Here is a 72,089-nt window from a genome sequence, read left to right on the forward strand (position 1 = left end):
TATGAAGGATGTCAGTCCTTTCACCACTGGATTTACTTAGCAAATATCTTCTCTTGATTTATGGCTTGCTTTTTAACTCTTTTTATGGTTTCCTTAGGTTAACATAAAATTTTAATTTTAATGTATAACAATTTATCATCTTTTTTTTTGAAGCTTAGTGCCTTTTGTGTTCTAGTTAAGAGAGCTCTCTCTACCCTAAGGACAGGAAGATATTATCCTATATTATCTTCTTGAAGCTTGTTTTGCTGTTTACTGTTGAATCTATTTTATGTATAGTAGGAGATAGAATCACATTTCATTTATTTTTATAAGTGATATCAACACTGTTTATCGAGATGGCCTTTCTTTTCCCTCTGCTCTGTAGTTTCACCTCTAACATGAATCAAGTGTGCATGTATGTGCATGTTATTTCTGGGTGTGCTTCTCTATTCCATTGGCCTTTTGTCTATCCTTGTGTTCATGCCACCCCAGTTTAATTACTGTAAATTTACAATAAATTGTGGGAGCCATTAGAGGAAATCTTCCCTCTTTGTTCTTCTTCAGAAATGCCTTGGCTACTCTTGGCCTATTGCATTATCAGATACATTTTAATATTGTTTTCTCAAGTTCCACAAAAAATGCTGTTTGCATTTTGATTAGGATTGTACTGAGTTTTGAGATCTTTATGAGAAAATTGTTTTTGAAATGTTGAGACTCCCAATCTATAAACATGGTATAGCTCCTTACTTTCCTCTGTAGGTAATCATTTTACCTCTGAAAAATGGTGTAACTTTTCCTTTTTTTCCTCCTTTTGATCTGGACTAGGGCCTCCAATAAAAAGTTGACTAGAAGAAGCCATCTTTATCTACCTTCAGACTTTCAACCAGCAACTAATAAGAGTGATATTCACTATCCATGTTCACCTCCTAACCCTTTATCAGGGTTTCTCCTGGATTATTCTGGTGTGTTTGGGTCTTGCTTGTTTTCTTCTTTCCTTCCTTCCTCTCTTCCTCCATCCCTTCTCCCCCTCCCCCTCTCTTTTTCTCTCTCCCTTCCTTTCTTTATTTCGCTTATGAAGTTGTTAGATTTTCTAATTTTTTTCCTGAAACTCTGGAGATGATCAGGATAATTCTCCTAGATTGTCTTAATATGATGAATTATGACAATTAATTTTCATATATTAAACCAATCTTGCATTCTGAATAAGATCAGCTTGGTAGTCATGTAGAATCGTTATTATACATCACAGGATTTGTTTCATATTATTTATTTAGGATTTTTGCATCTTTATGCAATAGTGCAATTGATCTATAATTTTTCTTGCTATGTCCTTGACAAGTTTTGGAACAAAGGTTATGCTGGCCTCATAAATTTAGAGTGCTCTTGCTTTGTCTATTCTCTAGAAGAGCTTTTAAAAGTTTTTGTGTTATCTTTTTCATTGTGGAAAGATTTATCTATATATTTATAATCTTTGTGCCTCTTCAAGCCTATCTGAGTCATTAAACTTCCATCTGGGATGATTTTCTTTTGCCTGAAGAACACCTTTAATATTTACTTTGTTTCAGGTTTGCTAGCATTAAATTTTCTATAATGTAGTTTGCCTGAAAATTCCATTTTCCCTTCATTCTAGAACAATCATTTTTGCATGGTATAAAATTCTATGTTGGGAGTTATTTTTTTCAGTATTTAAAGATATCATCATCTAACCACTTTTGGTTCCCATTTTTTTAACTGAAAAGTCAACAGTCAGTCCAATTTTTAAGTCATTTGAAGATAATCCCTCTTTTTCCTTCTCCAGCTATTTTTAAAAATTTATCTTCAGCTTTGTTTTTTTAGCAGTTTTGCTATGATAATGGTCAAGCCATACTTCCTTTTATTTACCATGCTTAAGGTTTTTAGGGATTCTCAAATCTCTTGTTCAATTCTTTTGTCAGTTTTCAAGGATTCCCACCAATTATCTCCTCAAGTATTGATTTCTCACTTTCTTTCATTTTCTTCTGGGAGTCCAGCTTCATGGATTAATCCAAATTTTATTGTGTCCACTTTGTTTCTTATTCCTTTTTCTGTGTTCAGCACTTCCCTCTTCAGTATGCCTAATTAGTTGTTAATCACATTCATAGAGTTTGTAGTTTTCATTATTATACTTTTAACTTTTAAACTTTGTTTGTTTTTTTTAAACCTACTATGTCTTTATTGTATACAAGTTCTCTAAAATTCTCAGTCTTGTTTTTCATGTATTTGTTTTCACTTGCTTGAACATATAATCAAAATTAATTAAAAATGTGTCTCTGATTACTCTAATATCTGGAAGATCTGTAGTTTTGTAATTGTTTTGTCTTCTCTTGACTTTAGTTCTTGTACATAGTGTATTGTCTCCTCATGTTCCATTTTGTTAATTTGAAAGATTGCTTGTATAAATTTGTTGAGACTAGGATGATGGTTTCTTCCTACGGAGAGGATTTATGTTTAGTGCATCCTTACTCTTGTCATGAGCTCATCCGGGTCCTAAACAAATGATCAGGCAAATTCCCTTTGGCTGATCCTGGAGGTCAATTGTGGTACCATTGGTCCTATGAGATGGTCAGAAGCATGGCACAATTTTTTATATTCACAGCCAATTTTTCAATATTAGCCAAACATGCAAAGGAAAAGTGCCCTAAAAGTTGAGCTTACCCCTCTATATATCTGTCATCTGCAAAATCTTGGCCCAAGAATTTCTTACTTATAAATTTTCTAATGATACCGAGAAGCTTTAAAAAAATATTACATCCAGTTTTTCACAATGAGTAGGTCAGTTTGAATTACCGAATTTTCCATTACTAGGAAGAAATTAAAAAAATGTTTTCATTGATGAAATGTGTGGTTTTCAAGATAAACGGTTTGTGTAAGATGTTTTAGAGACATCCTCCCTCCTTATATGAACACAGTTTAAGTAGCTAGAGCACCTTCTGGTCTTTAGCGTTAGGAGTGGCCCCTCTGCTTAATTCCTAAGTATCTGTGTCCGGGTATTAGTTAAAAGGGCTCTTAGTCACTTGAGTCCAACTGGGTAGTCAGGTCATTCCCACTGTTAGCACATCATTGCTTTTGTCTCATAGAAACTTTTAATGCAGGGTACCAGTAGAACACAAAATGGACAAAGAACTGAGACGCCATCGAGTTTACAGCATGAGCAATAATGGTGCTCTGTGCTTGCACACAAATAAATGTTCACATATGTGACAGAACTTGGTGTGGTGACATACTTCTCTTGTAACTGATAGGGAAGTTATAGAAGCATAGAAAACTCTCACCTGTCTGCCTATATTACCAGAAAGGAGCTCATATTTGTGTGTGACCAAATGGGTAAGCTTGCAACAGGAGTTAAAAGGAAGTTGGAACAATTTATAAGTAATAGTCAAAGATTATTTGGAAATAGTAAGATAAAGTCTAAAACATGAAAGATTATTCTCCATAGCCGTATTTGGATAAGAGAAATGTAATGTAGGAGGTACAGGCAGGAATCAGGAGGATCCCGAGAGAGAGTGGAATCCAGCCAGGGTCAGAAGGGAATAGTCTCTTAGTCAGGGCTAAGGATTCTCATCAACACTCATATAGATGTTATAGAATCTATCAAAAGGAAGCAAAACACCAAAGGAAGAGGCAAAACTGAGATGAAAAGACAAAGGCATATTAAAATGGAAATGACAGGCGGAATTCTAAGATGACCCAAGATTCCTGCTCCCTGGTGTACACATCCAGTATAATCGCTCTCCTTGAATGTGGGGAAGACTGTGAATATGATTGGATGTCACTCCAATGATTAGATTACATTATATGACAAAAGTGAAGGAGTTTTGCAGATGTAAGTAAGGATCCAAATCAGTTGATTTTTGGGTATAGAAAGAAAATACCTCAACATAATAAAGGCCCTATATGATAAACCCACAGCTAATATCATTCTCAATGGAGAAAAACTGAAAGCTATCCCTCTAAGAACAGGAAGAAGACAAGGATGCACACTGTCACCATTCTTATTTAACATAGTATTGGAAGTCCCAGCCAGAGCAATCAGGCAAGAAAAAGAAATAAAAGGATACAAATTGGAAGAGAAGAAATGAAACTGTTACTATTTGCAGATGACATGATTTTATATAGAGAAAACCCTAGAGAGGCCACTAAAAAACTTTTAGAAATAATAAATGTATACAGTCAGGTTGCAGGATACAAAATGAACATAAAAAAATCAGTTGCATTTCTATACACTAAAAACAAAGTAGCAGAAAGAGGAATTAAGAATACAATTCCATTTAAAATTGAAACAAAAAGAATAAAATACCTAGGAATAAATTTAACCAAAGAGGTGAAAGATCTATACACCAAAACTATATAAAACTTTGTTGAAAGAAATTGAAGAAGGTGCAAAGAAATGAAAAGATAGTCTACGTTCTTGGATTGGAAGAATTAACATAGTTAAAATGTCCATACTTCCTAAAGCAATATATAGACTCAATGCAATCCCTATCAAAGTTCCAACATTTTTCACAAAAATAGAACAAAGAATTCTAAACTTTATATGGAACAACAAAAGACCCTGAATAGCCAAAGGAATCCTGAGAAAAAAGAATAAAACTAGAGGTATCACACTCCTTGATTTCAAAATATACTACAAAGCTATAGTAACCAAAACAGCATGGTACTGGCACAAAAACAGACAGACACACAGATCAACGGAACAGAATTGATAGCCCAGAAATAAACCCACACATCTATGGATACCTAATTTTAGACAAGGGAGCTAAGAGCATACAATGGAGAGAGGAGAGTCTCTTCAATAAATGGTGTTGGGAAAACTGGACAGCCACACACAAAAGAACTAAAGTAGACCATTATCTTACACCATGCACAAAAATCAATTCAAAATGGATTAAAGACTTGAATGTAAGATCTGAAATGATGAAACTTCTAGAAGAAAACATAGGCAGTACGCTCTTCAACATCAGGCTTAGCAGCCTTTTTTCAAACACCATGACTCACTGGGCAAGGTAAACAGTAGAAAAAATAAACAAATGGGACTACATCAAACTAAAAAGCTTCTGTACAGCAAAGGAAACCATCAACAAAAAGAAAAGACAACTTAACAATTGGGAGAAGATATTTGCAAGCCATCTATCAGATAAGGAGTTAATATCCAAAATATACAAAGAACTCATTCAGCTCAACAACAAGAAAACTAACAACTCAATCAAAAAATGGGCAAAAGATCTGAACAGAGATTTCTCTAGAGAAGATATACAGATGGCCAACAGGCACGTGAAAAGATGTTCAACATCATTAACTATCAGGGAAATGCAAATCGAAACCACAATGAGGTATCACCTCCCGTCCTTCAGAATGGCTATAATTAACAAGACAGGAGGCAACAAGTGTTGGAGAGGATGTGGAGAGAAGGGAACCCTCATACACTGCTGGTGGGAGTGCAAACCGGTGCAACCGCTATGGAAAACAGCATGGAGTTTCCTCAGAAAATTAAGAATAGATCTACCACGTGATCCAGCTATTCCACTGCTGTGTATTTATCCAAAGAACTTGAAAACACAAAGGCATAAAGATACATTCACCCCTATGTTCATCGCAGCATTATTCACAATAGCCAAGACTTGGAAGCAACATAGGAGTCCATCAAGGGATGAATGGATAAAGAAGATGTGGTATTTATACACAAGGGAATACTACTCAGCCATAGGAAATGATGAAATCCGACCATGTGTGACAATATAGATGGACCTTGAGGGTATTAGGCTAAGTGAAATGAGTCAGAGGGAGAAAGTCAAATACTGTATGATCTCAGTCATACATAGAAGATAAAAACAGTGACAAACAAACATGTAGCAACAGAGATTGGATTAGTGGTTACCAGAGAGGAAGGGAGGAGGGAGGAGGGCGAAAGGGGTGATTAGGCACAAATGTGTGGTGATGAATTGTAATTAGTCTTTGTGTGGTCAACATGATGTAATCTACACAGAATTCGAAATATATTACGATGTACACCTGAAAGCTATATAATGTTATAAACCAATTTTACTGCAATAAAAAAAATAAATTAAAAAAACCCAGATCAGTTGATTTTAAGTTAATCAAAAGGGAGATTACCTGGGTGGGCCTGACTCAATCAGGTGAAGACCTTTAAAAGTGGTCTGTGTCCCTCCTGGAGCATTTCTTCTTGTGGGCTTACAGAAGCAAGCCACTGTGAGCTCTACAGATGTGAGGAAATGCCTTCTGCCAACAACCACATGAACCTGGACGGGACCTGGAGCCTCAGATGAAACCCCCGCCTCAGCTGACAGCTAGACTGCAGCCTTGTGAGACCCCGAGCAAAGGAGCCAGCAAAGTCCTGTGCAGGCTCCTGACCACAGCATCTGTGAGAGGATACGTATTTCTTGTTTGAAGCAGCCAAATTTGTGGTAATTTCATATGCAACAATAGAAAACCAACACAGGAAGTATAAAAGTAATAGCAGAATTCAAAAACATCTAGAAAACAAATCACTCAGAAATTATTTTTGAAAAAGCAACCTAAAGGCATACCCTAGCCAACTAAAAGATGAATGGAAATAAATAATTCAAAAATGGGGAAATTAAAATATTAACAACAAAAGGGCAAACAAAGTCTTAATCATTTAGAATTTTTTAAATATGGAAATAACACCTTAAATAACTCCCGAATCAAATAGGGAATTAAAAAATAATCAATTACAGGCTATCTAAAAAATAATAGCATTGAGGGTATTATGCATGAGCCATTGAGAAGCATGCATATTCCACTGTGAGGTAGATTTATAATCCTAAGTATTTTTATTATTAAGCCACAATGACAACAAATAAAACATTTAACACAAATGATTAGTAAGAGAGGAATATAAAATTTGTGAAAAGGAAGTGAAAGAGTATACTTAAGACGGAAGCAGACATCAATAAATTAGAAAAAGCAATGTGAAATATATAAATATCAAGTTGTCTCTTTAAAGAAAATGCTAAAGCATATAAAAATCTGGCAAATCTAATTAAGTGAAACAAATTGAAAGAAAACATAAATTCAATTGGGCAAAAGGCCAGAAGGATATATCAAAAATAAAATCAGAAGAAAATTCTATCTGTGATTTACTTCCTACCATCTTCCCCTAAATAACAAAGGACCACTTGGGACTAGAATCCACTCTTTCTTCCTGTGTAGAATTAGGCAAGTCTCTCACCCTTCTGGGCCTCCTGTGAAAAGTGAATAATCTCAAGCGTCCAAGAATTTAACGGAATTTACTATTGTGCTCACTGCCTTTTGAGTGGCCAGGATCATCAAAGATCACTTATCAACATGGTCGGGATTTCTCAGTTAGATGAGAACTGAGAAATTGCTTCACTGCAGCTCCACTAATAAAGGAAATATTCCAAAATGTAGGAGAGGAACAAATATTTCTAATTGTACACTTGATAGGATGAAATCACACACGTAGTGAAAATGATGCCACACATGGGGGAAAGGATTGCAACAAACCAGTGGAGGGAGGCTGCGGATGAAGGGCAGGTTCCTCAGGATGGGCTGCAGGGCTCTCTGAATGGGGCCTTTGCTCCCCCGTCCTCCCCTGTCCTACCATCGCCCTTCACCAGGCACCCTCCATGCTGGCCACATTAGACTGTTCTCAGAGCCCCGACTTTCTCTGGCTTCATCTGAAGCCTTCTCTTCCACTCTTCCTCCCACCTCCCTGCCTTCAGGTCTCACTTTAGACGTTAGCCCCTCTGGAAAGTGTCGCCAATTGCAGGGAGAATTCTAAAAACATCCCTTTGCCCCAAGATTTGTGTGTCCTGGTCATTCAATCAGACAAGAATCAAGAGACTTGGAGGGTGTAATGTTACAGACGTAAGACAAGGGGAGAAGTCCGGATTTTCTGGGAGGGGCCCAATCGAACCACTTGTACTCTAAAGCAGGGTAATTTCTCTGACCAAGTCAGATGTGGTGGAGGAGGAACTTAGGAAAGATGAGGACAGAAGGGAGGTGGGAGACACTCGAAGTGTGAGGATCGGACTTGCTGACGCTGGCTTTAAAGATGGAGGAGGGGGCGATGAGCTGAGGAATGTGGGCAGCTTCTGGGAATTGCCAACAAGCCCTGGTGGCAGCCAGCAGGAACCAGAATCTCAGTCCTGCAGCCACACAGAACGGAATTCTGCCAACAGCCTCAACAGGCGTGGAGCAGTCTCCTCCCAGAGCCTCCTGAGGAGCGCGGCCCTGGGTCACCTTGCTTTCAGCCTGTGCGATCCTGAGCAGAGACTTGGCTCCCGTGCTGAGCCTGGACTTCTGGCCTTCGGAACTGTGGGAACGAATGTGTGCTGTTTAAGCAGCTAAATTTGTGGTGATATGTTACACCAGCGACAGAAAGCTAACACACTCCCTAAACCCTCAGAATAGAGTCAGTACCAGGGTGACACAAAATCTTTTTCAGCAGCTTAGACACAGGCACCCCAGACTCTAAAGAGACCAAGGCCTTCGTGTGGGTGTGGAGGGCCCCTGTACCAGGAAGGTACCTTTAGTTGTTGGGTTTGGGGAGGTTTGAGGTTCCCAGGGAGGCAGAGGAGAAAGAGAAGGGCCTGCTAGTGCGGGGAGAAGGCTCCCTGGAGCTACAGAAGTGGTTATTGCCAACCTGTGGAAAATGTCTCAATATTTTTTTTTTTTTTTTGAGAAAAATTAGCCCTGAGCTAACACCCATGCCCCTCTTCCTCTGCTTTATATGTGGGACACCTGCCACAGCATGGCTTGGCAAATGGTGCACGGGTCTGCACCTGGGATCCGAACTGGCGACTACCAGGCCTCCGAAGTGGAACATGCCAACTTATCTGCTGCACCACGGGGCCAGCCCCAAAATCTCTCAATACTTTGGCGCCCAGAGTGTCCTGACTAGATACCAGTCATGGTCAGGCGTTCCCCCTTAGTCTCCCCAAATCTTCCATATTTACATCTATCATTACATGTATCTCAGGACATTATAATGGCTCATTCATTTGCCTGGTGCTCCAACAGAGCATAAGAAGTTTAAAGACAGGAACTATGTCCCCTTTAATGAGGATGCTCAGTGGCGAGCATGGTGTCTGGCTGGCCTCTGCTTCACACCTGGAGAATCTGCAGCCGTGAGTTCTGCAGAGCCGACAGACACAGCGGGGCAGGCCTGGTGGGCAGCAGTGTGCAGCCTGTCCTTGCCATCATGGCATGGCCAGAGGCGTGCGTCTCTGAGGGGCTGCAGAGGCTGCAGCATGCGGCCACTGGGGCCGGGCTGGATTCGTGGCCCCAGCCCCAACCTGGAGGGCAGCTCTCAGTCTCCCGAGATCTGGCTTCAGGGGAGACAGCAGCAGATCTGAAGATGTCCTAAGAGATCGGCTCGGGCTGGCATTACTCATGTGGCACCTGGGCAGTGCAGAGAACTCTGAAGAAAGCACAGCACGTCCCCTGAAGGAGCAGCATTTAGATGGCTGCGAGCAGAGGGCCGCAGGGCCATCCAGGGTGGCAAGAGAGAACCTCCGAAGCCGCCAGCTCGGTCAATGCTTTCTTGCTTTCCTCTGTTTCCTGCACAGATCCTGAAGCATCCACAGGCTGCATAATGATGGAAAAGGAGAGGCAAGGAGAAAGGAGGTGGGAAGAGAGGCAGAGCAGACCCCGCCCTCTTTCCTCTGAGACCCCGGGAGCGGAGAACCTCCCTGAACTGGAAGGTTCAATTGAGACACACCAGTCTTTTAAAATAGCTGACTATGACTCTTAATTATCTAAAATAATTATATATAATTGAGATCTGGCAGAGGCTGCTTGACAGCAGTGACTGAAGAAAGAAATCAAGCTTTTTATATTTGTTCTCAAACTGGATACACATTCATCCCTCCAACAAATAAGTGTTGAGGAACTATTGTGGAGAAGGTAGGTCCTGTGGATCACTAAGATGATCTCTAGCCTCGAGCTTCTCAATCTAACAGTGTGTCAGGGAGGGTGTAAAAACTGAAGGCAGTACGATAGGAGAAGGGTTATAATAAAGGCACAGGGGCATGGGCCCAACTACGCCTGAGAGAGGCAAAAGGAACTCTCTGGGGAGTTCCCAGGATGCCTCTGGCCTCGCACGGCCATCCTGTGGTCATCCGCCAACATCCTCCTGCGTGGGCTACCAAGTTAAATTGACTCTTCAGATCTGGGTGGTGGGTGCTTCTGAAAGAAGTGAGAGAGGGGGTGGGAGACAAGCTTGGAGGCCACTGGATGTGGGGCGGGGTGGAGTGTAGGAACCCAAAGATGACAAGATTCATTTTGATGGAATTGCTCACTGGGAACATTTTTCTTATGAATGGCAAACTAATTCTCATGGAGTCAGCCTGCACCGCAGTGTGCCCAGTGGGGATGTGTGGAGTTTAAATGGCTCCACTATGCCTGCTGCATAACACTCTATAGCAGCTTAATGCTTTAGTTGCATGGTCACTTTTTCTCGCCTAGGTGCCCTGCTTATTTCACAGTGAGGCCCAGCTCGCGGCATCATGCAGAGACCGCTATCAGACCTTCTGGCATGACCAAGGGGAATGATCCAGTCTTAGTGGCCCCAAGTGGAACACCTTTAAGATGAGCACCCCAGTCTGCAGGGTGGGCGTATGGAGGCTGAAGGAAAGTTATCACTATTGTGGTTTTGGAGCCTGGGGCTGATGAAAAAGCAGAAGTGAGTGAAAGTCAGGGAAAAAGATTATAAACAGCTTCTCAGAGTTTGCAACACAGACCTCTCCATTCATAACGTGTTAAATGGGAGCCCAGGAATGCTTTCAACAACCGGGCACATCTTATCTGCAGCAGGGATGAGAAATTTCACTTATAACAAAGCTCGGCATAGAAAGGGCTCTTATCTCTGACTCCAGAATGAGGATATTAGTAACAGCGCCTGCTTCTTTCTCAAGCCCTGTTAGTGCCAGGTAATAGGTTTCCCCAATGGTGTTAGCATTTGCTCAGCTGCAGAGAGCTACTGAAAAAGAAAGTTTCTTTGGAAACGAGGCAGATTTATACTGAGAAACATTACCAAATCGTTGAGGTGGCGTTTGATTCAGGTAGTTCAGAAAAGTTGCCTGTGAAGGGTTTCTGTGGGGCGAGTCGGATTTTTCCCAACGACTTTCATTATGAAGATGAGAGTGGTACACTTCTGGACAAGGTTTCAGGCAGCCTCACAGACAAACTGTGTTTCTGTGAATGTAGATGTCTTTAAGATTTTATAATACTTTGATACAACAGTTTGAAACTTTGGGGATACATGAATAAGCTTCTAGGGGTCCCTGAAGTCCATGAAATTGTACACAAAACTTCTGTGCCCTTTTCTGTGGGGGAAGAGGGAAGCCACGGCTTCAATTAATGACATAAATAAATATGCAGAACACTTCCAGCTATGTGATTGGAGAAAGGGCCTGAAGGAGGAGCATGAGGGCCATACTTGCCCTGAGGGTGAGGCAAACAGCAGGTGCAAAATGCCTTGAGTCAGGAGTGCTCCTGAGATGTTCCAGAAGTAGCTAGGAGGCCAGTGTGGATGGACTAGAGAGAGGAGGAGAATTGTGGGAGATGACGTCAGAGAGAGAACTCACGTGTGGTGGGGTGGGGACACGTCCTAAAGAGCCCCATGGGCCATTCTAAGGATTTTGGCTCCTGCATGTGACTGAGATGTGAAGCCAAGGGAAGCTTTCGAACACAACAAATGCTCCCACTGGCTGCCATGTTGAAGAAGGAATCAACTGAGAGGGGGGACGAGGACAGAAGCTGCGAGAATGATCAGGAGGCCATTGCACTGATCTGGCTGATGAGGCTTTTGATCAGAGTAGTGGCAGCGGAGGGGATAGACATAGTTATTTTCTGGGGATGTTTTGTAGAGCCAAGACAATTGTTGATGGATAGGTTATAAGCATCATAGAAAGAAAGGAACCAAGGATGACTGTAATTTTGAAGGCAAAAGCACTGAATCCTATTTTACTTAGAGATCCTGGAGCCCCAGCTGCCTTTGTATGACCAGCTGTTGAGCAGCTGTGTGCTTCACTCCGGGCAGAGGAATAGCTTAGTGTCCTGTTAATCACCCTCTGGAGGGGTCACTTAGGGGAAATTCCATACCCGTCAATCTGTCCTGATAACCTTTTCATATCATGAACAGACTCTGTCCTAGAAATTAGGGCCTGTCACCTTTGTGCTAAAGGCAGGGCCAGGGAGAGGCAGAGGGGGAAGAGCTCTTGCCCACGGCTCCAGAGGTAAAAGCAATGGATGGGTGCTCAGTAGGGCCAGATTAGACGTCTCTTTTTTGCCTTTCAGACCCTACTCTGTGCCCTTCTGCATCCTGCACTATGACCCAGGACACAGACCCATATGGACTACATAGGAGAGTCTGGCTTCAGGTTGAATTTGGGTACTGCGGGGTACCATTGTGAGATTAGAGAGAGCCAGGAGAGTGGGGCTAGGTATTATTGCCCTTGTCCTCTCTCTTCTGGGCCCAGGGACTGGCCACCTCCCTTGCCTCTTCTAAGGCTACAGCCAACATCTGCTGGCCCTCCTCACGCCCCTGACCTGGCCCTTTCCCTCTCCAGGCTGGAAGTGTCAACAGCTCCGGGATGTTATCAGCCTTGGGAAAGCGAACTGTTCTCATGATTACCCTACATCACATCTACTTCTTGATAAATTATCCGATTTGGGTGTTGCCATCTATTTCCTGCAGGGACCTGGACTGATACAGAGGCCTACTTTAGGCTCTTCAAAGAGAGTTGAGAACTCTAGGCTAAGGATGATAACTTTGAGGATTGTTTTCAATAAACTTTATGAAGCATATGCAGTGAAATTCATCCATTTTAAATGTACAACTTGACTAGTTTTGAGACATGTATATATTCATGTAACCAACAACACCATTAAGAAACAGAACCTTTGTATCAAGACAGGAATTTTCCTAATGCCCCTTTGCAATCAATCCCTTTGCTCCACACCCCAGTCCCGGAAACCACAGCTCTGGTTCTCAGGTCTTGTCAGCTTCCTCACCTCAGCAAGTGTGTCCTCTTCATGATGTCCCAAACTAATGGAAGAGACAAAGCATGCAATCTTTTAAACCGAAAACCTTGCCTACATCAGTAGAGCCGGGAGATTTTAAGTTGTTCCAAAGCCAGGCTCTGTGAATAATACAGATGTTGATAGTCACTGAAAGGCAAGGAAGTGGAATGAGACCAGAAAGAAAGGAAGGGCACTGCCGGGGAGGCAGATCTGAACTGAAGGTGGAGATTTGAAGTAAGGCATGGAAATGTCGGTCCTGACCATTAGGAATGGGCTCTGGGGTCAAACAAAAGCTGAGTTCACATTCCTGGCTCTCCTGCTGATGAGCCTATTACCTTCAACTCTATAGACCTCTCTCTTTTTCCCTGTAAAAGAGGGACAATTATACTCAATTTATGTCTTATTGTGAAAATTAAAGTGAATTCATATATGTAACAAGCTCAGACCCTTATGAAAATATACTTGTATCGTACATATATCTGTAAAACACATAGACCCACAATAAATTGTTATTGTTATTAGTGTAATAATTACAACTACATATATTCTTGAAAAGTCTTACCAGTCTATAAGATTTATAAGATGTTTATGTTCTTGAGATGTCTTAGTTTTTACTTATCAGCCTTGCTAAGTTTTTGCTTGCTTTAGTGTAAAATATCTCAGTACTCATTCCTAGGAATTTCAACAAGGCTGAAAAATTTTAAAATTTCTTTCTGTTGAGATTTCCGACCTAAAATGATGGCCCTGCTACTTAGTAGTTATGACTGGGGGTGAGTTATTCCGTGTACTCTGTTCCCTGGCCCTCATCTTCTTCCTGCTTGAAATGCTCTGGTTGGGCTGAGCAATTTCTCTTATCTCTGTCAGCTCTAAAATCTGTGACTCTTGGATTCAGAACAGGAATAAATGAGATCTAAGGGAAAGTGCTCTGGGTGGCTCCAACCTGATTAGGACAGAACCCTCAAGCAGCTTGCTGCACCTATTTACAGCTATTCGGTAGGATTTTTTTTTTTGTGGAAGCTAAATAGGAAGAGCGAAGGAGAAGTTCGACAGGATAATAGTATATTAATGGGTAATTCACAAGCTGGGAATACCACCATCAAATGTGAGGATACTAGAAGGCATTCTCCATCTTCCCAAAGTGAAATCAAACCTTCCAGAATTTCTCATCGGCAAGGCTCTCCTTTAACAACGCTAGCACACAAAATGTCGACTGATGCTAACGGGTGTCAGCGTTCAGACAGAAAGAGCTGCTAACCAGGCCCTAGCCGGGGAGCTCTTTTTTACAAGCTCACACATGGAAGGTTAATGACCATATGGGAACGATACAGGGCTACTTAAGTGGTAAGTTAGAATTTAAAATATAGGCTTGGGAATCAGTTAGGGGTTATTCTAATTTCATTCTCTAGAAAGTTTATGTACTGAATCCCTCAAGTAAAGATGCTACTCTGACAAAGTTTTTAAGCCGCAGTAAGAATCTTGTTTTAATGCAGCCGGCTTCTCTGCTAGGCTACTTTTTAGTAGTATCCTAATCATCACAACACTCCGCGTGGGTACATGTGAGGAAACTGAGCCTCCATAATATGGCGAATGTCATAGCGTAGAAAGTGTGTGAACTGGGATTTAGTGTCAGGTTTCTCTGATGCCCAGACCCATGCGTGCTCTTTCTCTTGATCCATAAAGAGTTTCTCACACTCTCACTCGTTCAAACCAGTGAGCCAGAAACCCCAGTGCTGGTATTCATGAAGTGCAGCTTGTGCTTGGCATTATCAAAAGACATAGGTGGGATGAGGCCAGAAAGGAACCCGAGAGCCAGGTTCCATGGGAAAAACTGAGGCTAAGGAGGGTTCTGAGATGAGTGCTCTAAAGACTGGCATGAGCCTCCCTGATGGTTTCAGCTGCATTTCTTTAACACACTGAAGGGAGATATGTAGACCATAGCAAGAGATGTCACCGCTCCTATAGCCTTCCTGTCCACACTGCTCAGAAAAAGAATTCCCCAACAGCCCTAGCCAGAGCTCCTCTGGTCTTTATTTGCCTTCCTCCCTCCAAGTGGGTTTGCATTACGAAGCCCAACACACAGTGATAGCCAGACAGGAGCCCCTGTCTAGGTGGAGGAAGGGAGGTTTTAGGGTGTCTAAGCCAGAAAGCCAGAACCCTTTGGGGTAGACTGCTATTTGGATGCCCACAACTCAGACATGAATGATTCTGCAGCAATAATGCTGATTTTTAATCAGTGGTGTGCTCGTAAATGTTTAACAACTGGCTCTCATGGAAGGTGGGGACAGGCGCTCATTTTGTAGCATTTGCTGATTTCTGTGCTGTAAATATCCTGTCTAGACTGACTACAGCCTACCAAGATGATATCACTGAACAGGGATTGGGAAGACAGGCTCAGAAACACACCATTATACGTCTAGTATTTGCACCGTACAGACACAATGGAAACAAATAACATCAAAAGCACAGAGAGCAGTGTACCGGTGAACAGCTGAAGCAGAAAAGCATGCTGACGTCTATAGCTAAATGGTTCTCAAAGTGCGACCCCAGGTCAGCAGCATCAGCATCATCTGGGTGCTTGTTAGAAAGGCACATCCTCCGGTGCACTCCAGACCGGCTGAATACCAAACTGTTGAATCCAAAACCCGAAATCCGTTTGAATAAGCCCTCCATCTGATTCGGAGGCATACTGAAGTTTGAGAAGAGCAGGTGAGTCCGAGGAACTGTATTTAGAGAGACAGCGCGGTGCGGTAGAAAGCAAATTTGACCCTTAAAGCACATGTTTCAACAGTCTTGTGCATGGGAGACAGGAAGAAACTAGCAAACTACACCTCGCTTCCTGGTGGCCCCCACATCTCCCCGGAGTCAGAGCCGTGGGATAGCAGCTTGATTGCTAACTTTAAGGGAGAAAGGTGTTTCTTATTTTTAATTATATTAGTACTGGACATATACATTCACTTTATTAAAAAATATTCAACATAGCTTGTAAGTCTACACTCCCCTTTGACCACAATCTGAATCCCAACACCCTCTCCTGAGATGCGCTTGCTGTCTGTCTGGTTATGTCCTTACCATTTTCTATGCATTTGTGTGCCTCTGAAAAAACATGATGATGATGTTTTACCATAAATAGTATTGTTCTCTCTCTCTATTTCTGCATATTTATTTTTGATTTAAAAATACATCTTAAAGATATTTTTATAATAATATATGTACATTCATCTCAATGTGTTTATTCAGACATTTCTCCATTGTTGGACATGGTGGCACGGACTGCCGAATGTTCACCGAAGTTCTCTTCCCCTTGGTCCTGGGCACACTTCCCAGCAGGCTTTGTGGTTCGATGAGGGAGGAGACTGAGCGCCATCCAGTGGGATGGAGGAGACTTCATGTTTGCTACTTCCAAGCTCAGCCACATAAACCCTGAGCTTGCTCCCAGTCTTTTCCTCAGCTGGATACAGACTATGAGAAAATCCCTCAGATTGACAGTCATGAAATAAAAGGAGCCAAATAATTAAAGCAGGAGAGCTACCCCATCGATCAGTCAGGACAGTCACCGAGCAAGACATGAACTGTGTGTTGAAACGCTACCCTCTAGGTTTCATCCCTTAGAACAGGGAACCCATTGTATCAAATGCCAACATTTAGGTTCTTCATAACTCTTCAACCAACAGACAATGATGCAAAGATAACATGTGCAGCTTGTGTTCTCACTGAGTAGATACTTAGAATTAGGGTTGCTGACCGTGGGTTATGAACACTTAAAATGTTCATACAGTCGGCTCAAATCGTCCTCTAAAGTGGCTGAATCAGTTTGCATCCCCACCTGTACCCCATGAGAATAACAGCTTTTTTTCATTCTAGCCAACACTCACCATTATCAACCTTTTTAAAATGGCCAATTTAATGGATCTAAAATGGTCTCCATTGTTTTAATTTACATTGCCTGTTTACTTCTGGGACGGTTGATACATTTTTTCATGTATTTGTTATCTATTTGCATTTATTTTTTTTTTTAATTTTTATAATCGTCTGTTCATCTCTTTTACCCATTTTTTCTTGGATCTTTTATGTCTTATTGATTTTCAAGATCTCTTGTTTTCTCCTCCCTCTTTCTCCCTTTTACTTAAATATTTCATGACATCTTTTGTCAAATAAGAATTTTGTCTTTAAACGTAGACAAATTGATCATCTGTCACTCTGTGGAGATTGTCTTTTTGTTTCCATTATGAATTTCTTTCCTAGACTCACATATTGAACATATTTTTGTACTTGTCAAATATCTTTTTAGTTTTTATTTCTTTTATTCTTCACATTTTTTCTTTTGTGAGCAGCTTAAGGTAGGAATGTAACTTAACTTTTTTCCAAGTTGATGATTATTCCTTTTAAACATCACTTATCGAATAGCTCTTGATTTCCCCCCAGATTATTATTTGCTGAAACCTGTGGCGTATATCTGGACCCTCTCTTGGCATTGATCAATTTTTCATTCCTGTGCTATTATTATGGAAAAAATATTTCAAATTGATTTTGTTGAAATATGTTTTGGAACTGACAACGATAATTCATTTTATTTTCTCCATGAAATGTATAAAAAAAGGTTACTCTTGTTACTTCACTGCCAAAACTAGGTTTAAGAAGTCAGTCCATGTTTTGAAAATTGAATCTTGTGAAGAAATTATTGATGTTTGAGCTCAGCCCGTTTATTCCCATATTCAAGGGCACGATAACAAATGGTGTGTGAGGAAGTCTTTCCCAACCTGTCTCAGACACAGGGCACCTGAAGTCTTCAAAGCTGTCTTTGGAGCGTGAGCAAGACTTTCGACTCCACAGGACGTCTTGGAGTCACAAAATTACATGTGATTTCCTCCATGAACAAGACCTAAATTCTCCTTCCTGACCATTTGTCTATAATTGATGACTTTCTAACAATCAAAACCAACTACCTTAGGTATAGCACTTTCCTAAAACTTAAAGGGGATTTGAAGAGCCAAGTGTGTGTGTATGTGTGTGTGTGTGTGCATGTGTGTGCACACATGCATGCAAATTTTGACTAGATCAACAAAAATGTCATATTCTTAGATCAACACCACTTGAAGGTTAGTACTTTACTTTTTTGCTGGACAAATAGAGAACAATATAGACAGTTATCAGGACGTGCTAATTCTCTACTTCAAAGGCTCTAAAGCCAGGGCATATGCTAAAATGGTCTTAAACAGAAGAGTTTAAGTTTGTAGGTAAGATGACCATATTTCCCAGCCTGCCCAGGAGAGTTATCGTTTTTATCCGTTGTGTTAGTTTTGGGATTTATGGTGCCTTTTCATTCTCCAGAGGCCTGTTTTGGATAATAAATCATGTGGTCTCCCCATGCGCGAGGTTCCTGAGCATGTCTGTGCCCACTCAGGCCTGTGACTTCTCTGGGGGAGGAAGTGGGGCCTCGCTGTCATGTTCAGAGGTGTTTAAGGATTTATACGTGAAGCTGGACACATGCTCGGGGAAAATGCAGATACTGAGGGTGCAAATCAATCATTCTTGCTAAGGAGGGTGTGCCTTTCCAAAGGACATGCCTGCAGAGAGTGGGATTGTTGGATTTAGACATTTGCCTTCGGGGAATCCTGCACTTGTATGGGGTTTGCAGAGGTCAAGGGCGTGGGGACTTTCGAACAGAGGGCTTGGGGCTTTCCTGTGACATGCAGCTGTGGTGAAATGGGAAAAGCACTGAACTTGAATCCTAGATCTGTCACCTACTAGCTATGTGACTTTAGGGAATGCCATGAAGCCTTTCTGAGCCTCTTTAAAATGCGAAGAATCTCACAGGATTGTCGTGGGAATTAAAAGATAGATATACGTGTACAGGTATACACAAAATGTACTTGCTGAAATTATATGTGAGGGAAAGGAAATGAAAAATCTGCGAGATGAGGGCAAGCACTATGACTTAAAGCTTCAAAACATGTTCCAGAAATTAATGTAAACCTCTCTAGCAATTTTAATGCTGCTTCTCACTGAGTGGTCTGTGTATACGTGTCTGCATGTAGAGAAAGAGGGAGAGAGAGAAGGAGAGATCGTAGTTCCTATATCTAGTTGCTTTGAAGAAAATGGGTTGGAATCCCCAAGTTTGACCTTTATTTTTTGTCTCTGAAAGCGCTTGTTGTCATCTAATTCAATCCCTACTGTCCTGGTCTGACAGATTCAACAAGCCTTGAGCAGAACCTCATTGTTTGGTGAGTAGAAAGAGCTGGAAGGTGGATGCACAAAATGCTCCCGCACAGGGAAGTCTCCGTGCTGTCTAAGTGCTTGTCCTGGAGGGTGATTCAGAGGGCCCCCTGCGGGGTAATAACAGAAGTGCCACTTGTGGCTCAAAGAAGACCATTGTAATTAAACAGAAAAAAGAATTACGTGTATAACCAAGTCCAGGGACTATATGCCATTCCTCGTCTGCCAGCAAGTGTCTGCTCAATGGGTACAATGAACAGCAATTATCTTCTCCAAGCTGTGAGAACCAGTGGCAATTGTTAGTGATGGTGACATCCTGCAGTCTCACAGTTTGAAGGAGCCTGTTCTTGGTAATCACACTGGGTCCGAGTGAAGCTGCGGTTACGTAGGTGTCAGGCTTCCTTGTGCATCCCCCACCTCTACCACGATGAGTGCTCTCAAAAGCAGTTTAGTGTGGAGATGAGGGCACAGGATTCTAGCCTCAGCTCTGCTACACTAGCCAGTTGTAGATTTGACCTGTGTTGATGCAAATAATTCATAACCAATCCATAAATGAAAATGCAGGTGACTTTATTCTGAGCCAAAATGTGAGGACCATGTAGCGCAGGAGAGTCCTTCCCCAAGGAAGAAAGGGCACCAAAGAAATGGGGTGTGCAGAGTGATTATATACTCTCAAAGAGCATGTTTCACATAGGATTGAAATGTCCCTTTTACAATAGTCACAAGACTGCCCTGTCTGCACAGTGATTGATGGACACAGCAGGTAGTACGTCCGCCGTCTCAGTGGGAACAGCAGGGAGCAGGTCTGTTGTCTGGAGCTGGGTGGTCACAGGTGAGCACAGCAATAAGTTCCTAGCCTAGGGAGAGATGCTTGTCCTTAAGGAAATACCATTGTGAGAAACTTACTTTTATCTTAAGGGCATTTGTTCTTATCTTTGGGAGATAGCAAATGCTTAAAATAGATATACAATGCCACTCAATGGCCACGTCAGGCCTTTTTGGGAAAAACAAAGTCAGGCCGAATTAGGTTTACACGAAATGGCTTCCTCATGATCTCCAATATATCCTATTGCTTGCCATTTTGATTTGTCACCTGGCACCGAAATAGGGCAAATTTTATGACCAGCTGAGGCTTCAACCAGACACCTAATGAAAGATGGTAGTACTGGAGATTTCTTTTTGCTTCAGTTTCAGGAGATGTCAGCTCAAGGCCAGCTCTTTGTTATTTCCCTATGCCCACTCCTGACATTGGACTTGACCTCTCACCCTTCTATGATGGAGGAAGGCCAATTTAAGGAAGAGCAAGACAGCTGGCAGGAACAGTTTTTCCTCCAATCATGACATGTTTGAGGTCCTTATACTACTTCACCTAAAAGTGAGGCTCAGTGAATGTTTGCAAACTTGATGAGTGTCTATCTCCTCTCCTGCTTCCTGATGATGGAGTCAGAGAACAAACCCACAGAAAAGCTGTCTTTCTTCTAGATGAGAGCTTCCCAGCCTGGTTCTGGGGTGGATACAGGTTTGCTGAGATATCGTTCCCTCGCTGCCCTCAGGGAAGGAATTCCAGGGCCTAACTCTCGTTTTAACCAGTATATTTTACAAGTATTACTATTTTCTGTATATGTCATAATGTGAAAACTTAGGGAAGCACTGTGCCAGCAAACATTCTCCAGCATTTTCCTTCTTTTCTTTGTTATCCTGCTTATCTTAACTGCCAGACCCAGTATCAGTCAGGATACTGCTCTTATGTAGGTCAGAAGGTCTCTGGAATGTAAAAAAATCCTGCAGTCACCTCCATGGAAACATTCTCCAATCACGCTCTGCTTTTATTTATTTATTTACTCTGTACTCATCAAAAAATCACAGGCAGTGTAGACCAGGGCTTCGGGAATTAATGGCCCTTTGATATTGATGCCACATATTTGTGCAATAGGTCAGGATCAAACATGACTTACATTTGCCTACAAAGCCCACTGTGAATTAAACTGACTAGTTGCTTCTATTTCCTTTCCCACTTTATGCTCAGCTGCATTGTCCATCCGAGTTCACAAGTAGTGATTGTGGGGGACTGGCATTGGCCACCCCAAGATACGTCTCTTTGGCATGAGGATTATTTGGGGCCAGTTACTTTTAATAAACTGCAGATGGGAAGGAGGCTCTGAGGAGTGGAACTTGCTTGCCCTTTGTTAGGAGACATTTACATTGTAAAGGAAATCTCCACCTGTAAAGATGTCTCCCTCTCTGTACCAGGAAGTGGGGGGATGACATTATCTCTAGAAACTCCTATCAATACAGAATGCAAGGACTTAAATCTGCATAATAATCTTATTCCTGTTTATTGTGCTTGTCTGGTAACCTCCTGTAACTGACTCCCCCCACCCCCAACGTCCTCCTTTGTCTTTAGCTGAATATGATATTTAAGGTGGGGGCATCAGCCATTTTGGCGAGTTGCTCAGGTTGCCTGAGCCTCTCCCATGTATACATGTTATAAAGCTTTGTTTAATTTTCTCCTGCTATTCTGTCTCATGTGAATTTAATTCATTCTCCGGCCAGAAGAACCCACATTGGGTAGAGGAAGTGTCTTCCTCTCCTACATGATACATAAGGTATACCAGATTTGGTGACAATGTTTCTCAAAAAATATGTCACCCCTGAAATTTGTTGCCATACTATGTAATACAACAAAGCATATCCTTTACCAGTAGCACATCTCAAAAATGAAATATTCCCCCAGAAAAATTAGAGACTAAATGGATCAATTTCCCTTTCCCCACCGGCACCCTGACACGGGGTACAGTGAAGTATCTTGTCTCCCGTGTGCCCTCCTGCTGAGTCTCATTTGGAAGAGCATCTTTCAGTGCCTGGTTGGAGTCTGGTTTCCTTCTAGAAATTGCAGTATATGTTCTCCTCCACTGACGTTGACACAGGGCACATTCCAGAGAGCTAGTGAGAGATGGGAAATTCAGTCCCAGTCTGGAGAACGTAAAACATCTGCAACCTCACAGCTCCTGTCTTCATTGGCACAACTCCATTCTTTGTCCGTATTCACCTCACTTTCTATTCCAGGAAACTCTTACCTAGGAAAATGAAATTGCTAATAACTCTGTGGTTTGTATCAGGAGCTCCCCTAAAATCTATTTATCTGAAGAATCGACTACTCAACTAGTCCTCATTATCCTTTTCTGGGGCAATAGGTTGCTTAACTAGTCTTGTCAAACAACTGCTTACTCTTTAGGACTCCTTTCAAATCCTCTTCTTGTAAATTCCACCAATCCTAACCTATAATGCACAAACTTCACCCAATCCCAATTAGCCCACTTCTATTAACACTTAAAGACCCACCTTAAAACAGAAACTCACCCCAGACGAACGCTTTGCCCTTCTCCTGGATGCTACTAAGACACTTGGAAGTGTCTGGTGGGTTCCCCTGTGGCAGTAAGCAATACACCCGGCTTTAGTTTGTCAATGGTGGTTCTTTGGGGGGAGTTAGCAGTTGACAGTTTTACCCATAAAATGTAGAAAATATATATAGTTGCCATATTCACATATTATCCTTAGAGCAGTTTATAATCGAAATACCAATTTCCTTATAATAGAATATTTTTCAGATAGACATGAAATCCCCAAAGCCCAATATATAAAATCACCTGGGGATTCTGGTTAACAATGAAGATTCCTGGTCCCACCTAGATGCATTCTAATTCATTATGTCTGGGATGAGAATCAGGAATTTCCAATTCCAGCCTCACAGGTGACTGAGGCCAATGGGCCCCAGACGATATTGGAGAAACAGCAGTCTAGACCCACTTGGCTGGACCATAGCAGAGATTTAGTATTATCTTGGAAGGAGATAAAGGTAGTATATATCTTCTTTATTCAACGAATTGAATACTGGTCACTGGTGCTGGACACACATAGGTTAGGACTACAAACTTCAACTCAACTGAGAAAAATAATCTCCTATCAAATGGTAACTAGGGATCTTATGCTGTCCATTTCCTGTGTGTAGGGGGTAGGGGTTCGAACTAGCAAATCGCCTCTCGTAAAAACTATTTCCCTTTGAGTGGCGTCTAAAAACCTGTCTCTCTTTTGTTTAAACATAATTAAGAACAGTGTGACGGTGACATGCGTAGTTCTCCAAGTATTTTCTTCTAAAATTATTTAAAGCTCTATGTTTTGCTATCAGTTTCCTTATTGCCTCTAGCGTTCCCAATATCTCCATGCTAAATCAACTCTAACCTCTGACAAGGGACTCTGCCTCCACTATCTACCTGAACTTATTGTGGACAGCATTCACGTTCTCGCATCCTTCACGGCGCTGCCTCCTGGTCCTTCTGCCTTTGTTCGTTCTCCAGCAGGAGGCCAGGATTCTGTCAGTCACTGAGCGCCTGGGGCTGCTGCCTGTGCAGGAAGGACGTGGGTTCAATGTCTGTCTAACGCGGGACATTTTCCTCTTGCCCTTCGTTTGTTTTGGGCAGCATTCACTTCGACACTTTGATGCCACCAATTTCTTTCTCATTCTCTTTGGGAAGTACACGCTTGTTTACTGTGCAGCCACTGGGGCTTTTAGCCACACAAACTCTATCCCTTACTTGAGACACGTTCATTTGATCTGACACACTCTTCCATTTTTGTCACTTGAGACCTTGGTGGTCACTTTGATCACATGAAGGGGACCTGAGTCTGCCAAAATCATTTTTTATTCAGACAAAGCATGCTCACTTTGCCTCCATCTGCAGGATGAATGTACGGCAGGTCCGCTCAACACATCACATGGACACCTGACCCAGCCCTCGTTCTTGCTCCTGACTCTCGAATCTACTCGACTGACCCTGTGTCCCTCATGGCACATGCGCCCCGGGGAAGCTCCCTGACTAGCAAATGCCTGGAGGGCTTGTCACTAATCTTCTGGGACTTTTCCTCTCAAATCTGCCAAAACATTAACAGCCAGTTTGTGTAGTTGTCACCCAGAGTAATCAAGGAGACCCATCCAGGGCCACCGGCCAACACGGCTGTACACACGTTAACAACACTGGTCACACACACTGAAGCTCAGCTCATCTGAGGCGATGTTTTATTTATAGGTATAGAACTCTATCTCTTTGACATTTGGATCATGGGACTAGCTGTTTATGCATTATTTTATTATTTTGAGTAGTCTGTCTTTCCAACCTGGGCCTTCTCAGTCAGACAAATCTGTAATCGTGTGGAGTAAATGTCGATGACTGTGGGTCTTTGGGACCCCTTCTTTCACCTCTGTGGATGGATTTAATTCCTCTTAGAGAGAGAGATTTCCTTGACTTAAGATGCAAATACTAACGGGTCTGATAGCCGGGTCTCTTAGGTCGCTATTATAAGTTTGCTTCTCCAGAAGTCGACTTGATAGGAGGGTTCAGTGAAGGAATGTAATAAGAATGTGCTGTCACAGGAGTCTATAAGGGACCGGGAGCAGCGTGTTGGAGGGCACCCGGAACCAAAGTTTGGACTGTCTCATCCGGGGAAGCTCATTTCTCTTGACAGGGACAATTCAATTGTCCTGATCCAGGGCACACTCCGTGTGTTCTACTTGAAACATGCCCTTTAATAATAAAAGCCAATTTCCCATTCTGCTGAGAAGACCATGTCGGCTCAGAATGCCTGGAGTTGCAGAAGCATCCTGTAGGAATAACACAGCATAGAATATTCTGTGTCATTATTCCACTGTCCTCCAGGTAACATCGCCATTATGTGTCTTTGAAAGGGTAGACGTGTGATGGAAATGAATATATTCTCCTCCAAAACACCTAAAGTTATAGAACTTTAATAAAGCCTATAATTGCTAATTGGTTGTAAATCACCGATTCCCCAACTACAATCTAGTGGAATCTTCAATTTGTAATTTTGCTATATCCTTGTTAGAAATATTTGAATGCTCCTAAAGAATATTTAGTTCTTATTTACAGTGTTTCTGATTGAGGAAATTACTGACCATGGCAACCCTCTTAAGTTTTCCTATACTTTTCACACCATTCTTTTTTTCTAGGTACAGGATTTATATTTATAACGTGCAAATCTGTTTTACAGTTAAATGTCTTTTTTCAAATTCTCTTCCCAATTGGGTTAGCATAACTGCGATGCTTAATATTGTTTTAGTTTTGTTTATATGGATCTTCTCATGATGACTTTTTGATACATTCTGAAATTCTGCAGGCATTTCATCTGACCCAGACTGGGTCTTAATGCCAGGTCCCCTGTCATCCTAAACTTCACTTTATTTACATTTTGTTAGATTTCACAGGATTCCAATGTTAGATATTTCCTGTAAGATCTGAATTTGGAAAGGATAATTATTCTTTTTTTTCTCTCAAAATTATCTTTCATAATTGTCAGGATGAAAATAAAACAAAATAAAACAGAATGATATATAAGAGAACTTTAAGTGTTAGTTGGTGGTTTAAAAAAAACCTAGGAAGTACCTCAAGGATTGACTTGTTTTTTACTCTAAATACGTCAATGTAATACAAGTCCTTCCAATTTCCTGTGGCAGTGAGCTAAGATAAGAGAAAAGGGGATGATTTATGGGAGAAATGAATCACAAAATTTCAATTTTGGTTATGGCGTGACAAAATTATTGAATTCTTAGAACAATATAACATAGCAACATGCATTTCGTAAGAAGTACAAAACCAGAATCATCCTATAATCATTAAAAATAAGAATTGCTAATTTAAAACCTTCCTCCAAAGATAATACCAGCTCTCAAACGCGTAAGCAATGAGGTGAAGGAGAGGAGGGACTGAGCCATGCAAGTGTCTGGCAGAAGAGTCTGCAAGGACCACGCACCACCTGTGTGGAGGCTCTGAGGCAGGAGCGTGCACTGGACGTCAGAGCCACAGGGAGAAAGCGGGAGCTCCTGGAGCAGAGCCAGGAAGGGGAAGTGTAACAGGAGATAACATCATGGGCCTCTTGGGAAGCACAGGTCCCATAAGCCCACAGACCAGTGTAGGACCCTTGTCATCACCTACAACCCAGCAATCCTACTCCTAGACATACCCTAGAGAAACTCAGGCATATGCCCAAGACCCCGTCACCTCAATGCTGTGGCAGGGGAACCCCAGAAACAACCTAAATGCCACAGCAGGGGGATGAGTAACTGAGACATGGGGGCTTTGCACTGTGGGGTGTGACAGAGGAGGAGTAGAGCTGCGTATGCCAACACACAATGACCTGCACAGACAAGCGCCAGTTCTCTGAACACCAAAGTGCATGTGAAACAGTACGACGTGCTATCTAGTGGTTTCTCTCTATATATATGGACTAAAGTTTTTAAAACCTCAAATGGGAATGACGGCGTTGCAGGGGTGTAAAGAAGAGATTTCCCTCTTATGAGGTGCCTGGAAGTGCATGAGAAGTGTTGAGCTCTCATCTCTGTTAGGGACTCAGATTGGCTGAGCTTCACTTCTTACTGCCGGACATCAAAGGTACTTTTTAGTGAGGTTCAAAAAAGAGAATTTCGAGGTATCCTGAGACTTTATTAGTTTAATCTCTGGCTGGGGAGCTAGCAGAGTGATTCTCCTTCCTCCTGCTTTCTACCTTCACTATGAAATATTCTCCAGCTCCGAGAATTGTTGAGGAATCCTCAGAAAGAGCTAGAAAAATTTCCCTTATTCTATTCTGCATGCCCAGAGAGCTGCCTGGAGCAGAGACCCAAAGAAAATCTGGATCACATCAATCATTCATTCACCACTGAGCACCTGGTCTACGCAATGTGTACATTCAAGGAAAGGCGGCCACTGTGTAGAAAAACTAGAGGAGAAAAGTGTTTTCTGGGAAATAGCCGCCCCCCCCACCAGATTTAGGGAGCAGGGTTCTATTTATGTGAATTGTTTTGCACATTTAAACTGATTTTCTAATTCTGTGGCTTTTTGCATGACAAATAATAATGTAATTATGCCGGCTTTATGCATAGCTGCTTGGCAGTTTTCCTCAAAGAGGTATCCCAGGTTAAAATGAAATGCTTTCCCTCTTCTCCTCGCCTTCCCCACCCCTGCCTCATTTTTGGACCCTTGCACCCGACCACCATCACCACACACACAAGACCACCATGTCGGGGACAGATTCTTCTAGATCCCGGAGAGCAGAGAACCGATAAGACCCCTCACTGACACTCATGTCTCGAAGTGACCTGAAGGAAACCCTGCTAAGGTAATAAGTTTTAGAAAGCTCTAAAAACGAACCTTCTACACACACTTGAATTGTATCTTATGGATCCTCATAGTCGGGGCTTACAGCCCACAATCCTGTGTCTATGCTGTCTAAATCCACATAGTCCTAAAGCCAAATCCAACTGAAACGAAGATAAATGACTCAAAATAAGTTTGTCTTTAAAACTTGTTTGGTGACAAAACATCTCCTCATCTTACGTGAGCTATCTCTGTATCTCGCCCAGTGGAAATGTCCAGGTTTAATTGGAAGTGTCAGTGAGTTGAACTACAAGGTGCAGCCGCAGACATGGTGGGGCTGCCTGTGGTGAACACACAGTCTTCCTTTTCTAAAGTTGGAAAAATACTGAATTCCAAAACAAATCTGGCCTGAGTCTTTCAGACAAGAGAATTTATCCATTCCCCGTTTTGTCTGCTTTAGTGCTTTCTTCTCTGCTTCCTCAACTCTCAATACCAGCACGAGACACTCCCCTTTTGTAGCAAAAACACTGACATATTTGCAAATACAGTGCACTCGAACCTTGAAAAAGATCACTCTGAATAACTTCACAAGCTGTTGTTGTATAGGATTTCTTCATCTGAAGTATTTGGGAAATTTTAAGTGTGAATGTCTAGAAGATTGGTTAATTTTTCTCCAGGTATGTAATTATTAAACATAATGGATTATTCTGCATTCAACTTAAATAATTTAGATTAGTTCATTCAATAGTGCTAATGGTAGGCAACTTGACTTTCAAAATGATGGTACACATTTCTGAACATAACTTTTTACTTTAAATTGTAGTTCACTACATTCCGTGCCAAAAAAAAAAAAAAAAAAAGTGAGAAGTCTATCGTGAGTTTCAGGCAGCCATACCTCCTAGGCATTAGTTCACTTACGTGCTAAACCTCCCCCACAGGCAAAAGATGAAAGCATTTACACAAATGTTTAAAGAAGTTGTTTTGAAGCTGCCAAATCAAAAATTTATAGTGAACGCACAGTTTTGCTTGCTTTTCCTAAATAAGTCAAGTTTTCCAGTGAGCGCGTGCTTCAGAGAGGTCAAGAGTCACATCTCCTTTTGGACTGATAAAAAAGCTAAGAGTTGGCCTCAAAGGGAAGAGTAGAGGTTTTTTAAGCAACCGCTTACTGAGACAGGAGCAAACAAAAGCCAGAGTTTCAGTTTTAAGTAAGAAATGCTGAGATCTACTTCGTATTCATATAAGCGACAAGGTTTCCCACATGCCACACCTGGGAGGAAGCGCCAGCTTATGCTGTGGAGAGAAGAATGAAAACAACCGAGTCTTTTATTCAGAAGTAACGAAGTGCAGCAAAGTCCCCTGTCAGGGAACATGACTTCTGGCTCAGCCTCACCCAGAACTTGCAGGCCTACTTGGAGCTGTAATGATTTTAATAACCGTGATGTCTGCAACTAACTCAATGCTTATTATGTGCCAGATAGTGTCATTTCTCATTTAATTCTTGCAGTATTATCTCCATTTTATGGAAGAAGTCACTGAAACTTAGAGAGGAACACTGTTACGGATGACGGAGGTTTCATGAGTAGCCTAGTTGTCTCTAAATTTCATTATACTATTTATTTTCCCAGAATCTATTTTAGAAACCACAACCCAATGCCTACTGTCTCCCCACATCTCCCCTCACCCCCAATAATCTGATTTTCAAATATTTTATAGCATTTGTGTGTAGAGTTATATTAGATATGGTTCAGTGACACCAAGTAACAAAAATTCCTTGACATTTCTTTTAAGCATAAGATGATATTGGAGTATAATTCATTAATTTAACAAATATTTATTAAATTCTTATAATGGGCCAGGTTTGAGTTTAATGGGGACCAAAAAAACAGACACGGCCTCCACCATCATGGAACTCCCGGAAAATGAAAGATGTTAATATTCACGCAAACAGATACATAATACAGACAAATAAGATGTCTATAATTCTGAGTTAGCGTATAAAACAGGCTTATCAGAGAATGACGACCAGAGGAAGTCATGCTTGAGCTGAGATTCTCAGATGACAGCTAAGTAAAGCATAACGGGACCATACGAGTACCATCCCAAGCAGAGAGGGCAGCCAGTCCAATAACTAGGGCTCAAAGAAACAGAGATTTTCAAGAACTGAAAGAAGTCTGGTGTGTCCGTACACAAAGAGCAAGAGAAAATGAGGGGGTAGAGTAGGCAGGAGCCAGAGGGCTTCCTGGGATCGCACGTCAGCAATATTAGACTCCATTCCAGGAGGCATGGGGCCGTTGATGCATCTGATAATTAAATATGCATCTAAAGTGATGTCCCTCGCTCAGGTGTGAACCAAATGGACGAAGCCAGAGTAGACTCAGGGAGACTAGTTAGAAGGGTGTCGCAGTCACTGAAAGATGATGCCGCTTGGACTAGAATTTGTAGAGGGCATAGGAAGACACAGAAGGAACTGAGAAATGTTTTGGAGGTACACTGGAAAGATCTTTCTGAGGAATTATGTGTAGGGAAGAGGGAAAGTCAGACATGATCTCTGGATTTCTGCCATGAGCAACCTTCAGAGATTGGAAACACTAAAAATATCAGAGTTGAGGGAAAATAATAATTTGGTTTTGAAGTTGAATTTCTGATTCCTTTGAGACATCCAAGTGAGTACCCCTAAGAAAGAGCTGGATCTGGGGTGTGGGGCTAGGAAGCAGCAGTGAGGAGAAGGAGGAAGGCAGGCTGGATCTGGGGTGTGGGGCTAGGAAGCAGCAGTGAGGAGCAGGAGGAAGGCAGGCTGGATCTGGGGTGTGGGGCTAGGAAGCAGCAGTGAGGAGAAGGAGGAAGGCAGGCTGGATCTGGGGTGTGGGGCTAGGAAGCAGCAGTGAGGAGAAGGAGGAAGGCAGGCTGGATCTGGGGTGTGGGGCTAGGAAGCAGCAGTGAGGAGAAGGAGGAAGGCAGGCTGGATCTGGGGTGTGGGGCTAGGAAGCAGCAGTGAGGAGAAGGAGGAAGGCAGGCTGGATCTGGGGTGTGGGGCTAGGAAGCAGCAGTGAGGAGAAGGAGGAAGGCAGGCTGGATCTGGGGTGTGGGGCTAGGAAGCAGCAGTGAGGAGCAGGAGGAAGGCAGGCTGGATCTGGGGTGTGGGGCTAGGAAGCAGCAGTGAGGAGCAGGAGGAAGGCAGGCTGGATCTGGGGTGTGGGGCTAGGAAGCAGCAGTGAGGAGCAGGAGGAAGGCAGGCTGGATCTGGGGTGTGGGGCTAGGAAGCAGCAGTGAGGAGAAGGAGGAAGGCAGGCTGGATCTGGGGTGTGGGGCTAGGAAGCAGCAGTGAGGAGAAGGAGGAAGGCAGGCTGGGAGAAACCTGCAGAGAAGCAGCTCCCTCAGAGGAAGTCCCTGAGGCGGACACAAACCCTAAAAAGGCAGAGGAGAAAGAGCAGTTATCCCACAGGACAGAAGGGACGAGCCTGGGCAGCCAGGGGGAAGAAAATGCACAGAAACTGCGCTGCCTTGTGGGACTGACACTGTCTCGGTGTCCCTCTGACTATAGGAGTTTACACCTTGGACACTGGGAGCAACAGCCACCTGGGGGATGCCTTGACTCCTTGCGGTCACTCCTCCTTTTCTAGATGAGGGACCTAAAGCTCTGAGTAGGACAGCGACTGGAGCGGCTCCCTCAGCTGGTCTGCACCCAGGCTGACCCTGCCCCAGGACGGCCATTGCCTTCCTTAGCCTGGCCACATGAGTCTCCATCATAGGACCTCATATCAAAGATGCAAAGAAGTTTTCTTCCAGACTGATATTCCAGTTTGTACAGAGATGACAACAGCCGCATTTCCATAACCTACTCGTCACACCCGTTGTAGTCAGACCTCCGTGGTGAGTGGCCTGCCTGCTTTCATCCTAATTATTCCCAGAGATTCTCCTGCACAGTAGTGAGTTTTCAGTCTGGTGATGAGAGGCCCCCTCAGCACAGATGGGAAATACTTATTATGCTAATCGAGCTCTGGGTTGTTAGTGGAAATTATTAAATGGAGATGTTAGCGATGTCTCTGGCGGGATGAGGGAGGTGAGACGGTAAAAGGAGAGATAAACGTTCCCGAGCCTAAGTTGGGGCTGGGCCAGGGGCTCCAACTTCAAAGGACGTAAACAGAGATTTCATTTGTTGGAAATTCTGATTCAAAGGCTATCAGTGTTTTACAGTAAATTTAACAGAGAGAAAGAGGGGAGAATGGTGAGGGAATGACATCTGTTTATTTACTGACTCTAAGTAAGATCATTACATTAAAATATAGTACTTTAACAAGAGAAGGTTTAGGAAATGTCAACAAAGAAAAAATGCAGAACAAAAAAGCCAGGGGAATCTTCTAATACAGAATCCATATATCTGCCCAGTAGCACTGAGCAAGAGAAGAAAAAACAAATCAGATAGAAGAGACTATGACGTGTTTTCAGAGGACAATAAGCTAATGGTAAGAAATATACGTGTATGTGTGCGTATCTTGGTCAATATTTCTGAAAAGCTAGAAATTGATGGGTTTTTCTGGGGAAAATATAGGTTAAAGTTGATTTAAGAAGATAAATAATCTGAATAGAACAATGAATATGGAAGGAAATTTTAAAAGGTTGAAAAATAGTACAAAATCTAGTGTGTTGAATTGTGGTCCCAGAAAGATACAGCCACGTCCTCATTCCTGGAACCTGTGAGGTCGGTGACCGTCTTGGAAGAAGGGCCTTTGCAGGTGTAATGAAGTTAAGGATCTTGAGATGAGGTCCTTCTGGATTATCCTGCAGGGGTCCTGCAGGGGTCAAGGCTTTCCCCAGGTGCCTGTTGCTCACAGTGTTTACGCAGTGTGTAAACCCCTGTGGTCGGAGGGACTCCTAAATCCAATGACAAGTGTCCTTATAAAAGACACACAGAGGAGGCACAGACACAAGAACAGGAGGCCGTGTGACCACAGCTGCAGAGATTGGAGGGATGAGGCCACGAGCCTGGGAACACCCGGAGCCACCAGAAACTGGAGGAGACAAAGGAAGATAATTTCCCCAGAGAGTTCAGAGGAAATGCAGTCCTGCCCACACCTTCCAGCCACGAGAAGGTCAGAGGGTACTTTTGAGTGTTTTAAGCACTCAGTTTATGGTACATTTTTACTTTGGGAAATGAATCCAAAATCTCTTAATAGAGTATTAATAGGTGTATACTTGTTTATTATGATGAGAATCTATCTGTCAGTGTTGACACCATAAGCGTTCAGCAAATGAGCGCATCAAACCTGGACACAGCGTGGGAGTTGGTTCTTATGTCCTCTCAGCCACCTACACACCTATGACATTGGACAAGTTCATTTCTAGATAAACCTCAATTTCTTCATCTCTAGAATGTGGTAACAAAACTTACTGTACAGAGTAGTTATTACAGTTAGACAGAATGTATAAAAATGATTACCACAGGGCCTGGAACACAGTAACACATAAGAAACGTCCCACCCACACAGAGGCACACAGGGAGACGGGACCAGCGGCCGTGCTGCCTGGGGTCTGGTAGCTTCTTAATTCATGAGATGTTCAGTAAGAAAGGCAGGACTGTAACAAAAATGGAGCTAAATGACCCTCCGAAAAGGTTAAACTAAAGTTATTTTTTTTTTCCTTTCTATGACTCAAAGGGAATCATATCAAAGAAAAAAGAGAAAGATTACAAAATTGCTAAACTACTAAAAAAGCTTGAGGATCTTTTGTCTCAGTTATGGATAAAACTATGTTTTCCAAAATACTGTCTTTGAAAACTGGGAACACACACAGTATGGAGACAGTGCCCCCAACCCTGGCTCTCTCTGGGTATGCTCTACGTGTGACCTGGTGTCATACGGGAAAACAAGTTTCTAGAATTCTTGGTGCATGCAGTCGGAGAGGTACTTTCCTCAGTGTTGCCCGTTCCGCATAAAGAGTTGCTAGGAATGAATCAGAATATGCATGTTTGAGTAGGTGAAAGTCCTGGGCCCTGGCATCCAGAGCATGGCCCTGGCACCTGTGGAAACACTTCTCCATCACATGGGAGCAGGATGTCACCCCGGAAGTGGGACTGAAAGTCCCGGCCTTGCCCCCATTCTCAGTTGAACAGGTCTGTCATAGAGAGTTAAATAAATGCCCCATTTCACCTGTGTGAGAGCTTTCTGGAAAAGGGTCCATTTCCATTTCCCCTGCCACTTACTTCCACAACTTCAGAAAGGGGCTTAGCGATTGGTGAAAATATATCTGCCCTCCTAGCCGAGAGGGCTGATAGGCACAGAGCTCAGGGGGAGAACAGTCCAGTTCATGTGACCTCCTCATCTGAGAAGCTGGTTCTTCAGGCTGAGGAGCAGGGATGGAGAGGGACTCTTGTGCCCTCCCCCGCCATCAGTGAAAGGGCATCCCTGCCCCTTGTGTAGGTAGATTTAAGGGCATTTAGAAGGGGGTCAGTGGCTGAGGAACTTAAGAAAAAGTTATTTGATGAATTGTGAAACAGAAAGAACCCCAGTGAATTCCAGTGACACTTTTTAATTGGGGGAATTCATGTAGTCCCAGTTAGCAAGACTTTTTGGGTCATGTTTAGGTCTGTATTTGCAAGAATACGGACCTATTTAGTTGGCAAAGCCAACTGATACACAGAAGGTGCTTATTTTGTCGGATTAATGTTTAATGGCATGACATCATTTTGTTTATCCTGTGCTTCTACCTGTACATTATTCCTACTTATGAAATATTAATTTCGCATATATGAAAAAGTTCTAATTTAGAAATGGATTGAATTTGAGCAGTTGACATGTAGGTCATTTCTCTAGAATTCGAAATGCATCCCCTGTAAGGACAAGGGTGAAAAATACAGACACAGGTGAGTCCAGCAATCATTGTATTAGTGCTTAATTTTAATTGAAACAGGCTTCCATGGGGCTGTGTAGGACTACAGCTATAAAAAGAGAATGAAAGGAAAGGACAAACTTGTTTTTTGTGGGTGTGCTCTGTTTCTCAGCATAAAAGGGCACTGACTCTTCACCCTCCGTGTGCCCGTGTCCCTATACCTATGGTGAGCCTCGGTGGCCCCCACTCGCCAGTCCCTAGCAGGAAAGGCCTACAGAAAAGTTGTTCAGGAGATGGGTGGGCAGGATGGAAAAGGGGTGGAGAGAAGAAAGAGCAAGACTCTCCAGGCAGCTTTGGTACCTGGAATAGGTCATACTTTCAAACGTGTGGACTGTTGATAAACGGATGCTATAATTTGGCCAGGACCCAATTTTAAAGATCAAAGAAGTGAGAGACACACAACATCAGTTTGCATTTGCATGGTACTTTATGATATGCAAGGTAATTTCATTTACCATATACAATTTAATCGTTCTCCAAACCTTATAAAATGGGTAAAATTTACAAACGTAGCATTGGTGTAAATAACCAAGGCTTAGAGTTCGCTTTCTTGATCCAAGCCAGAACTAAATTCAGATTTTCTGCTCTAATCCATTCACTTGAAAAATAATTATTGCCCCAAGAGACAATGTATCCACTCCTAGGTTTCTTTCCACCAAAATGAGGACAAGTGGTAATTGCTCATTGTACCTTTTTACCCTTTTTTAAAGAAATAAAATCTTGGTACATTATCTGGATCCTGCTTCAGACTCTAAAAATCGGTCCCTATGCCTCTGCCTCAGGGAAGCCTGGCTCTGCAGATCATTGTGTGTCCTCTCCTTCGAGGCAAGTCCCCGACATCCAGCCTTGAGGGAAGTGCCTGTGAACTGTTGGCACCACGTGGCCTCAAGCTCCTCTTCTCTACGATGAAGTGACCATGAGCCCTTCAGGGGTCAAGGTCAGCAAAACCTCGCCTCCCCTGTGTAGCATATCTCCTGGAGCCACCCAGCCTTCCTGAACCTTCCCCCTGAGTTTATCAATATCACATCAAAGCTCATGAATTTAGACCCTAGGGATTATGTTTGATAATTATTCAATACATTTTGAATTTTACGTCAAATCTACCTATGGAGAAGGATACTGTTAAATAAATCAGTTAAGCACATTTCTAGGGAGTATTTACACACATGCCTTTCAAAAAAGATTGTTCTTTATAATTTGCAAGGTGGCTTTTTCATGTTACTTCAAAAGAACTCAACTCAGCAAATGTGACCAAGTCATGCAGGGCCCTATGAGCTAAGATATGGTTAGCGCCTAATTGGGGAGACAGGGCCAAGACCACCTTACCAGGGGCATGGCAGAAGTTCTCCTTGCCACATGCATTTAGAAATAAGCCAGTCCTTTTCTGAAATCCCATGAGACCCATGTTGTCCTGGTCCTTCAAGAAACAGATGCAAAGATGGCTTAAATGTGCAAGAAAGTTATTAAGGGAAAGACTCTGAGAGAAAATGGGGAGAGAACCAGGCAGGGAGGGGAGACCTGTCAGAACACAATGCCAATCAGACCCAAGCAGAGGAGACAGACCAAAGGAAAGAAGGTCAAGTGGAAGTGTCCTGGGTGGCCATGCACTTCTTGAGAAAGTTCAGCCAAGCTGTCGGGAGTCTTGGAGTCAAAGGTGTCTGTCAGAGGAGTCCTGCCTCCCCTGGGAACTGGCCAGTCTCGGTGTCTCTGTCATGTCAGTCACTACTAGGAGAAGCCCATGGGCGCTTGGCCTCATAGTGATGATTTCAGATGTAGCAGCTAGATCCTTGGTTATTCAGATACCTGAAGGTGCATTCTCAAGGCTGCCCCTGCACCTTTCCGGTAAAAAAACCAATCATGTAAAGGATGTGTGGTTGGCTGAATAAGGCCCCTCAAACATGTCCGCATCATAGCCCCTGGAACTTATGAAAGTCACTTTACATGGCAAAAGGGACTTTGCACATGTGGTTGAGTCAAGGAGCTTAAGATGGAGAGATTTTTACATGGATTATCTGGGTGGGACCAATGTCATCACACGGGTCCTTATAAGAGGGAGGCAAGAGGGTCAGAGTCAGAGTAGGAGATGTGACAGCAGAAGCAGAGGACAGAGCAAGAGAGACTAGAAGACGCCACGCTGCTGGCTTGGAAGATGGAGAGAGGGGTCGAACCAAGAATTCAGGAAGGTTCTAGAAGCTGGAAAAGCCAAGGAAGTGGATTCTCCCCCAGGGTGTCCAGAACGTTGATGTTATCCTGGGGAACCCAATGTTGACTTCTGACCCCCAGAACTAAAAGACAGTAAATTTACATTGTTTTAAGTCACTAAATTTGTGGTAATCTGTTACAGGATCAATAGGAAACTAACACAGATTTCGGGACATATCACGCAGTCAAACGAGCAGGCCAGAGGAGCCGGGTACAGCGCTGTGAGTTCCAGTAGACAGAGAGCCACATGCAGGCAGGGAGAGGATGCAAAGCTCAGGGCCTGCAAGCCAGAGACCTAGGTTCTCCTTCCCACTCGGTCACCAACTCTGTGGCCTCGCACGGGCCACATCACCGCTCTGCAAGGCAGGCTCCTCATCCATCAAACGGGCTGCTCAGGGCAGGACACACATAGGTGCAAGAATAATATAGAAAAACCCCAGGAAACTTGCTTTGTAGTAGAGCTAGAAACGGTCGTATTATTTGTATTTTGATCATGTTTTATAGGTGGATGACCGTTATTCAGTCATTTAGTCAAACCTTTATTTACTAGCTCTGCTGTGCCAGGTGCTAGGCTGGGCAATGAGGGTAAATTAGATGAATAAAAGGAAAAGCCTCAGTGCTGGGAAACACGCATGCAGGCAAACATAGGCAAATAAGGTATTTTTAATGGAGGGCAGTGACATCTATTGAATATGCAATAACATCTCTATCCAAGATGACTAGAAAGGGCTTACCTCTTCACACACCGATCTGTTCTCTGCCTTTACTTCCCCAGCTGCCAGAGCAGGTTTCCCTCCCTGGAATTGGCTGCCTTTCGTTCTAGCCTCAGGACATTTGCACTTGCCAGTTCCCTCTGCTTGAGGTGGTCTCCCCAGTCTCACATAGAGGTGGCTGATTCCTTGTTCTTCTTGCCTTCTCGCCTTCAGAGGCCATCTCTGACCACCCATGCCCAAAGTTGCTCTTGTTCCATGGTTTCTATTTCTACACCTGCTCTTTCTTTTTGGTACTTGGCACAACTTAGTTTCTTTGATTTATTTGTGTGGTACACACAGGGGCTAGTGACAACGCCCAGCACTTCCACCATTGACTCTCCAGCACTGGGTGGTGTTTGGAAGCTATACGCTCGATGGATATTAATTTTGCTTATGAAGAAATTGAGGTTATTGGGAGTCCAATATTTTCAGTATTTAAAAATGTCAATTAGAAATAACAATACCTGGATTTTATTAAACATTTGCTTTGCTGCCTCAGAAATAACTCATGATAAAGCAAGGTAGACTGAAAACAAGCAAAATTAATTAGGGTCAGTTCTCGTGATTTGCAATGGTTCTGTTCTACAAAGTCCCCGTGAACCCTGACTTAGTGGAGGCTGGGCCGCTACTCGGGGGCAAATATAGGGGTAAGGTCCTCAAAGCTCTCGTCACCACATGTTTGTCAAGTGACCAATATACTACTTTGTTTGATGTGCATTTGGTTTACAGATACCTATCTGTAATATGTACTCGTTGTTGACTGATGGACGTTGAACTCAACAGTGCTCTAAGTGACGCCTGAACGACACTCACCCAGTAGACAGACTTTCTCCCTGAGAAACGTCGCAGCCTCTCACACTTGGGAACATGAGACAGCACTTTGGCACTGTGGTTGGGCCATTTTAAGCAGCAAAATAACCAACAAAAGGCGCAAAAATACGAAAAATGTGGCACAAAATAGACCACAAAAGGGACACTTGTTTATAGTGTGAAAGCTGAGACAAGAAGGGGAGCCTTGCTCTGCTCACCTTCAGCTGCAAGCGTGCACGTGGAGTGCCTTGAGAATTCCACCCTCTGTGCATGTCCATGAACCACAATGAAGGCACCACAAGAATTGATTTTTAGGATTACAAGTAAATGCTAGCGAATAGACAAATTCACAAATACAGGCTCTGTGAGTAATGAGGATCAACTGTATTTCCTTTTGGCTAAAAATGTATCAACTTTGGGTGATAAACCATGGTTATATTTTGCTGACAAAAACTCTGGCAGTAGTTAATGTGGGAATTTCTCGAGTTTTAATGCCCAGCAGATGAGTTTTGGGATGTTCAGCACTGGAAATTGTTCGCCACAATCAGGCTTATGGCTGAGGCTGACACCTCCATCTGGACGGGAGGTTGAACAGGTTGCTGGCTCTTTCCTGGTTAATCTCGTTGTACTGTATCCTGTTTCTTCTGTAGAAATGGATTTGAAAAATATGCCACAGAAGAGTTGGTTAGTTTTAGAAAACAATTTAGGAATTTAAAGAGTTAAAAAATTATGTGGAAAGGCAGCATCATGTGGGGTAGGACAAGAGGGCATGGGCCAGAAGTTTTACATTTTCACTTCAGCTTTATCGTAGACTAGCTGTTTGATCTTGGGCAAATTCTAGTCTCTGTGAAATTATAGATTCATTTATTTGCAAAATGGGAATAATACTACCACTTCCTTCAAATGATATTCTAATTATCAAACGACATCATGAAAACAACTTGCAAATGGTAAAATAAAAAATATATACATATGCTTACACATACATATGAGTGTATGCATCTATAAAATTGAACACTGATTCAGCTGTCACGTCTTATCTCAAAATGGTCTCTCTTCTTCTACTCATGTTCCCTTAGAATGTATGCATGATATATATATATATATACACACACACACACACATTTATGTATATCTCCTTCATTTATATGTGAAAGATAAATGGCTGTTGAGAACTCACGACTGGAGGAGGCAGGTGTGGGTGTGGGCAGGTGCACACGTTCAGAGCGGATAGGATGAGAGGAGTTCATGTGGGAGGATGGAGAGGATGTGGGCTGGGTGTGACTTCAGCGAGAGAAGTTGGTGACTTCTTGCCCTATCCAGGAAGGGATGCAGGATCTCAAGCTTAAAGTTGACTGCTTTTTAGCGAAATCCAATACACAGAGCATTCTTAGATGTGCCTTAAGTTTCACTCCCATGTTCCATCGCAGAAACCAGCTGAGATCCCTGTCAGCAAATGGTGTCATGGTGGCAGAGCAGGACCACTGCATGCTGTGTTCTCTGCACAAGTTGTTGGTCCCTGAGCTGCCCGCCGACTCTCTTAGGGAAATAGCACTGGGTGATGGCGACCCGCCTCCTCAAAGCAGTGGTCTCAGAGCAGAGCATATTTTGCGCGCACCTCAACTGCATCCAGAGGAGGCCTGGGCCCCCGTGTTCTTTCTTGGTTCCGAAGCAGATGAGAGTGGGGGAGAATGAAACCAGAGACCCGAGCTGTGGCAGGCCCAGGCCAACCCTGAAAGAGAAAATCTGTCACAACCGTTGTTTCACTCTCTCTTGACATGTGCAGAGCCCTCGAGAGAGCGGGAAGGATGACACAAGGTGGTTCACAGAGAGGCAGAAATAGAAAACGCAACCAGGGGCCGGCTCCCACCGCAGGCTGCAGGCGGCAGGCCTCATCCAGGGAGGCACGACATTTCTCATGCCGCACTCTTGTTTGTTCTCCCTACGAAGGTCCAGTCCTCACTAAGTGCCCAGTCCTAAGAACCGAGTCCCCTGAGGCATGCTCAGGTTGTCACACTCTCTTGCCCCTCACGGATAAGTCCATAGATCCTAAGGAGAGAACATCAATTTTGGTCAATCTGTAGCTTATCAACTGAGCAAACCCCTGAAGCTTCTGACCAACAGTTGGCATATGTGGACAGTTGACCTCACGGAGGCTGAACTGAGGTTGTAGCCATGCGGTGAAGAGAAGGGTGAAGACCTGAGAGAATACAACACAACAGGATGAAGTCAGCTTGGTGAGCAGTGAGACGGGGTCGGGGGCTCCTGAGAGAGGAGGGGAACAGGTCAGATCTCATGCCCTGGAGCGCAGTGAGCCTGAGGAAGCCCCAGGACGAGGAGCTCAGTGGGAGCTTTGATATGTGAGTTGAAAGTTCAGAAGCGGTCTGTGCCCTGGTATAGACTTTAGAGACCGCAGCAAATCCACTTGACCGGAAAGCATCAGGGGGAGAAGAGAGAGAGGAATCAGGAACAGCGTGTCCTGGGGGAAGGGTACTTGGGTTCCATGGTGTACAGCCTGTGACTGTCTCCCACACCCGATGTCCTGAAGGCTGCCAATGGGTTCTTTCTGAACTGCCTACATCTCCCGTGGAAGTTTCTATAATAATCTGTTGAGTTTGTTCACTCATTTATTCAATAAAATATTTATTGCCTGCCTATGATATGCCAGACTCTGATCCTGTCCCCGGAGATAAAGCAGTAAAATTACATTTTAGAAGAACAAGCTAATGAATGAATGAATGAATGAATGAATTCTGCATGGAGTTTTAGATTGCATTAATTAAATGAAAGAGTTCCACTTTGATAGGGTCACCCCATGGCGCTGCTGAATCACTGGCAGAAAGCTGTGGACCAGGAACTATGTGTTAATGTTTCCCTGGAAAGTCACATTGCCATAGTTTAGGACTGAATTCCGGGTCACATCTGCGGCAGAGTTGAAAAGTGAGCAAGTTCATGAGCTGCATTTGGAAGCATTCTCACGCGGCTGCATCTGGACAGACCTCCTGCAGCCGGTGGTGATTACGCGGGCTCTCCGAAGGAAAACACAACGTATGTCTAGCTTTGTTTCCTCTTCTCTCTTTCTGCAGAGCCTTTCAATCTTTGCTTTATTGTTTTCTTTCATAAGCTCCTTATTTTCAACCCCGCAGCTCAGTTTGCAGATGTGGCTGGAATCTGCTCTGTCTCAGGCTCTCACTGATAGACTCCAGCAGCCAAGGACACCAGCCACAAGTTTTCAAGGGTGTCTGGTGGGTGGCCGTTGATACCGGTCTCAGGCCAAAACAGGATAGAAGCCAAACCATGGGTGGTGGGCACACACTGCTGATCTGACCACGTGAGCAGGTTAGTAACCTCTGGGGTCGGGAGGCCTGAGGAAATTCCTGCGTGCAGGCTGGGCGCATACCCACGTCCGGAGATGGTGCTCCTGAGGGAGGCTTATCACTCTGATGAAAATTCATCCACTGCCTCTTCTTCCTTTTTTTTTTTTTTAAGATTGGCACCTGAGCTAACATCTGTTGTCAATGTTTTTTTTTCCCTTCTTCTTCTCCCCAAAGTCCCCCAGTACATAATTATATATTCTAGTTGTGAGTGCCTCTGGTTGTGGCATGTGGGACGCCGCCTCAGCATGGCCTGATGAGCCGTGCTATGTCCACACCCAGGATCCAAACTGGTGAAACCATGGTCTGCCAAAGTGGAGCACGTGAACTTAACCACTCAGCCATGTGGCTGGCCCCTGCCTCATCCCCCTTAATTTTTGTGGCGGGATCTTGGCTCTGCTGGCCTAGCTCCTTTTTATCAAAGGCCCTCCTCCACAAACGACGCTCTGCTCGAATGTGTGGGTCATTTGTTGTCTTCTGAATGGGTCTGTCTTCCTTGGAGGGCTTGAGGTCAGCTTTCTCTGAGTCCTGAGCTGGTCTCCAATAGCACGATGCTCATCCGGGGATTCACACTCCCAGCAGGTGAGGATTCTCAACATGGAGCTTAGGCTTGTGTGTCTTGCTGACATTAAACTCCAAATGTTAGAAATGGTCCACAACTCCGCCCATCCCGCCAAGCTGCTTTCCAGACAGACATGTCCATGTAACGTGTCGTTCAGTCCATATTCTCAGCTCATCTTGAGCACATTTATTACCAACTGTAGCAATCCTCGAGAGAACACAGCCTCTAACAAGATTCTCTTTCTAAACAGCACCTCTGGGGTGTGTGTGTGTGTTGGTGTTGTTATTTTAACTAAAACATTTTAAGATTTGTCCCCAGACTAATGTTTGACTATTAACAAAAATTATTTTTATTCAGTGCTGATTAATAACTCTTTCAAATAAAGTTTTATTTCATATCTGTTTAATCTTCTTTGACAACTAATAATTTTAATTGATTCTATATTTAATGTGCTATAAAGGACAATGACTAAGAATTAAAGCACAAAGATCCGGTCTACTTGTGTGAGTTACTGACTGTGATCTCAAGCGAGTCACAAAATCACTGACCCTTAAGAAATTCTTACTTGAAAAACAATGTAATCTCTGCCCAACTGGTACAGATGTTTAGAAAAACAAATTAGATGAAAATTTTCAAATTAGTTGTTAACTCTGTTAGACAAGATAAATGCAAGACAGTCAGGGTGTAATTGTCGTCCTCTTTATGATGGCCTTTAATTCTCTTGACCATTTAGTTGTCTTTCTATAGACTTTCATGAGGATAGAAATCATATTTGAATGCACGTGTTGTCTGCAGTCATATGAAAACACCCAGCACAGTGCGTGACCCAAGGACAACACTCAACTAATATTAGGTGCAGACTGAACAAATCTTCCAGATAAGAGGGTAGTAAGCCACTAGTGGATCATAAACTGAATTTAATGGGCCATGGTAAGCATTAAAAAAAAAATGAAACAGATGCAAAAAGAAAATTTTAACGCAGTATAGCCAGTAAGTTGAGAATTTTTTGTGTTGTTTTCATTTGTTTGTCATAGGTGTTCGCATGAACTTGCATTTGTGTGAATCCTGGGTTAGAATGCACTGACACTACCTATCTGGAGACATGGTTGAAAAGTTTGAAAACTTTCTCTAGACAGGAGGAATTCATATTTGTCAATTTATGAAGCATTGTGCAATAGACGATAGAGTGAAGAAAATTCTGTGTCAAAAATACTTAAGAAGCTTCCAGGGTGAATGATCTATCAAGTCAGCATTCTTCCTTTGCTCCTCTTGGAAAGTATACAAAACAAAAGGAAGAATGTAAAAAAATGCACAATCTCCATTTTTAGTGGAACTTGGTCACATATATAACCACAAATTTCTGAAATACATGTGAAGCCTGTAAAAATCCCCAAGGTGATGCAGAAACTCTTGTGTGAGGAAGGGAGGAGGAAGAGAGAGACCTCACAGGTGCCCTGGGTATCGACCAGAACATGTGCTTCCTGGAGCCGAGAGGGCAACCCTGACATGAAAATCGTCTGCCGCCTATGTGGTAACGACAGGCTTGGACACTGGAAGAGCAGGGATGGTGGCCAGATTATTTCTGAATCTAGTGTGAGTCAGGAGATGATAAGGCGGGGGATAGAATGGCGTGTATATATTATTGGAAGGAAATAAATTAGAAGCTTGTTTTTGTGGCAGCAGAAACCATGGAGCCTTTCAGCTCTGAACTCAGATTGCTACTCTGCTGTAGTCGTTTCTCCCCAACACCCACCATGCTCAGATCTGTAAATATCATCTAAGAAAACCCAACCCACTCAGTGATAACTGTTAAAATGATAAATATTATCTTTAAAGTGATAAGTGTTAAAAAAGAAGATTCAGTGGTGATACAAAAATACTTAAGAAATAAATGCAAAAAACTTGACAACACGTGACCACTTGCCAGGAAAAGTGTTACCCTGTAGCAATGAAAATTTTTCCCAATTGGTTCTCTATTAAAACAACAGCAACAATAACAAAACAAAACAAAACAAACACAAAAGTCATTGGATCAGTTCACTCTGAGAGGAAAGATCACAATTCAGAAATGCAAGACTTGAGGGCTGGCCCGGTGGCACAGTGGTTAAGTTCACGTGCCCCACTTTGGTGGCCCAGGGTTCACCAGTTCAGATCCTAGCCACAGACCTATGCACTGCTTATCAAGCCATGCTGTGGCAGGCGTCCCATATATCAAATAGAGGAAGATCAGCACGGATGTTAGTTCAGGGCCAGTCTTCCTCAGCAAAAAAAGAGGAGGATTGACAGTGGACGTTAGCTCAGGGCTAATCTTCCTCAAAAAAAAAAAAAAGAAGAAATGCAAGACTTGAGGGAAGAAATTGTAAGCTGACAGAAGATGAAACACGTACTGGCAAACTCAAGAACAAAGGTGGAGAAAAGGAACAAAAGCATCATAAGATGAAGTGTGGCAGAGTAGACACTACACAAAATCTACCGAGAGACAGACTGGAAATAAGAGATGTGAAAAGAAAAATGAAATGAAAATGAAGGATAAAAAAGAAAGTGAAAGCCATAAAAGATGAGAAAAAAAGTACTGCTAACACACACATAACTGGTGTCCCCAAAGAAGCATTAGAACAAATATTTAATGTTATAAAGGACAAACAATTCCTTTCCTGCAATGAAAGAAGACTTGAATCTACACCTTGAACGGCTCCACCACGTGCGAAGAGGATTGACATGAAATGGTCAACTTTGATATATACACTAATGAAGCTAATGGTTTTAAAGATAAAGACTTTTTAAGGCAGTTGGCGAAATGTCACTAATAAAAGTGAAAAGAATAGTTAGTCTCAAGACTCCCCCAAAGCTTCAGTACCAGAGGAAAGTGAAGCAACACCTCTAAGACTCATGAGGGAAATGTGTGGACCAACGACTTTACACCTAGTCAAGCTGCCAAATATAAAAACTACAGACAAGCTTGACGAAAAATAAGAACATTGGGAATATTTTTGTGGTATTGTCAAAACCCCTACAATAAAATTACTAGAAGATAAACTTCAACCAAGAGGTGACTAGAGAAACTCTTTAACTGGTGGTAGACATGGAATGCGTTTAACTATAGATGTAAGACGGAAACTCCTATGAGTGTGACAGGGATGTACAAAATATAAAGGTCATACGCCCTGGCAATTAAGAAATGACACAACTAACAAAAATTGGGAGGAAAGGAGAAAGAAAGTTGAGGCAGAGCGAGTTTTCTGATACCTCAGCTGAAAGAACTGAGTATCGTTTAAACCTGATCAAGTATCTGAAGTATAAACCTATTTAACAGCACAAAGGCAACATTAACAAAGATTGCGGACGGAAGTCAGAGGACTGGGCAGAGGAAGGTGACAGGAAGGCAGGAGCACACACGCTATTTCAACATTGCTCACATTGGGGAACTAGTAAATTCTGCCTAAATAAACAGAGACTAAAGGTATTGTAGTAAAAGTTAGTATGAAAAGCAATCATTTGAAGAAAAATACAAATCTTCCTAAATATGAGAAAAATCGCAAAAAATTAAGAATAAAAACCACAAAAATGGACCACGCCTGTTTTTTTTTAAGCAAGAAATCAACAAAGATAACACGAAATGTGAGGATCCACTCTAAGTGTCCACTGGTCTCGGCTACAATCCCCAGTTATCGGATCACATGCCAATCCAGGTGTTGCTGTGAAGGTGTTTTGCAGCTGTGAGTAAAGTCCATAATCAGATGACTTTAAGGGAAGAAGACCATCCTTGTCTGTCTGGGGGGGTCTGATTCAATCAGTTGAAAGACCTTAATTGCAGAGCTGTGGGGTCCCCCAAGAAGAAAAACTTCAGCCTGTGGACAGCAGCTTCAGCTCCTGCCTGCCAGCTCAGCCTGCCTTTTCTGACAGCCTGCCTTGCAGATTCCGGACTCACCCAGCCAGCCCCCACAACTGCCTAAGTCAATTCCTGGTAACAAATCTCTTAATATATCTCTCCAAGGATTCTGTTTCTCGAGTTGAACCTTGACTTAGATGAGAGCCAAGTTCAAACATGTTTGTCTTATTAGTAAATGAATGGATTATCCTATCTATTACAAGAAAAGGAGTTCAGAGAGGATCACAAAACAAAATAACAAAATCCAACTCTCTACTGTATAAAAAGACACGTCTAAAACAAAGTAATTGAAGAAGCTTGAAATTAAGCGAATGGGCACAGCAGAACGGCAAATCTAAGAAATGGGTAAACAGTGGCAGTGCTCTTAAGCTCAGACAAGATGGAAGTCACCCCATAACATAGGATGACCCAAAGAAGACCATTTTATAGTGGATAAAAAATAAGTAAGACTATGTCCTTTGCCTGGATCTTCTAGAAAGAAAAGCCTAAAATGAGAGTTAAAATGGTGACATAGTCTCAAGCCCAAGGCTGTGAAAATGAGGAAAAAAGGACAAGTGAGGCAAGGGAGATTTTGGGTAATGCGATTGGCTGTGACACAGTGCTGGTCCCTCAGGGCCTTTGGCAGTTGTGTTCACCTGCCATAGGATACTTCTCAAGCAGATTTTCAAGGAGAAATTAAACCCCAGAGCATTCCTGAGGAGAGAAGAAGGAAGAGATGTATCTGTCTGCCTTCAAATGGTCAAAGTTCATCCACAGGAGCCCAGCCACCTCAAACTCCCTGGTTATGTCACCCAGGATGTCGAGGCTGCTCAGGAAGGCAGACTCCAGGTGCACTGCATTCCATACTGCACACTGTATTTACCATATCCACTGCATTTCACCATGTGCACTGCATTTCACCATATCCACTGCATTTCACCATGTGCACTGCATTTCACCATATCCACTGCATTTCACCATGTGCACTGCAATTCATCATGCAAACTGCATTTCGCCCTGTGTGCTGCATTTCATCACACTCACTGCATTTCACCCTGTGCACTGTATTTCATCACACTCACTGCATTTCATCCTGCACACTGCATTTCACCATATTCACTGCATTTCATCATATTCACTTCACTTCACCATGTGCACTGCATTTCATTATGGATGCTGCATTTCCATACACCTCTGTATGTGATGGAGAGAATTGATTTAAGAGGCACCCTGACCAAGAGAGGGAAGGAGGAGACTGTCAATGGAATTGAGAAAACCCACAAGGTTTGTGCCCAACACAAATACAGAAGACAATTAATAGGGTAGATCTTAATCTCTGCTCTCATATTGAGGATTTTAAATATTCATGGCAAGCAGTCATATACTAGGTCAAAAATAAAACTCAGTGTGGGGGCAGCCTGTTAACGTAGCAGTTAAGTTTGCATGCTCTGCTTTGGCGGCCCAGGGTTTGCTGGTTCAGATCCCGGGTGTGGACTACGCACTGCTTATCAAGCCATGCTGTGGCAGGTGTCCCACATACAAAATAGAGGAAGATAGGCACCGATGTTAGCTCAGGGCTAATCTTCCTCAAAAAAAAAATAGATAAAAATATAAAAATATAAAATATAAAATAAAATAAAAATATAAAACATAAAAGAAAAAGAAAAGAAAAAATAAGAAAGCAAAACTCAATGCGTTTCAAAGCAAATAATAGTACAGACAACATTTTCTATCACAATGCAATGAAGACATTAAAAATAAAACTAGGAAAAATATCTGGAAATTTGAAAAGCTTTTCAGCATATTTCTCATGGGAAAAATTAAAGATGAATCCATATCTTAAACCAAATACTGGTGTAATTCTAAAATGTAAAAAGTGAAACCATAAACATACTAAAAGAAACATAGAGGCATGAATTTACAGTTCTGTACTGAAGAAGACTATTTTAATATGGCTCAAAATTAAAAAGCCATACAGGAAAATAATGATAATTTTGACTAAGTGAAAAAACAATCTACAAAAAATCTTCTGCATAAAAATAACCATACATGCAAAATCAAAAGATAAGTGACAAAATTAGAAAATGTGTATATTTCCTGTTAAAAAATGACTGATATCTGCCATACACAAAGACCTCTAAGAAATTTTTAATAAAATGACTAGGTAAGCGAACAGTTTACAGGAGAGGAACTTCAAATGGCTCTTAAGCAAATGAAAAGATGCTCAACTTCTCTCATGTGAAAGAGTGACATAAAGAACTACACTAAGGTACCATTTGCCAACTGTGGGATGAGTAAAAATCAAGAAATTCCTCACACTGTTGACGGCCTGTGTTTCAATGGCCACAGTCAGACATTGATGTGGGAATGTAAGTCGCTAAATCCCTTTTGGAGGACAAGTCAGCAGCAGCTCTCAAAATGATATGGCCTGGCTCTTGGACAGAGTTATTCCACCTTTGAGGTTCCTACGGGTGTATTTGCACATACGTGAAGTGATGCATGAATGGCGTCATCCACCGTGGCACTGTGACCATAGCAGAGCACTGAAAAGGAGCTAGATGCCAATGCATAAGGCAGTATTTGAGTAACTGGTGCTGCGTCTATTCATGGATTCTATCCAGATGTTAAAAAACATAATGATGGTACTCTATAGGCACATACAAAAACATCTCGAATGCATTTAACTCTTCTCGACAAAAGGAGGGAAATAAGTGTATATTTGTATTTTGTGCGTGTTTAAAGTAACTCTGGAAGGACACCCAAGAGACTTAGTGGTTATTTATCGTGTATGGGTCCACAAGTGGAAACATGTACACCAAAGTATATATTCTTTCTAATAAGCTTCATTTAGGCATATATACCCTTGACACAAGTCTAAATTGATGTAAGGATTCTGGAGGATAATTTGTAAATAAATTTCAAAAGGCTTAAAATAAATATACCCTAAGGGTCCAACAATCCTATTTATGGAGAATTTTGGCAGATGCTAAGATGAAATGTTATAAACCTTACAATTCCTAATCAATACACTATAAATTGAAATAGAAAAACATTTTCTTAAATGATGGCAAGTATCTTAAGCTAAAGGCCAGCATTTTTCTTAATGGGGAGACTCTCGAAGCATTCTAGTTAAAATCAGCTAAAAACCAGTAAAGTGAAGTTCCATCACTGTCATTTAACACAGTCAGTAGCTTCTTCAATTTGAGAAGCAGTAAAAAGATTTAAAATATTCAAAGGAGTGAGAAAAATTCTCTTTATTTGCAGACATGGACCCTTTAATCCTTCTCATTGTCTTAGATAGAGCACAACGTGAGGCAGGAGTATGCTATTTTTCCCAACTTGATGGTCTTTTGTCCCAACATTATTTATCAAATACACTCTCCCTTTGCCCACTGCTTAGAATGTCATCTTATGAGCATAGTCTGTGTATTCCTCCATTTTGGTCTGTTGATATATTTGTCAAGTTCTGCACCTATCGGTGCTAATTCAGATTCTATATTTTTGAGCTATGTTTTGATATTTAGCATTGTTTATCCTTTTCAAAATTAAAAATTATTTTTTCCCATGGCCAAAAGTACCATAAACTAAGTGCAAAGAAAAATCAGTGTATTGATCAAATATTTAAATACCTACAACAGCCGGATTAAATGATGTCCAACTACATGTTCAGCATTGCCCAGGCTATGGATAAATGAGTATTATTATCATCTGTTCGTGGGAGGGAAACTGAGGCAACCATTACAAAGGGAAAATTGTTTTAGCAGTGATATATGAATTGTCCGTCTTTATCTTATTCTTTATTGAGAAATAAGCCCATCATCAGCCCATCAGGAAAGCACTCAGACATATGCAGTGATAAATTCAGCCATCTTTGATATTTTGCTGACTTTTGGTTACACAAAAACCATGTAATTTTCAATGTACATTATGAAATTTTATTTGTTAAGGTGGGCAGATAAAATCTATTTCATTTAACAGTTTCTCGGTTTGCTTTATAACTTCAAAATATTTCAACAAATGGGCCTCTCGATATAGTCTTGCCCTGGGCCCTGCAAATTTAGGGGTAGGTCCCCCCACTTGCTGCCCATCACCTCCATCATCTGTGAAATCCAAGCCCGCACTTATCAGCTGTGCGTTCCTGGGCTGGTGGCTTAACCTCTCTGAGCATTGATCCGACGCCGCCAGCCTTGCACTCTCTGGAGTCTGCTTCTTAGAAAGTGCTCTGCATGCTAGAGCATCTGTAGACTTAGACGTGGTGACCCTATTTCCAGAACAGACTCTAGTTGCCTCCCGCACAGTGACCACAGTGACCACGACTTGTCGCACAGATACAGCCTCGGGATGAGACTTACAGGTGCCTCTTCTGAGCCCCTTCCAGCTCCTGCCCTATTTCACAGAGGAGCCAGGCAGATGAGAAGGTGGTTTGAGAGTCTTGAACCTCAGGCCCTTGGCGCTGCCGTCCTGCAGGGAAGGGAGGACCAGCAGCCTCCGCCCACCAGGCAGGCATCCCCACCTTGGGTGTTCAGCTGAGTGGGTGGACCTGATGACTGGTCGTCCTTGTGGCCATTTTCCTCTCCTCGCACCCCTTGGCAGTCCACCGTTAGCCCCGTCTCTGCCTCTTGCCCCTCACTCTCTGTCTATTGACCACAGTATCCCTCCTTTTGGCCAAAGCCAACAAAATGTGTGGTCTGTCCACTGACCTCTGGGTTGACAAATCTGCACAGACCCTGCTCACTACCCTTCCATCCCAGCGACTTTTCGAAGGTCAGAAAGTGTCCTCTGGAGACGGCATGGGGAGAAGTGGGGAGAACAGAGAGCAGACTGGGAGCTTACGTGTGTGTGTACATACCGTGTGGGCCAATGTGGAGATCTGAGTGTGCTGACATGCTCCGAGCTAAACAATTACTGGTCAGACTTCACTCAAAGTCCCACAGGCAGAGCCTCGCCTGGGGTTCCTCAACAGATAGGGACCAGAATCCATCCTCTCGGTGGTCCAGTTTCATCCTGAACCACCCTTAGCTCCCAGTTATGCTGATCAACCATCCTTGCCTCCCATGCACCACCCCCTGCGCCTCGACTCAGACCCCTGGGACCCCACTCTAGATCTGGAGAACAAACTCATGTCTGTTAGAAGTTGGGGGATGAGTGATCTTTATTTCTCCACAAGGGTTATTTGATCCTGTTTAAATAAAATGAAGGGTTTGTGTTACATCATCTCTAGAGTCCTTCTTAGTGTTCATCTTTGAGTTCTAAAGTTCTGTAACACTGCAATACCAAGCCTAGAGTTTACTTAGGGGTACACTTGTGACTGCCTAATAGAGATCCGATTTTATTCAGTGGGCAATTTTGTGATATTGACCAAGTTCACATGTGTTCAACGCTGCTAAAAAGATGCAAATGAACATAACAAAACTAGGCATACTTGAAATAATGTTTATATTTACATCAGAATGATTCTGCTTAGAAGAAAACAGAATATTCTAATGAGAGGGAAATGAAGTGGGAACAATCATTATTTCTCTGGGCCACTTTGGAAGCCCAATGGTCAGGATCTTTCAGTGAGTAAATGAGTTTAATATGTGTGTAGAAATAGTTCTCTGAGTTGGGTTTTCTTGACATACAATTATAATAATTCCATAGGTTCAAATTCCCTTTTTGCAAGTGAAACAATAAAATGGAACATATGTAAGTTTTTAAAGAGGAATCTCCTAGGAAAAAAACCAAGCCACCACGTCAATTTTATGCCTTTTTTTCCAAGTGCTTTGGACTGTGAAACAAGAGCATCTTCCAAAATCACATTAGTTGGAGCCTTGGGTGGTTGGGGAGTGAAGGCCAGGAGAAATGTTCCAGTGAATTTTGCGTTCCTGAAGCTGTTGAATTACTCACAGCCCATCTGACTCATGTTCTACATTCCTAACTCACCAAGAGGTCCTGGTGCACTCATGTTCCTGCACATCGTAGGCTGGAAAGATCCGGGTTGAACCAAGAGAAAAGAGACTGCACCCGCGTTAGCTTTGAGGATTTTCCTAATACAAAGGACACTCAAGAATATTCATTATTTTCTCCTGTGGCCCCACAAGTATTTTGAGAGAAGAGCTAAGTTGTAGTTGCTAGGGGTTAAAAAGGGGTAGGGGAGACAGGAAAGAATCCATTGGTGAGATGGTGTTCCAATGGCTTGAGAGCCAGCAGCAGGGAAATGATGGTGGGGAGCTCAGGGCCTCAGGGCCTGGCAGGTTGACCAGGGACTCCCAGAGTGTTTTGCAGGATGCCCAGACACAGAAAGAAGATTGCAAGAGGGCAGAACAAAATGCACGGCTGTACACCCAGGCTTTAACAACTCGTAAGGGGATGGACATCCCGCAAAACCAAGTCTTCCCCTGAGCTCCTCTCCAATTGCCAGCACAAATAGGACTGTTTCTCATTTAAAACTTTTATGCCTATGATTTTTCACGAATTTCCTGAGGCGATTAATTGCATTAAATGTTGCTAAGGCAGTCCTAATGCAGTTGCTAATGGGGTTCTACCCACCCCATTCTCCCAACAGGTCCAAGAATAGGTGAAATTTACTCAACCACAAAAATGGATTGCATGTCTACTATGTGCCAGTCATTGTTCTAGGCACTGAGGACACGGCAGGAAACAGGAACTAAGTCCCTGCGTCTTCTAGCATATGTCCTAGGAACGGGAGGCAGTTGAGATACACTCATAACCAAGAGTACGTGTTGGATATATAGATAGATAAAATGGCAGAGCTTGATATGTGCTGCAGGTTAAAATAAAGCAGGATAAAGGGAGAGAAAATGATGTGATGCTCTTTTGGTTAAATTAGCACTTACATTCTCTTTGTTTAGGTGACCTTTGAGAGGAGACACGCAGAAAATAAGAGTAGAGAGCCATGCAGTTATATGCAGAGAGTGGATTCCAGGCAGAGAAGATCCCGAGACCATAACCTGCTGGGCAGATTTGAGGAACACTCAGGAGGCCAGTGTGGCTGGAGCATCACTGAGGGGAGACTGGTACGGCGGTGGCTCCTAGTGAAAAGGTAGTTTACGAGAAGGTAGCATGTGCAAAAATTAATTGAATAATGAGATACTATCATGCAAGACATTAATAATTATATTAATGGAACTTATTTAATCAAAATTACATTAATAAGAATAATTATAGACTTAAGAAACCTGAAGATCATACAAAATTAATCATTTTCCAAGTTATTGCAAAATCGCTTCAAGAAGAGAAAGGAAATTTAAACGAAACAATAAGTATGGAGAAAATTAACATAGATTCTCCAAAATAGGGCTGCGTCCATTATCAATTTATTGCCTCTCAAATCCAAATGCACACTTTCAATGAGTGCTCTGCGATGAACAACGAAATTCCTCTTTCTCTTTTAAAGTGAGCAGGATGCTAAGCTTTCTCAGTAGAGGGTGCTGGAGGGAGAAAAAGCTTCCTGCAATTTCCTGTGTGTGGGGGGGTGGGCCCTGGCCATGTAGGGGTGAGGACCCCCAGGAGAGCCTGGCCAGCCCCCAGCATTTCCTGCGCAACCTCGCGGTCCTAGTCTGTACTGACCTATCCATGGCTCTTTGACGTGGAAACTAGTCTGTCTCTCGAACCCCTGTGTCTTGTTAACTTCCTATTCAGGTCTTCCACCTAAACTAGATCGTGAGCTGCTTAGAGACAAATGATTTTGTGTTTTTGATCTTTTGATTTGCTGGGCCAAAGTTCAGCATACTATGACCTGTAGGCCAAATCCAGTCTACCTCCGATTTTGTAAATAAAGTGTTTTGGCCCTCAGTCACACCCATTTCTTCACTTGCTCTCTGTGCTTCTTGCCAACAGCAGAGAGGAGTTGTCTCAGCAGAGCCCACGTGGCCCACAAAACATTTCCTCCCTGATCTTTTACAGGAAAATTTGCCAGGCCCTGCCCTAGGTTACAGTAAACATTCTTTACATTTTTAGACAAATAAAATAAACTGAGTGGACTAATACCCACGAAATCACTCCATTGACTACTTTCTGACAGCGATGGGTGCGAGACGAGGTCCCTCCCTGCAGCGCAGCAAGAAGACAGCTCAAGCTCTCCACAACCTACAGGAGGGAAACTACACTGTGATTAGGATGGATTTTCCAGCTTTAGAAAAGCTTAGCTTTGTTTGAAAGAATTATTTGTGGTAGAAGAGAAGGCAGCCTGCCAAGGGAGAGGAGATTCCTCTTTTCCAAACAAAAAGGTTTCAGTGAAACCTGAGTCAGGCAAGTGATGCGTTTGTGTCCTCCTAGGAGTGGCTTCGCCAGGAATTGGGATCCTGGATCAGAACCAGATGGGTGGCCCTGGGCAACTTTTGCCAATGTCTCTGGGTCTTACTTTTCTCATTCATAATATGAGAAACGTAAATGAAGAGCTGCTAAACCAAGAAATGTGTTAGAATAACCTGGGAGCTTGTTAGAAACGCCGATCCGCAAATATCTCCTCGGAGATTCTAATTCCGCGAGTCTGAAATGGGACCCAGAATAGGGCTCTTTAAGAAGCGTGCCAGGCTATTGTGAGTCAGCCTGTTTGTTAGGGGTCCTTGGGCTGACACATGGGCACCCCTGAATTAGAGTCTGCAACTGTCCTTCCAATGGAGGGACTCTTTAGTGATTAAGTCCTGATAACTCGATAACTCGATCCAGCCTTTGTTCACACTCGCAATTGCCAAATCCATTCCTACTTCCTTGTCGCTCTTTCTGCAGAAAACACACACACACACACACACACACACACACACACACTCACACAAACCATTAAGCTTCCTCTTTCCTGATATTCTGGGTTTCCATATTTATAGGGAAAAAATTTATGCATTTTTAATTAAACTGACCTTTCCTGAGGGTACTTGGTATTCCAGGAGACACCCGCCCCCCACACTCATCTCCACTGAATGTTTCCGCTAAAATCAGAAGCCTCCTCACTTGTGGGGTGGCCACAGTCCCTGCTGATGCAGGACCTGGGATGGAGCCAAAAGGTGAGTGAGAGCTGCCGGGGCTCCCGTGCACCTGTGTTTAGACAATTTCCAAAGCATATTGTGCATCTCCAATCAGTGAGCAACCAGCAGTCTCAGTGTCAGCTCCAATGCTTGGCATTTTCCAGGGTTTTCATTGTTTACTTCCTGATGTTTAAGAAGAAGGAAGAAAACTTCTGATCAAATTTGGTATATTATTTCAAAGAGCTCAAACAGCTCCGATTAATTTGTCCCTCTCTACAAGGTTGAAACAGTTTGGCAATTGCCTAATTTTCAAATGGGATTAACTTGTGTTTCTTTGAACAGATTGTCATGCATTTTAGTAAGTAAGTAGAGGTTAGAGACACATGTGATTACACGGAACAAGGAGACAAGTTAAGAAGCATGTATAAAAAGAGGTTTAAACACCAGACGTGTGCCATTTCTGCTGCACCTGGGGAGGGAAGGGAGCGCGACTGAGAAACGCAGCCTGATTTTGCAACAACCTCTCTCTCTGAAGTGGTTACCTTGAAATTTAAGCTCCGATAGTGTTAGTCAGTCAATTTTGCTTAATTAGTAAAAGAATTCCATAAATAAAATCCATGCCACAATGCTGTCTGAATGTATGTTCAGAAACTTACTTAATCCACTTTTCGGAAACCTTAATACATTTTGAAACAGCCAGTTATACTGGTGCTTCAGTTCTAAAGCTTTCCCAAGGGCCTTTGGGTAACACAATCAGCTCTGTTCAGATGGGTCTCAGAGATAAGATTGGGATCCGCAGCTCCCACCTGGCAGCGGAAACAGACTTTCTGCACTGCGTTCTCGTGTTTAACCTGGGGCGTCCTAAGCACCTGCTCACAGTGCAGAAAGGGGGGAGATGTGACCCCTTGCCTCGTGCAGTGACCTGTGCTAGAAGCTAGAGAGCAGAGATGAAAGGGGTGTTTCCTGGACTCAAGCACCTCATGGATTAATGGAAAAACGGATATGCAAAGAAATAGTTAAATATTTACATATCGTTATAAATGCTATGCTATGCTGTGTAGGCTTACTTTTAACATTCTTTCTTTCCATTATGCAGTTGAAGTACCCTCCCCAAATAGGGGTGAGTAGTAAAGACTGCACATTCTAAAGCCTACAAGGAGTGGGGAGGCAGGAGCAGGCCAGGTGGGGGTTGGCCAGAGACTGTCATGCTTCAGGCAGCCTGGTGGCAGAAAGAGCACAGGACGTGCGGTCAGAAGAACGCCAGGGAGTCAGAAATCTGCTCCCATCTTCACAAAGCCTTTCTAACTTCTGGGCCATGATTTCCTCAACATGTCACCTGTCTAAGAATTATGTGAAATGACAGAGGCAAAGTGGCCAGCCAAGTCTGGCAGCTCAAGAACCATTAACTTTATTCCTCTTCCAAAATACGATGCAGATTTCTTAACGAGCACATCCCATCCACCCACTCTTGTCAAAGCACCACCGAATGTAACGGGGACAGTGACTGGTGGGGTTCCCCACCTGCTCCTCCCTCACTAGCGGTGTGTGCGAACTTCCTGAGCGTCATTTCCTCGGGTATGTGCAAAATGGGGAAAAGAGCTGCATTTCTCGCCTAGCGTCATCATGAAGGTGAAGTGGGTCAGTACACATAAAGAGCACAACAGTGCCCGGCACGTGCCAACCTCCATTGTTCATATTCCTGGATACACGTGTGTTGCCTCTTCCTGTTGTACAAATTGCCTTCACTAAAGATCTGTCTGTCTTGGGATAGAAAGGGACCCACTCATACCTTAGTCTTCACCCAGCCGTGGACCACTGTGGAATTTCGTCAAGACCGCCTCCGTCCGTCCCTCAGTGAACACACTGCATGCCCTCTGGCAGGGGCTGACTAAGCGAGGCAGAGGTGCTCCCTGCTCCCCACCCTTTGTCTCTGGTATGGTACACAAGCCCGAGACACAGGCGCAAACCGGAAGGGCCATTATAGGCAGCTTGTCCACGCTTCTCATTTCATAAGGAGAGTCAGACGGGGAGGCAGAAGGAGAGGTTTATCTCTGGTCAACCAATGTCAGAACTTGGCCTAGAATCCAGGTCTCTCATCCCTGCCTGCTGCTTTTTCTAGAACATGTTAAGAGGCAGCATAGTGAGTGGAAAGATCATGAACTTAGAGTCAAAAGGCTGGGTCCGAATCTTGGCTCCTTTGACGTGTCACCTGACCATCTTTGTCACATAAATAAGGATATTAACTCCTTTCTCACAGAGTTGCTTTGAGGATTAAACAAGGTTCTGTGTGTGAAAGCACCTGGCTTGAAGCAGGTGCTTAATGAATGTGAGTTTCTTCCCCATTGCAATAGAACTTGTATATTTATAGACGCTTGAAAACAGGAGAGAGATCCAGAATTAACAAAGGCTTCTGACGGAGCAGTTGGCCCAGAGCCTGTACTCAGAGGTGTGCACAGGTGAGTGCCTTTAGGCGCCGACCCTGAGCAGACACTGAGCGCTGGAGCAGAGAGCAATGGGATCTCTTCTTTCTGGGAACGCAAACTAACTGGCTAGCACACTGTGGGAAAGGGAAGGTAGGTTGTGAAACCCACAGGTGGCCCTGAGCGCAGCAGTGACCAGAGTCAATGTCAAGGCTGTTTTCCTCTGGGCTGTGCCCACCGCCAGGTTTGCGGGGCCTGCAGCCAAGTCAAACAGGGCTACCCACACTCGGGGCTGCGCTTGCTCCAGGCGCTCCCAGGCACGGCTGCTTCAGCTTCTCGGGTCAATTGTTCGCCCCCTGTCACCAGGAGGCAGTGCACCTGTGTGGCTATAATGTGCCTGCTGAGAAGCCAGCCCCTCTGTTCCCAAAAAAGCTCCCGGGTCTGCATTTGCTTTAAAGCATCCAGCACTAACTGAGCGCAGAGCCCTCAGCCAAATCTAAACATTTGCCTTGGCACCAGGCCATCCCAACACAAGGACTCAGTGCTGTCCCGGTTGACGTGCCTTAAAAGAGCTTCACAAGTTGAAATTCAGTGGGATCATAAACATGCCAGGTAGACAGTTGCATCTGAAGATTAGAATCAAAGGGTGAGTTATTAAATCCAAAAAAAGTCAAGAAAAAGCACACTGGTTTCCGAGTGTCCGAGAGGCCCAATAGCAGTTAGAATGGCTTCCCTTCATTGCGTGCCTGCTCTGTGCCACGTTCCTGCTGTGCCCTCCTGTGAGCCCTAACTACAATTTGTTGTTATTATTCCTCTTTTGTTGATTCATAGACTGAGGGTCACAGGTGATAGGTGACTTAGCACAAGGTCACAGAGCAATCATGTGGGCGAGCTAAAATTTAAATCAACTGATTTAATTTAAATTATACAAAAGCCCAAGGTGTTTTCACTATGTCATTCTAGGAAACCAAGGCAAGTGAGAAAGAAATTAAACATCCCCTAACGTAAGAAACGTAAGAAAAATTAACAGAAGTGTGGATTTCTCGGTTAGCAGTCTGCAAACAAATGATAGTAGCCCTGACTAGGGCAGAAGACAAAGGTTCAGGGTTCAACTCATTGCTGATGGCTCTTCTTCACGTTTATTGTGCTCTCACCAAAATGGATTAGTTTCCAGGCCGCTCCCCTAGGTTTTCTCATTGCCATTGCCTTGCTGTTCCTTCTGCAAAAAATGCCTTTCAGATCTCTGATTTTTGAAATCATAACCATCCTTAATTCTCCTGCCTTCCAGACAGATCTCTGACTCTCCGAGGTCATTCAGAGAACAATACATTAGGTTTTGCTGGTGAAAATGCAGTTTCCTAAGTCCTGCCTCTAGAGATTCTGACTCATTAAGTGTAGGGTAGACCTCAAAAATCTATTTGAATAAACGTTTAGGTGATTCCAATACGGAAGAGCCACGGGCCACGCCTTGAGGAGCACAAGCCTAAATTTGTGGATTCTCTCGTTGAAACCTCTCCAGCTCTTACGATTCCTCTGTTAGTTGTTTCTGTATGTTTGTTCCTGCCTCTTTAGGCTTCGTGCAGGGGCTGTGCCTTGTCAATTTTTCTACTCTTCTAGTATCAGACCTTTAGTAGAGACTCTACAAATACTTATTGAACTGAACTTACTACCGTCTTTTTAATTAAACAGAAAATAGTTGGTAAATATTATTTTTGTACCTTTTTTCCCCTTATGGCAGGTAAAGAGTAAATTGTGGGGATGATTTGGGGGGTACATAAAGATAGCAGATGCAGAAAGATGGAAAACAAGGATGCTGGAAGGAAGTGTCAGAGGAGGGCCTGCCTTGAGGAAATTCACTCACTTCCCAGAGGTTGAAGAAGGTGTTTGCAGCACAATCTTGATATTACGAGAAAATGGAAAAGGTTCCAGGATGCAGGATTTAGTCCTATCTTTCAATGCCAACTGACCTTTGAAGATATTCAACGCTGGGTGGTTTGGGAGCCAATCTACATAGACCTGAGAGACTGAGTTTCAAGGATTCCTTGGGTCCTCTGGCCCATAACTGGATGAGAGAGGACCATTTAGGTCTCTTGAAAGTTTATACATCTACACTTTGGGATGAATTAATGTATCTGCAAAAGTCTTTAAATATGCTAACCTATGTTTGGCTCCAACTCAAAGCTTCCTAAAGTCCGCGTTTATTTGAATTCACTGAATTCAGAGTTCATAAGAAAATCAAAGGCGCAGCTGAATCAAGGCTTGGAAGAATCTTACATATTGTAGGTTCTAGAATCCAGTCTCTTCACAGTGGGCTTTAGAAAGCTAACCCTGAATCGCCAAGACAGCCTGCCATGCTCTCACCCTCTCCACTAGAGGCTGAATCTACGGTTATGGCTTGTACACGTTGTATTCATGTTGTGGGATTTTCCCTTTGTTGTACCCTCTCCAGACCCAGGAAACATTCCTTTATTCGAGCAGCTATTTGGCTATCTTCTTTCTCCTTCCATTCTCTTTCTCTTACTCCTAGAATGACTGTTAAAGTACAGTCTCAGAGGCAAACTCAGGTCCTCTTTATATTCCATAATATTATTTCATAAAGAAGTTTGAGTAAGGCTGTTGCTAAGAATTGATTTTTAGTCAGAGAATCGATACATCAGTGGCCACTGGTGGGTGGACAACAGCATAACTTCACTGACTTCACTGACTTATCCAATGTGAAAGGGGCAGCTCACCTAAAGCAGCTTCTTTCTTTGCATTTTCTAACTTTAGGAATAAAGAAAAATCTCAAAGCTTGGGTAGATCAACTCTGTTCTCTTAATATCTTAGGCAAATAATTTCTCTTACAATTGTGCATTCAAATGTTATGCCCAGACCCATTAAACTGTTCCATAGCAAGTATGAGAACAATTGATGCATAATATGTATGGAGTATGGGGCCCCACCAACATAGTTGAGGTTGGGTGGTTTACGGTGATTATTTATATTCTAGGTTAGAAATGATAAGTATCACCAGCAACACTGAAGATAAACCTAACTATGTGAAAGCATTGCATGCATGTTGATTAAAAAGAAGATTTAAAATATGATAAACAATATCTTCTTTTGTCAGTCCCGGGCAGACAAAAACTTCCCAGCCTAACGTTCTGCCTCTGGGCCCAGGCTGAGCCTTCCTTATTCTTATGTTACAGCAGAAGGCTAATTATTTCCTGAAGATGTCTGCATAGTAAAGTCGGCACCAAACCGGATCATGAGTGTCAGGGAGTATTTGTGGACCAGCTGGATAAAGCATGAGGTAGCGCGTTGTGTTGGGTTATTTTCAAAGCCTCCGATGTGCATCATGTCTCCTGCAATCCTTAAAGAAGACTTGGAAAACAGGCTGAGGATGCTATCCTACACTCTATTTTACAGATGAAGAAAGGGAGGTGGGGCTATCTTAGTTCCATACAGTCTGATGACTGTCAAATGGCATTTGTGTCTTCTGACCAGAAACAGAGGATTCCATCCACTGAACCATGAGCAAGGCAGGTTCAGTATCAGTGCTCTGTTTTGAGTTAGGCATGGCCAATGTGACGCTGGCCAACTTATGACCTCTGGACCACTCTCTCATCTGTAAGATGGGGATGTAATGACTGCCTGGGGGACTATTGCAGAATTAAAGAGGTTACGGTATTTAGAGGACCTAACGCAGCACCTGAACAATAACTAGCGCATTAATCCTACACTCACATCATTCCTTTTTCCTTTCACAATTTTAAAATATCTTCTCCTCCTTGCATACAAAAGTAGCTTTTTTAACTTTAAAATTCTCTAACTCATTTCTATTGCAGAGGGGACTCAGGCACCTCATTTGCATCTGTGAAGGTTGAACTGACCATTGCTGGGAACCTGAAGGGGGACTTGGTACGTAGTGAGCAAAAGCAGATGACGATCCAGGAGGTCCTGGTCACTCGTACCTGAAGTGTGCTGACAGTGGGCTGCCAGGGGATTGTGAAGACGTGGTTATAGAGTTATATTGCTTTTCTCCAAGAGAAGCCAAAGGGAATGCACAACTCTGGCTCATTCTTCATGTGATAAAGACCCAATTCTTCCTCTTTTTTTGAGAACAAAGTTGAAGGTTCGAGCTTGCTTTGATTTTTGTCCCCAATTCAGGTTGTACCCTAGCCACCCTTCCAAGAACCCACATATCCCACACACCCCAGCACAGCTTGGTAAAGCCAGAATGATGTTCCTCGGCAGATCTGAGCCTCATAGAATGTAAGAAATTGTTCAAAAGCCCTACTTTTCTTAGAGAAGGAAAGCTAAGTCACCAGCTTGGGATTCATGATCTAGTCTCTACTTCCTCCTGTCTATCTCCCCCCCGATGCTCCTCACACACGCTTAAATCCTCCTTGCAACTCATTCCTTCCACAATCACCCAGCAGATATTTTGTACGTATGGCTTCTCTGCCTGAAAGCCACAAAGCCTCCACTTTCTTCAGCTCCTTCTCCAGAAAGACTCCTGTTCATTCTTTAGATCTCATTTCTGCGATTTCCTCAGTCCCTCAGGCAGACGTTGGTTTTTCCTCTTTTATGTCTCACAATACCTTGTATGACTCCCACTGTACCCCCTCTTCTATTGAATTATTGTTTGACGAATCTTTCTCCCCAGGAATAAGTTTGGAGGGATTGGCTCATGCATCCCTGCACCCCCACACCCTCATGCAGTACGTGACACGCAGCTGGTGTTCATTAGTACTATTTGAATCAATCAACTTAGCTTCCTTCTTGACCTCATGAGCTTAGAAACTGCAATATACATGTTTAGTGCTTCATATGCGCACGCACCGTTCTACATGCTGGGACACGTGAGTGAGCGAAGAGCGAGCAGGACCCTGCCCTTTGGAGCTTATGTTCCTGCAGAATTGTGATTCAATTCCTTCCACCTCTCTTTCTGTCAAAACAGAACAATTTTTTTCATGCATTCCCATATTCTTTCATTCATATAACAAAAATTAACATGTCCTTACCACGTGTCAAGTGTTTTAATGAGGGATTTCCATGCACAATTTAACGAAATATTTACAAAAGTTCTGTGAAGCAGCCAATATTTCTTTTCCACTTGCAGAAAAACTGAGACACAAAGAAATTAACTACTGTACTAGGATTCTTTTGGTTGCAGGCAATAAAAAGCTAGCTCAAACAGGATTAAACAAGGAGGTGATTTTTTATCTCAAATAACTAATTTCAGTGACGGAAAACTTCAGGGTCAGTTGGTGGTGTTTTCAGCGATTATAAATAGGGCTCTGGTTCTCTCCAACTCTCTGCTCTGCTGTCCATGCTACTGTCTTCACCCGCCTCCCTCCTCCAGTCTTAAAAATGGCTGCAATAACAACCAGGGCTCTGTTGCCTGGTTCATGTCCAGTGGGAGAGAGAGAGTGAGATACTGTAACCTTTCTTAAGAAGCCTCTAGCAAGCTTTTCTCGTAATCCATTAGCCCCAATTTTGTCACCCATCCATTAAGAGTCAGTTCATTGGCAAAGGAGATGGAAGTACTCTTAGACCAATTATTCCCGCAACTTGATCTGAGCTCAATTCTCCAACTTACATTACATCAGGGGACTACTAGAATGGATGTTGGAGAGTCAACCATGCTATCCACTATGGATAACAGCAAAAAGAAGGAAGAACCAGAATGTTGACATGTGTCTCAGGGGCTCCAAAACTCAACACTGAGGAAGTGGATCTTGTCATAGAAGGAAAAATAGCCCAGGCATGAGAGAATAAGACAACTTTTAAGAATCTGGAAAGAGGAAATAATGTGGAAGAAATTGAAGGGTGAAGCCCTGGGAGAAGCCTGAGAGGCCAAGACCATTAATGGGAACACGTGGGACCCAGACGCTGCAGCTCTTTTTAATAAACTCTTGAGTGGAGCAAAACAGCGAGGCAAGGCAGACTGCTTGAGGTAGCTGGTCAATAAATACCCAGTTTTTATCATCAATTGAATTTGGAGGAGAGAGGGGAATTTTTTGCTAGACTCACTGTGTTGGGTATAAGGCGCCTGGGTGTTTGGATGTAAAAACTATAAATGCCATATTTTTTTGCTTTAAAAATAGAATATGCTAAAAAATAGAAATACATTGTTTCACTTCTTTTATTCACTTTTTTGATTTTAGTTCACAAGTGAGTATTTAAAATTTTGAAACTTTTAAAATCCGTTTAGAATACGATCTAGGAAAAGATTGATAAATTAGGCTACATTGGGAGTTTGATAGGTACAATTACTTTGGAAGGCATTTTGATAATATTGACAATTAAAGCTGAACATTTGCAGCCCTGTTGCCAAATAAGTCACTGCCAGGTGTATGCTCAACAGAAAGGTGTACATCTGTTCATCAGATGACATGTGCAAGGCTGGTCATAGAAGCATTATTTTACCATAGGGCCAAACGGGAAGCCCCCTAAATATCCATCAAGAATAGAAGAGATCGGAGATGGAACTTCCAGGATGACGAGGCGAGGAGCTCGGCAGAACTCCTTCCCAGTAAAGCAACAGCTAACTATTAAAAACCATATAAGAAAACAGTCCTTTAAAGTCTCTGGAAATTTTCCTAAGCACACACAGCAAATGTAAAAATGTTAATTCAAGAAAATCGACTAAATCTTCATAAAATAAGCAAGAGTCTGTGGCATTTGAGCCATGACCTGCTCCATTAACCACCGCTGCCCTAGCTCCATGCCACAGAAGCTTTCCTTGGGTGGGTGCAGCAAGAAAGGGCTCCTTCTCCGCAGCTCCCTTTCTGGGGCTATGGTTTCACCCAGGAGGGGCAGGACCAGTGATTCTCATCACCCCCAGCCCTGGGCTGCAGAAGCTCTGATCCAGGCAGGTGGGGCAGAGAGGACCTCCCTTCCCTCACCCAGCCCCCGCTGCTAGGACAGCAGCCCTACCCTAGCTGAGGCAGGTGAGACTCTGGGGCCTCTATGGCCCCTGCCCATCTTGCTTGTAGGGCAGAGGTTCCACTTCTGGAGGGGCAAACCAAGAAAACCAGGGGTTGCTCTTTCCCTAGTGCCCATTGTAGAGAGAGGTGTCACTCTGGAAAAGTGGCTCCCCCCCTACCCCACTACACTGGTGCAGTGGTGCAGGGGCCCTGACTAAGGGAATAGGCAGGCCCTAAGGATGAAGAGCCCCATAGCTCTGCCTGAGGACACTGATTATTTGGAACATGATGGAAGAAATCCATGCCTGAAGGTGTTGTCAAAAAGAATGGGGACCTTGGTGGTAGGTAATAAAGAATAGGCTGGTAGTTCCAAGATTCATGTAAAACGGCAGAGCAGCCAGAAGTTTATTTAAAAGAACCAGGAAAAGAGATGACCAAGAAGGGCCCTCCTGCAATCGCTGTCCACTCTGGGGGTCAGGAAAGCTGGCAATGTGTGCCAGACTGCACCCACTCAGGAACAGTCAGAGCAGGATGTGGGGTAGACTCGCCGGCATTCCCCGGATGGCACACAGATCAGCCAGCATACGGCAGAAGCTCCTTGGCTCAAACCTGATGGAACCAGAGACTCTGACATGTCAGCTCCTCCTGGAAAGTCAGGCTTCAGATTAAAACCACACTCAGCCGTAGCAGCCTGGAAGACTGTGTGTAAGCCCAAGGCTGCACTCTTGGGGAAATGCCAGGAGGAAGCACCAAGCTACCAGTCCCTGGCCAAACATGGGGCAAAAAAAAGTAAACTCCTAATCCCCTATGGTCAACTGATTTTAGACAAGAGCGCCGAGACCATTCACTTGGGAAAAATAGTCTCTTCAACAAATAGCATTAGGAAAATTGGATATGTACATGCAACAGAATAAATTTGAACCCTTACCTCACACCATACAAAAAGAAAAGGTCAACTCAAAATAGGTCATAAATCTAAGAACAAAATTATAAAACCTTTACAAGAAACAAAGGACTAAATCTTAGTGACCTCAGATAACACAGTGGTTTCTTAAATATTATGTAACTCCAAAAGCATGAGTGACAAAAGAGAAAATAGATAAATTGGAGTACATACAAATTGAAAACTTTTGTGATGCAAATAATATTATCCGGAAAGTGAGAAAACAACCCATAGAGTTGGAGAACATATTTGAAAATCATATAACTGCTAAGAGACTTGTATCCAGAGTATGTAAAGAAGTCTTACAACTCAATATTACAAAGACAGATAACTCAATCAAATATTGGGCAAAGGATTTGAATAGACATTTCTCCAAAATGGATGTATAAATGGCCAATAAGCACATGAAAAGATGTGCAATGTTATTAGTCATTGGGGAAAGGCAAATCAAATACGCGGTAAGAGACCACTTCACACCTACTGGAATGGCTGTAATCAAAACGACAGACAGCAACAAGTGTTGATGAGGATGTGGAGAAGTCAAAAACCCTTTCGGGAATATATTGCTTTTGGGAAAGTTCCAGCCACTTTGGAAAAGACTTGGACAATTCCCCAAAGAGTTTATCACAGAGTTACCACAGGTCTCATTAATTCCACTTCTAGATATATACGTAAGAGAAATGAAAGTATCCATCCGTGGTGGTGAACACGACGCAGTCTATACAGAAGTAAAAAATAATGACGTCCGCCTGAAATTTATATAATCTTATAAGCCAATGTGACCTCATACAAATAATTAGTTAACTTAAAAAAAGAAAACATATGTCCACATAAAAACTTATATACATATGCCCGTTACAGCATTCTTTATAATAGCCAAAATGTAAAAACACAAACGTCCGTCAACCAATGAATGAATAAATAGGATAGTATATCCATACAACGGAATATTATTCAATGATAAAAGGAAATGAAGTACAGAAACATTCAACAATGAATCTTGAAATCATTATGTGAACAAAGGCAGTCGCAAAACACCACATATTGTGATTCCGTTTCTATGTAATCCAGAAGAGGCGAATTTATGGAAATAGAAAGCAGATTAGCGATTGCTGAGGGCTGGGTGGAGGGGAATGGAGACTGACTACTCATGGTTTCAGGGTTTCTTTTAGTGAGAACAAAAATGTTGTAAAATTAGATTATAGCGATGGTTGCATAACCCTGTGAATATACTAAAAAATATTGAATTGTACACTTTAAATGGATGAATCATATAGTATGTGAATTATATCTCAATAAATCCATTAACAAAAGACTAGAACAGATAAATTGTGGTTCATTTGTACATTAAATACTATACAGGAAGGAGAATGAGCAAATTTACACATGAAACACGGCTGTATCTTAGAAAGAGAGTGTTGAGCGAAAGAAGGCAGCCACCAAAGAACACACGCTATTTGATTCCATTTGCATAAAAACACTAATCTGTGTAAGAGAAGTGGAGATAAGGGTTACCTTGGGGAGAAGGGAGAAAGTGGGTGAGGCCACAGGGCAGGGCAGGCCTTCCGACCTTCTGGTAAGATTCCGTTTCTGGGGGCCGGTTACATGAGTGTGTTCAGTTTGTGAAATTCCTTGAGCTAAGCCCTGCTGGTTTTGTACGACTCCTCTAAATGCATGTTATACTCCAACAAAAAGCATTTTAAAACCCTCTACATGTCTTATCCTTTTATCGTGTACCCTAGCTCTGAGCTGTGGGGGGGGAAGCTGCCAACTACACGAGGTTTTCAGTTTGCACCATGTTCTTTGTTGATTCAGCATAATATTCCAGAACCACACGCAGAGCCTTTCAAAATGGCCCAGGCTTCTGGATCAAGAAAGTGGACTAAACATTGTAGCTGTTTCACTTTCCCAGGCACCCATTAAATTGGCAGAAAACAGAACTTTGCTTAAAAATAAGGAAGGGAGTCAGCCGCGGTACAGATATTTTGAGGTATCTTGGGAAATAGAACACAGATTGGATTGGATGGATGAAAAAGACGAAAAAAGCAGAGATTAAGAGGTAAGGTGTGGATGCAATCCAAGGAGGGCCCAGAGGAGCCTCAAATTGACACCCACGTACTACAGAGGGCCAAGTGCGGTCCACCGGCAGTTTTTGGGTGACACGCAAAAGAATGGAGAACTGCATTCGGAACAGCTGGGCGAGTGGAAGCACAGTCGATCACCAGATACAGAGAGGGTTGGGGGAAGGCGGCCCTGCAGCTAGAGCAACGCCACGAATTCTTTGTCCTTATCTCCACAGTTGGCGTTGAGAGACCCTCTGAATGCTCACCGCCCGAACTGTGCGCCAAGGAGCAGCAGCACCACGCGGGGACATGCTGGAAACACAGCCTCTCAGGCCCCGCCTGGACCTGCCCAATCAGTCTGCATTTTAACAGGAGATTCGTATTTCTTGAGCATCAGCTGTGTGTCAGGGACTGTGAAAAGAGCTGGGGTGGGGGTGGCGTGGTCAATGATAAACATGAAAAATCCTCACAGCGTCCACAGTGGATCCCATGCGTGACCCAAACCTTATAGCTGATATGTTTTCCCATTGCTTTGGTTATGAGGGACTTAGAACATTGGCAGAAACTCTTCGTAATTATGTAAAACCCCTCAGCATTCGTGTTTCTGTACTGTGATCACTTTCTCCAGAGTTTTATCTCACTATTTTTCTTTCTTTTCACTTCACTCTGAGTTTTCATATTTATTTTTGGTTTATATATATATATGTGTTTTTGTTATCTGCTTAAATTATTTCTAGGACAGTGTGGCACAGTTGCCTAAAATGAAAGTATTTGAAATACACCTGCTGTGGCCGAGGGTGTTGGAGGTGTACCTGGGGCACACGGGCTAGCCCTGGATGGCGAGTTTAGACATGGTGGCTGATGGGGAGAAGGAATTCTCTCCTTCCTCCCTCCCGTCCCAGAGCTCATGCAGTGCTTTGTTATCTAGTTCTATTTCAGGATGCCTGCCATTTTCTCATTAGCATCCCTTCTGTTTGGACTGGATTTATGCCCTCAAAATCCATATGTAGAAGTCCTAACCTCCAGTGTGACTGTATTTGGAGACAAGACCTTTCAGGAGGTAATTAAGGTTAAATGGGGTCAAGAAGGTGGGGCCTCAATCCAATATGGCTGGTCACCTTGCAAGAAAAGGGAGAGACACCGGGGATGTCTGCACAGAGAACAGGCCATGTGAGGACACAGTGAGAAGGTGGCCATCGGCAAGACAAGGAGAGAGGCCTCAGGAGAAACCAATGCTGCTGACACCCTGATCTTGGACTTCCAGCCTCCAGAACCGTGAGCAATCAGCTACTATTGTTTAAACCCCCCAGGCTGTGGCAGTTTGCCATGGCAGCTATGCAGATAGATATGCCTTTGTTGGCTTCGGCCAAGTGGACCCCTGACCTCTCCCCTGCAGCCCAGCACTGAAGCACACCCTCCAGAGGCCTCAGTCACTCATCCCTTGGCCCAGCTGAGTGGATCTGATTGTTTTTCCCCGGTAGCAGCAAGAAGGATTTCTCATGGACTACTCTACGGGCCAATGAAGAGGCGGCAGAAATGGTCACCCTTTGAGGGATGATACTCCTTGTCCATACTGTCCACCCAGAGGCTCTGTTTCCAGCCATGGCACGTTTCTTTACACAGCACGAGCCTGTGAGGACAGAAGCTGGGGGAGGCAAAGTCTTCTGCAAAGCCCTTCCCGCCCATCCCACCAAGGAAGTACACTGTGTGGGCTCTGGATCCGGTGGGTCCACCAGCCTACCCTGGCGAGTGCGGCTGCCATGGGTAGTCCAGGTGAGGTCTGGGACAGTATTAGACAGCAGGTGCTTCTGTCAGTTTCCCTACTTATGGCCAGAAAGGATCTCTAGTTGGGGCTCTCCTATGCCTGCCCTCTTCCCTTCAGCTTGGCTCTTTCTGAGCAATCTCCAACTCCTACACAGAAATATCCTTCAAGTGTCCAAACTTCCAAGTGCACAGCCCTCCTGATCTGGTCAGAAGCAAGCAATGGACATAGCGAGGCTCAAGTTGGACAGTCTCTGCTTTGTGTAGCTGCCCAGTCATCAGGGAGCAACACCTGAGCGCTGTGAAGCCAGAGGAAGGGGGAGTGAGGCATCTCACCCCTAAGCCAGGGAACCTTATGTGGAGGCAGGGTCTTTAATCTTAGTGAAAAACAGATGAAAGCAAGTTGGGAGGGTTATCAATTATCATTAGTTTAAAACTCCTTTTAAAAATTGGCCAACCAAGAGCCAAACATTTTGGCTTTAATAAAGATAAAACCTGCAAAACCTCAGCCTCTTTTTCAGCCGGGCACTGACAGAACTTATAAGCACGCAGAAGGGTCAGCCGTCTGTTAGATCTCTTGGGCGGTACTTAGAGAAGGATTCTTGTCTTGCTTTAAGATAAATGCACCCACTGTTGGAAAGCTCCTCAGAGAGTCGGGCGATGGAAATGATGTGACAAACGCTGTCAGGACCAGTGCCCTGCGGGGAAGGTTGATAGAGTGGACGGAGGCCTTCTCGGTCAGGACAGACCTGGGTTCAGATCGCTGTGTGACATCCACTAGGTGACCCCATCTGTCTGAGCCTCTGTTTTCTTGTGAGTGGAAAAAGATCATGATATTTACCCATAAGTTTGTGGTGACAATTAAATGAGCAGAGTATATAAAACAGCTCACATGGAACTTGACATCTCAGAAGGAGCCAGAACATGTGAGGAAATTCTAAACTCTGCCCTGTCCAGTTACAGACCCTAGAAAAGTCCAGAAGAGTCTGTGCTTTAGGGCAGGCCTGGGCTGTACGACTTCTGACCCTGATGTTGCTCTTGAACACCCCAGTTTGCCACAGCTGGATACAATGGTTGTAGAATTTTCATGAAATGGCTTGGGATAAAACAGAGACTTCTAGCCTTCCACAGTGTGTAAGTACCTCTGTGAACGTGAAACTCTGTGCCTAATAAGAGGACATTCGGCCAAGTGTCCAGTGCACACAGGGCCTGGTGTCACCAGCCTGGCATAGGCAAGCCTCTTTGGATGAATTTTTATTTGAAATTTTACACCATATTTACTTTTCCTAAATATAAAAAGAGGAAAAATTTAAATCATAAAGACAGAAGGAAAAGTTGTCCCACAGTTGAAGGGCCTGAAGGCAGCCACCATAAGCTTTTCGGTGCCATTCTTTCTCATGCATTTCCCACTAACATCTCTCTCATTAAAATGAAATAAAATTCACACACATGTGCACACGCTCACACAGCAGAGACAGCTTACCTTTCAAATTTCGCTCTCATAAAGGACTCTGCTCTCATCCCACTGTCGGCCTGAAGCGTTCCCTTGTCATATCGTGAGTTCTTTCTTCTCAAATCTGCTTGTTCGACTCTTAAACATTTATTGCAGAAACGGCTCACAATTTTCTTTACAGTTATTTCCATTTTGTTTCCTAAACGGAACTGTAAATGCCAAGAAGCTCGGGTTCTGCATTACCTTTCTTGTACCATTTTTTGGGACCCGGCAGTGGGTTTTCCGCGTGGGGAGGCATAAAGTGGAGAAACCGGGGCTGGTGAGGAAAACGGAATAAATTAATAACAGGTCAAAAGACTAAACTCCAAGAGATATGACAGCCATTCTCTGTCACTTCGTAGAAGGGAACTTGACTGACTTTCTTCTGGACTTCTCTCGCGTCACTTGTTACACTGAAATTTTAATATTTATTTCTCTACTTGTTTAATATTGAACTCTCACTAGAATGAACTTCCCTGGAGTGGAGGCCTGTGATTGTTTTGCTCACACAGCTGTCTTTCCAGCCCCTCATGTAGGGCCAGGCAAGCACAGATTCCTATGGGATAGATAAACGAAGGCATTCCAGTCTCTCTGAAGGAGGGAGAGGTCATAAGGAAAGCCACATTATTTAAAACGACTCTGTGCATGAGTTTTTCCTGATCTTAGAACATCTCTCTGATGTCCCCAATAGGGTAAAACTTCTACAAAGCGTCAGCATCTCTGAGGGAAAGTTTCAAGTCCACAGATCTCCAAAGACACACGCACAGCATTGGGAGAGGGCGAGTTTTCAAGCAGCTTATCTACTCAATGGCGGCGTGGTGGAGGAAATGCTTGTACCCTTTTCTAACAGAGCCATTGTCAAATTCTCTCACCAGGTTTTACCATCCCAGGAAGATTCTAACAACTACTCTATGGCTTTCTCCAAGGTCTTTATCTGATTCGAGTTTCAATTTCTTTGCTCAAAAGGGGGCTGCACCTCATGATCTCATCTCTTAAAGCCTTCCAACTTTAGCACACTACTTTTTAAGAGCACTTCAGTAAAACTGGATTTGCCTTAGGTAGGAAATGGCAGGCTCCCCCACCCCACCTTGTCTTGCTTTCCTTCTGAGGCATGGCCTCAAAATTCTTTTTGGCATGGTGTCTGGACAGCCATTGCCGTGTAACTGGCTGGGCTCATGAGAGCTCATCGGGCAGGTTAATGTGCATGGTGAAGCTCCCTTAGGGTCACTGCCACAGCCCTCTGATTGCGGGACTCATTCTCTGGGAGTCTATCTTCCCTTTATTCCTAAATTCATTTTATTTGGTTCCTTTGTCCGATTTTCTTGTTTCTGCAGAAGTGGTCCTTAAACCCACAGGTGCTCCAGAATCCCCCGCTGCATGTGTTAAAGCTGGGCCCCCCCGAGTTTCTGGTTCTGTGGGGCTGGGGTGGGGCCTGGGAATTTACATTTCTGATATATTCCTGGGTGATGCTGCTGCAGTTGGTCAGGGGACCCTGACTTGAGGACTGCCGCTGTACAATGGCCCAGTGGGGAGGAGAAGGCTTCTGGATAGTTCTTGACCCCAGCCTGAAACCCTGCCTCTAGGAGGCCTGCGGGCTGCAGAGCCCGTGTGAGCAGGGAGCTACTGCCAAGTGAAACCCAGAGCCAGCTATGCCTCTACGAGCTATTTAGGCTGTGAGT

This window comes from Equus caballus, chromosome 15 (genome assembly GCF_041296265.1).
Source record: "Equus caballus isolate H_3958 breed thoroughbred chromosome 15, TB-T2T, whole genome shotgun sequence".
NCBI classification, from domain to species: Eukaryota; Metazoa; Chordata; class Mammalia; order Perissodactyla; family Equidae; genus Equus; species Equus caballus.